Genomic DNA, 62,284 nt, shown 5'->3' with positions numbered 1-62,284 from the left:
TGTATGTATGTATGTATAGTAAATAAATACTTTTAAGACAGGGACTTCCTTTTCCTCATACTGGTTTTGTCCAGTCTTTTTGTTTGTTTGTTTTTTGTTTTTCCTAGGCAAAGTATCTCTGTATCTTTGGAGCCCATCCTGGAACTAGCTCTTGTAAACCAGGCTGGCCTTGAACTCACAGAGATCCATCTGCCTCTGCTCTGCCTCCCAAGTGCTGAGATTAAAGGCATGCACCATCACCGCCCTGCGCCTTGTCCAGTCTTAATATGAGGGGAGGTGCCTTGTCTTACTGCAAATTAATATACCATGTTTGACTGATATCTATGGGAGGCTTGCCCTTTTCTGAAGAGAAACAGAGGAGTGGATGCATGATGGGGGAGAGGGGGCAGGAAGGGCAGGAGGGAGGGGAAACTGCCATCAGGATATAATACAGGAGAGAATAAGCAAAAACAAAGACAAAAAGCAGGGTCTTGCCGCATCATAGCCCAGGCTATCCTGGCACCCACTGTGTAGTACAGACTGGCCGCAAACCTAGATCCTTCTGCTTCAGCCTCCCATGTACTGGGATTACAAATGTGTGCTATCACACTGAATCATGCTCTGTTCTGTTCTGTTCTGTTCTGTTCTGTTCTGTTCTAACTTACTTCTTTTGGCTGTGATATGTGCCATAACCAAAGGCAACCTGGGGAAGAAAGAATTTACTTCATGTTGCAGGTAACAGTCCTTCATGAAGAGAACTCAGGGCAAGAACTCAAGGCAGGAACTGAATTTAAAACACAGATCGTGGAGGATGCTGCTTCCTGGTTTGTTCTCCATAGCTCATCCAGCTTGCTTTCTGTACAACCCAGGCCCACCTGCCCAGGGCGGGCACCACCCACAGTAGGCTAAGCCCTCTTACATCAATCATTCATCAAGAAAACACACCACAGACTTGCCTCCAGTGTAGGAGGCATCTTCTCAGTTAAGGTTCTCTCTTCCCAAATGACTCGAGTTTGTATCAAATTGACAAAAGCAAAAAACAAACTAGCCAGAACATCTTTATTCTCTACCTCCTTGTTTGGTTGTTTGTTTTGATTTTGATTTTTGAGACAGGGTTTCTCTGTGTAGCCCTGGCTGCCTTGGGACTCACTCCATAGTTCAGGCTGGCCTCAAGCTCAGAGATCCGTTTATCTCTGCCTCCTGAGTGCTGGGATTAAAGCCCTGCACCACCACCCTTCATATCATTTTTATTATTTATTTTTTTTAAACAAAGGTGAAAATAGTGCTTTGGACCCAAAGACCAATTTTCATTTATTCTTTCTACAAACATTAACTGGATACTACTACATGCCAGGATTCTGAGAAGCAGTGACCCAGATACTGTACTCTGGTCATCGTTTAGGAGAATGTTTTTAAGAATATCTAATAAAGTTAGATATTGTGGAGATAACAAAATGGAGTAAGTCTCATCAGATGGAAACCCCCCTTTTACTTAATAGACCTGTTAAATTGTCACTACAATGATCTAGAACCATCTCTCTTCCCATCACCAGTTTATCTTTGAGCTCATTCATTTACAAATATGTATTAACTACTTAATGCCAACAAAAGAATGAAGGAAATTCTAACCTACTTGGGATTGAGTTGTGACATATGAGTAGGCTAAGAAGTAACATAGCTGTGAAGTTTTAAGTAGCATTTTCCAACTTGCTGAAATGTTTAAAAATATGTAAAACTGGGGGTTGACAAGATGGCTCAGTGGGTAAAATAATTTGCTGCAGGGATAATGCTGGGGAAGCCATGTGAAAGCAGGAGAGAAGTGACCACACAGGATCACTCTTGGGCTTCCATAAGTGTGTTCTGGTGCTTATCATCTCTGACCTCACATCACACACACACACACACACAGTCACACACTCACACATACACGCACGTACACACACACACACTCACACCCAGACACGGACACACACACACATACACACACACATACACAGTCACACACTCACATACACATACACACACATACACAGTCACACACACACATACATGCATACACACACGCACTCACACCCAGACACGGACACACACAGACGTACACATACACACACATACACAGTCACATACTCACACATACACACACACACACTCAAACACACTCACACCCATATACTCACACACAATTTTTAATTGCACAAAATTAATACAATGGGGAAAATACAATGTGAATCGACATCAGAACAGTGGACTTGGTCTGGTGTGGTGGTGAACCCTTTAATTTCAGCACACAAGAGGCAGAGGCAGGTGGATCTCTGAGTCTGAGGCCAGCTTGGTCTACAGAGTGAATTCCAGGACAGTCGGGGCTACACAGAGAGAAACCCTGTCTTGAAAAACAAAACAAAACAAAAACAGTGGGCTCATGGCAAGAACTGAGTGTTAAGTGCAGACCAGCCATGGGGCCTCTGTGGGAGCCATTCAGCAAGTTACAATAATGTGTCTCCATAACAGTTAAAGTGGTTTTTATACATCTTTTCTGTGCGCACACATTATAGAGAATAGAGGCTACCTTACTTCGTTTTCCTTTATTTACATCAGAATACGACGACTTGGGTACATCGGCTAATGAGAGGGAAACGTCAGGATGTCCAGAAAAGAATCTGTGATAAACTCAAAGAATGGACAGCATTCAGAAAGAAGGTGGAATGAAGACAGGTCCCCGGTGTTAGTGTTCAGGCATCTGTGCTGGCCTGCCCTTGAGGTCCTGACAGGATGCGTCCTTAGCAGCTGCTTCTAAGAGCACCTTCCGTGCACGTTTGCCACATTCCCTTCTGCCCACCTCCCGCCTCTTCTTTTCTCTCTCTCTTTCTGTTTCTGTTTCTCCCTCCCTCTCCTCCTCCCCCCTCCCCACTCTCCGTTTATCTCTCTCGCTGCTCCTGTCCTTAGAGGCCGGTTTCTCCTCTCCTCTTCCCGCTTTTCCCATTCACTTTCCAGCAATAAAAATCCTCTCCACCTGAGCTCTGTTGCATAGCCTCTCTCTCTCTCTCTCTCTCTCTCTCTCTCTCTCTCTCTCTCTCTCTCTCTCTCTCTCTCTCTCTCTCTCTGTCTCTCTCTCTCTCTTTCTCACCCGTGCAGGACAGGGACGTGCTTGACGAATTAGGATAACAGAGAGCCTGGCTGGGCAGAGTTTTAAAGTGGAGTACAAGTGAATGAACCGCAAAATCTTATTAGTGGACACTTCTGCTGTTTATACCAATTAGCTTCCCAGTTTTTTCTTGTAAACCACCATCTCCCCTTTCCTCTAACTAACACTTCCTGTAGAGCAGGAGTGAAGGTGCCTCCCTGACCTGGTGAGTCATCACATAATCCCCCGGATGCTGAGAGGGCCCAGGAAAGGACCACAAGATGCGATGAACATTCTGCCCAGAGGCCTTTTCTTTGGAATTGTTCACAGAGGATGCAGGAATCTGGAGATGCTCCTGACACCTTGGAAGGCAGAACTGAGAGCTGAGGGGAGTGAGTCCCAGCCTCATTGCCCAACCGCTGGTGGAGGCGTGAATCCGAAGCAAATCCTCAGTAATGCCAGCTGACAAATTCCCACAGGCATTTAGTGCACCCTGTTAGATGTTTCTGTCACACGCAATGAAATTGTCCTGAGTAAACAGACAAAGAAATAATAAATCCCAGACAATGCTAATGAAAGTTATTTGGTGAGTACCCCTGTTTTCATTCTTAAGGAATAAATTACCTTAAAAATAATACATCAAGATTGGATTGGTAACAGGAGTCGCAGTGAGATTAAATCTCAGTCCTGATGGGCCATTAGGCTTAGAGTACTAACACTCCATGATGTCTTTTTTTAACAAATTGTTTTGGGCTGGGTGTGATGGTGATTAGGAAAATTTGACACTCTTGCAGAGGACCCAGCAATTCTCAGCAACCACATGGTGGGTTACATCTGTCTGTAAGTCCAGTTCCAAAGTAATCAGTGTCCTCCTCTGCTATCCCTGAGCACAAGGCACACATGTAGTATACATTTAAAAATAAATCAAACTTTTAAAAATTATTTTGAGCCGGGCGGTGGTGGCGCACGCCTTTAATCCCAGCACTTGGGAGGCAGAGGTAGGCGGATCTCTGTGAGTTTGAGGACAGCCTGGTCTACAAGAACTAGTTCCAGGACAGCTAGGCTGTTACATAGAGATACCCTGTCTTGAAAAGCCAAATAAATAAATAAAAGACAAGTTAAAGGAATTGAGCTAACAAGGTCCCCAACCTCAGAAACAGAAGAAAAATAAAGGGTGAAATAAAACAACCCTGGTTCTTTTGCGTGTGGGAGCAGATAGGGTGTGTGGGTTGGTGTCTCGGGTATCATAGGTTGGCTTCAAATTCTTCATGTGGCTGAGGATAACTTTGAACTCCCCATTTCTGCCTCTGTTCCCAAGTACCAGAATTACAGGATGGCCAGCATGGTAGAAAAAAGTTACTATGTTACAGTAAATTCCTCTCATCTGTGAGCAAGATAAATGTAGCCTCTTGGGGAGAGAAACAACTACAACAAGACCCCCCCCCCTCAGATGTTCCTTTATTTCATTCCAAAATAGATTCAAGAATGATAGCTGATAAGAATACCAGAGTAAACAAAAGCTACTAAGAAAACTTAATGGTATGCAAAATGTTAACTGAGTTACTAGCAAACAAATTCCTTTGCTAAAATGATTAAGCCAAATGCAATCGTATCAGGAAAGCAAGGATAGCTCAACAATAGGAAATCTATTGAAATGATTAACATGTTATCAAAAGGGAAAAAGGAAATTATCTTCTCTTCTGAATGGTTCATTGAGTCATTCAGCCAATAAAAATTAAGAACCTACCATGTGCTAGATACCTTATTAGGTCCTAGGGCTATGACAGTGAGCAAAGTATCAAATCAATAATTAATAAGCATAAATTGTATCTAATATATTAATATTTGGTAGTAGCAAATGCTATGGCAAAAATAAAGCAGGCTTTGAAAGAGAATTTAATATAGGTGGTCAGGGTTAATCTTGCTGATGAGATTAAATCTGAGCAAGATCTAAAGGAAATGGGTAGGGGCTGACCAAGAATATCTGCAGAAAGAGGGCTTCAGGGAGGAAAGAACAATTGCAAAGACCTGGATGCAGGAGAGCACTTAGTAGTTTCAAGATCACACTGTGGCTAAACAAATTAAAAAAGACACCACATCAGAGAGGCAGAAGGCAGAGTGACAGATGGGTAAGGCCAATGGGTCAGAGGAAGGACATTGTCTTTTGTTCTGGCTGAGTCTTACAGTCACTAGAAGGGCTTGATTTTGTTTCCATTTGGTTTGTTTTTTGGGTTTTTTAATTAATTAAAAAAAATTTTTTTGAGGCAGGGTCTCATGTAGCTGAAGCTAGCTTTGAACTTGTAATCTAACAGAAGATGACTTTGAACTTTTGGTCTTCCTACCTCTAACTCCCCAAGTGTTGTAACTAGAAAGCTTTGAATAAAAGATTGACATTATCTGGATTTCATCATAAATAACTCTGATTGCTCTTAAGAATAGATTCAGGAACTGACAGCATGATTGAGTGGATAAAGCTTTGCTGCCAGGCCTGAGGACCGGAATTTGATCCTGGGACAACAAGGTAGGCAAAAACTGGCTTTCAAAACACAAACACAAACACACACACGCACACAGAGAGAGAGAGAGAGAGAGAGAGAGAGAGAGAGAGAGAGAGAGAGAGAGAGAGAAACTTAATTATAAAAAGAGATAGAGAGAGGATTAAGCATGATACACACGCGTTTAATAACAACACTCAGGAGGCAAAGTCAGGCAGATATCTCTGAGTTCAAACCCAGTCTGGTCTACACAGCAAACAAGTTAGAGGACAGCCAAGTCTATGTAAAATGACCTGCCTCAAAAATCAAAGAAGCAAAAGGAATAGACTCTGTCAGAACTTGAGAGGCAGGAAGGTTCTCAAGAATTACAAGTAGAATTAGGTGTTCAAGTCCAGGCTGGGCTACATAGTAAGACACCCCCCCCCCATCTCAAAAAAAGGAAGGATTTTATTTTTGATTTCAGAAATAAAGGTAGAAACATATGACAAGATAGGAAAAAGCTTCCTTCTTTCCATTTCCTCTCCCTTCCTTCCTTCTTTGTTTCCCAAGTGCTGGGATGGCAGAGTGTGCATCTCTTTTGACTGAGTTTATTCTAAACCCAGAAATCAGACGTACCGCTGTAGCAGAGTATTTGCCTAGCATGCCCGAGGCCCTGGGAAGTAGTTACATTCTAGGTATGATATGAGCTCCAGCAGGGGCCTTCAAATATCAGTCTATGTTTACATAAAGGGTCCTGAAGACAGTGAGTAACTTCCCTCGGAATAAAAAATAGAGCACCAGGCCAAGGTTGCAGTTATTGAGATATAGCTCAAATGCCATGAGCTTTACCTGTTTGAGTTTATAAGTCAATGATGTCATTAGCTTTTCAGAATTTTGTGTCCACCATCAAATCATTGCTGAAAGGCTTTTGTTACTTCTAACAGAAACCCTTCATAATCCATCACCCTGATCCTTCTCCTAATCCAGCCTTCGGCAATCGATTATGGGTGTAATTAGCCTATTCTGGGTATTACACACAAATGGAATTGTGTAGTCTTTGCTCTGTTGTGAGTGGCTTCTTCCACTTCGCACGATTTAAAGCTTGACCAAGCAGGGGGGGCAGAAGGGGTAGGAAGGGGTGGTGCACGCCTTTAATCCCAGCACTCCGGAGGCAGAGTCAGGCAGATCTCTGTGAGTTCAAGGCCAGCCTGGTCTACAGAGTGAATTCCAGGACAGGCTCCAAAACTACAGAGAAATCCTGTCTTGAAAAAACAAAAACAAAAAATAAATAAAATAAAAAAATAAAGCTTGACTATTACTGTGAGACAATGGTCTTCTACCCTGTAAAACACTTGTTTTGTTTTAATAAAATGCTGACTGGCCAGTAGTCAGTCAGGAAGTAGAGGTGGGAGGATGAGAATAGGAGAATTCTGGGAAGAGGAAAGACTCAGTCTGTAGTCATCACCCAGACACAGAGGAAGCAAGATGAGAACGCCACATGGCTAACACAGACAAGAATAATGGGTTACTGCAAGATGTAAGAAGTAGTTAATAAGAAAGCCTGAGCTATTAGGCCAACCAGTTTATAATTAATGTAGACCTTTGTGTGTTTCTTTGGGGCTGAACGGCTAGGAACCAGGCAGGACAGAAACCTCTGTCAACAGACTATGTGATAATGTCTGTGATACACTTCTTTGAACTTTTTGTTTCTTTTTTTAATCATGGTTAGTGAAATTCCTTATTTTTGCTCAAATATCTAGTGTTCTTTCTCACCTGCCCCCCCTTTCTTATATTTAGAGACAGGTCTCGTGTACCCCAGGCCAGCTTTAAATCTGATATGGAATTGAGGATGACCATGAACTCCTGATCCTCTTGCCTCTGCCTCTTAAATGCACACCGCTACCCCTGGGTTAATATCCGGGCTCTTCCTTCTCTCTGTTTCCTACATCCTAGGAAGTCTGGGACATCCTCAGCTCAGCTGTCAGGATACTACTCTACCCTCAGAAATAATTCCCTTTGCAATTAGCCGATGTTCTAATTTAGCTTTTGGTGCCCAGGTTTTTGCAGCCTCTCACATTCTGGTCCTGAAGGTGACCTGTCACTGTTTTTCTTTCTTGGGTAACAAACCAAAATTCACGTGATGTGGAAGAGAATGTGAATGCCACAGACAGAAATCACTTCAGGCCATCTTGGAAGCTACAGAAGTGAAGAGTTGCTCATGTTGTAATTAAAGACTAACTCTCTGCTTTTAGACAACTCCCCCAGAAAACAGCAAAATAAACAGCTCACCGTCTGTATTATCAGAGAAAAGCCCTCATTTGAGGTTTTGAAAGGAGTCAGTCTTAATCCATTTGATGTCCTTTGAGCAGTATAGAAGTGAATATCTAGTTTACAGACATTGAAAAATGAAGCTTACAACTTCTTTTTAAAACTGAACATTAAAAGGAATTAATGCTTGGAAGCAACATGGCTAAACACAGCATCCTTGTAAAAGTCAAAATTTTTGTTCATCAAGCATAAACATGTTTACCTGAACAACAATTCCTGACAAGTGTTAGCTACCATCCAGTGATGGTTAATCTTTGTTGTCAACTTGATTGGCTTGAAAAGAGACCTAGAAGATTATTAGTAAATAAAACACACTTCTGGGTGTTTGGGTGTCTATAGAGAGGATCACCCAAGGCAATAAATAAATAAATAAAATTAAAAAAATAATAATAATAAACTTTCCTGAGTCACCCAATGGGCTAGGACATAGATGGAATAGAAAGGGAATAGGGGAAAGGCCCACTAGGGCATGGCCTCATCTTCCTCTTTATTGCTCTCCCTCCTTCCTCTGTCCCCCTCCCTCCTGGACTCTATACTGTGAGCTGCTCTGCTCCCCCATGATGGAATGAAACCTCATGAAACCGTGAACCAAATAAATCTGCACCCCAGATTGATTTGTCCAGTTATGGTTTTGACTTTTTGAAACAAGATTTCTCTGTAGCTTGGGAGCCTGTCCTGGAATTCACTCTGCAGACCAGGCTGGCCTCGAACTCACAGAGATCTGCCTGCCTCTGCCTCCGAGCACTGGGATTAAAGGCGTGCGCCCCCACCGCCCAGCTCAGCTATGTTTTTACAGTAAGAAAAAATAGACACAATTGTGAACAGAAAAAAGTAAATATAGACGACTTTTTAATGTTTTGCTGATGGATATGCACTTGAACTTTTGTCAGTCAACAAATACTGGTGCCAAGGAGACTTTTGCATTCAATGAATATCTATGAATGGCTGCCTCTTTGGTATATAACTCGATACTTAACAATATAATAAAGAAACAAAATAGCTAGGCGGTGGTGGCGCACGCCTTTAATCCCAGCACCCGGGAGGCAGAGGTAGGCAGATCTCTGTGAGTTCAAGGCCAGCCTGGTCTACAAGAGCTAGTTCCAGGACAGGCTCCAAAGCTACAAAGAAATCCTATAGCGAAAAACCATACACACACACAGAAACACAAAATAAACTCTCATACTTTTAAAATAATCTTTCATTTAAAGATTTTATTTTTATTTGTGTGCTTGTGTCTGTGAGAATACATGCCACGTGTGTACAGTGGTGATGGAGGTCAGAAGAGGGAGCAGGATGCCCTGGAGCTGGAGTTACAGGTGGTTGTGAACCACATGAGGAGAGTGCTGGGGACCAAACTCAGGTTCCTCGGAAGAGCAGCAAGTGCTCTTTCTTAACTGCTCAAACTATCTCCCCAGCCCTCAAAATCTTTCATTTACAGACAGGAAACAAGGCTGGACATGATGGCACATGTCTTTAATCACAGCACTTGGGAGATAGAGGCAGGGGGATCTCTGTAAGTTTAAGGCCAGCCTGGTCTACATATTAAGGTCCAGGATAGCCAGGGCTGCCACAAGAATTACTTACTTACTTACTGAATTAATTAATTAATTAAAATAAATGCAGGAAACACAACTAACAAGCCATTGTGTCTTTGTTTCTAAGGACAATGAACAATAAGCCCAAAGTTCTATAAAATTTCTTAACAGTGGATGACTAGTTGGTAAACCCCTATAGAATAGGCTGAAGAAGCAGAGCAGGAGGATTATGAGTTTGAGACACTTCCCAATGGCTCAGTGGTTAAGAGCAGGCTGTTCTTCCAGAGAACTTGGGTTTGATTCCCAGCATGACTCACAGTGGTATGTAACTCCAGTTCTAGAGGATCTGATGCCCTCTTCTGGTATGGGAAGTCCTTCTGTATATGTGTTTCCTTTATTGGTTAATGAATAAAGAATATATTTTGGCCTATGATAGGGCAGAATAGAGCTGGTGGGGGAAACTAAACTGAATGCTGGGAGCAAGTAGGTGGAGTCAGTGAGACACCATGTAGCAGCTGTTGGAGGAAACAGATGCCAGAACCTTGCCAGTAGGCCACGTCTACACAGATTAATGGAGCTGGGTTAGTTTAGGCTATAAGAGCTAGCTAGAAATACACTTAAGCTATTGACCAAACAATATTGCAATTAATATAGTTTCCGTGTAGTTATGTAGATTCTGGACGGCTGGGATTGAATGAGCAGCCTCCAACTACACTCTTCTGACCTCCATGGGCACTGTCTACATGTGGTACACAGACATACATGCAGGCAAACACCATTACACATATCATACCTGGCGAATATACTTTTTAAAAAAGGTTTTTAAAGTGTGTAACTGAGGGACTGGAGAGATGACTCAGCAGTTAAGGGTGCCTTCTACTTTTGAAGAGGACCAAGGTTTGGTTCCAAGCACTCCCTGTGGTAGCTTCCATTTCCAAGGGATCTGATGCCTTCTTCTGGCCTTTGTGGGCTCCTATGCACAAACGGTGCCCATCAACTCATATAGGCTACACACATACACATAAATTTTTTTTCAGGGCTGGAGAGATGGCTCAGAGGTTAAGAGCACTTGCTGCTCTTCCAGAGGTCCTGAGTTCAATTCCCAGCAACCACATGGTGGCTCACAATTATCTGTAATGAGATCTGGTGTCCTCTTCTGTCATGCAGATGTACATACAAGCAGTATATAATAAACAAATCTTTTAAAACTACCTGGCAAGAGCCATGTGTGGTGGTGCAGGTCTTTAAAAAAAATTTTTTTCATAAAATATTTTTTAAAAAATATTTTAAGTATGTGGCCAGTGACTGGTGAGATGAGTCAGTGAATCAGGCATTTGCTGCCAAGCCTGATGACCTTAGTTCTACCCCTGGGACCCACATAGTGAGATAGGAGATCTAACTACCAAAAGCTGTCTACTGACCCCCACCTACATAACATATAGTAGCACACACACACACACATACACACACACACACACACACACACACACACACACACACGTGCACGCACGGTGGCCAATGCCAGTAGCCCTAGCATTTGGAAGATTGAAACAGGAGTTTTGCTCCGAGTTTCAGGTCAACTACTGTTAAGTAACAACTCTGTTTCAAAAAGAAAAAAAATGGGGCTGGTGTTGCAACTCAGTTGATAGAGCACTTGATGCGTGCAAGAAGTCTTGGGTTCAAATCCCAGCACTATACAAACCAGGCATGGAGTACATTCCTGTAATCCCAGCTATTGGGAAAGATTAAGAGCATTTGCTATTCTTCTAAAGGACCCAAGTTCAGTTCCAAGTATTCACATTAGTTGACTCACAACCATCTAAAACTCCAGCTCCAGAAGATCTGATGCCTCTGGCCTCCTGAGGCATCCGCACTAATGTAAAATACCCGCATATAGGCACACACACCTACAAATAATTAAAAATAGCAAAAGAATTGTTTTTAAAAGTACATCATATATAGTGATAGAGTTCTGTAATTAACACTTGAAAGGTTAAAACAAGAGGATTTTGAGTAGGCCAGTTTCAGCCAGATCTACACAGTAACTCTATCTCAATGAATAACTTTTAATAGATGAAAACCTACATCTCTTTATAAATATACATGTCTATTATGGGCAAGACCTCAATTTTATCCCTGGAACCACACACACACACACACACACACACACACACACACACACACTTTTGTACTTGTGTATGTGTCTGACTCTATCAATATCTATATTTCTCATATATCTTTTTCTATATACATGTGCTTTTAGTTATTGATAAAGATTATTATTATCCAAAATGGCTTTTTCAACCAAAAAAAAAACCCCACATTTTGGGGCAAAATGTATCAGAGCCATCTGGAAGAAATTATTTTTATGATTAATGTACATGGGTCAACTGATCACACCATGATGACTCTCTGGAATTTTGAAATTTCGTTGAGAGATTAATTTGTGTTTTTATCATGTAAGCATGTCAAAAAGGGTGAGTTGCATCTCTTTGGTACAATTAAGATACAGAGAAATGTACAAATGTATCTTGACTAAAGTTGGTTCAGTGGAACTATTCCAGACCAACAGACTGGAGGAGGCTTTTCTTAAAATAGATTTTGCAGATTGGTGTGTGCTCCAGATCGGATTAATTTGTGATAGTAAAGAATAGTAAAGAATGTAATTTTACGTATTTCTATTTCTGTCGTTTATTGACAAGCACTTTTGGAGTACCCGTAGTTTGTTGTGTACAACATCAACTTAGGAGCCGTATTCAAACCATCTAGCCAGCACCCGATTCCTCACCTAAAATCTTAGATTCAAACCATCATATAAATCAACAGCTTTTTTGGAAAGGAGCTCCCAGGCATGCTAATGCCAAATGAGGTACAAGCTCTTAATATAGAAAGGAAGAAGACATTTTTAAAGCTTTGGGTAATTCTGAGTTTCCATTGTATAAAAAAAATAGTTACATAGCATTTTATTTTCACTTGATTATCAAAAATTAAGAAATATAACAATATCAATTATTAATAGAACATAGAATTCTTATGACCTGTGAGAGAGTGAGAAACATTTGGCATTAGTTATCTCACAAAATTAAAGATGTATATATTCAATAACCCAGCAACCCTATGTACATGGAGAAATGCTTGAATGTATGATCAGAAAGTATGCAAAGACTGTGTATGGCAGCAATATTTGAAATAATGTGTGTTGGGGGGGGTGAGAACTGGGAACAACCCTAATATGTATGGATCAAAAGAAGAATAAATTGCGTACTATTCACTAAATAGGATGTTATATAGTAATAAGAACGAGTAAACTATTATTATATATAACATGGATAAAATTTTAAAAATAAATATAATTTCAAATTAATATTGGAAGATAACATGTTATAAAACTCAACAAACATGTAAATTAAACAATATATGTTTTTGAATACACACCTGATCAAATTCAATTTTAAAACACTGAGCTGATGCCTGGCAAGCTGGCTCAGTGGTTAAGAGCACTGGTTGCTCTTCCATAGGACCCAGGTTCAATTCCCAGCATGGTGTCTCATAACCATTTGTAACTCCAGTTCCAGGGGATCAACCCCCTATTCTAGCCTCTGAAAACACGAGGCACATCTGTAGTGCACAGTCACACATATATCAAAATACTCCTATGCATAAAATAAAATGTTTTTAAATTTTAAAAACAAAACCAAAATAAAGCTGAGCCCTTGTGTGGTGACGTAAGCCTGGAACACAAATACTCAGAAGATCAAGACAGGAGGGCTAAGAGTTCAGGGCTAACTTAAGTTACATAGCAAAATCTAATCTTTAAAAAGGAAGAAATGAAGGAAAAAAGAAAAGAAGAAAGAAAGAGTTGGGTGGTGGTGGTGCATAGCTTTGATCCCAGCACTCAGAGGCAGAGGTAGGTGGATCTCTATGAATTCAAGGCCAGCCTGATCAAGAGTAAGTTCTAGGAGCTACTTACTGAGCGCTACTCAGTGAAATTTTGTCTGAAGAAAAAAAAAAAAAGAAAGAAAGAAAAAGAAGAAGAAAGAAAAAAAGAGAAAAAACTATCATTGAATACACAAGCACAAAAGTTAGGGTGCTTGTTACCCCTGTGGGCAGGAAGCCAAGACAGCGGGACAAGCACAAGTCAGTCCTACTGACGAGAAGGTGTTCTAGTTCTTAGGGTGGAGGTTCATGATGTCTATTAGAATAGTAAACTTTATACTTAAAACATATGTTACCTACATGTCTGTTCTGTATTCCAAAACAAATTTTAAGAGCTCATCTAATCCATCTTTGGATCTCCATCCAGTGAGAAATATGAATGCTGATTCTTGCTGTGCATGTTTTTAAAAAAACCACACATGCCAAAAACAAAAACAAAAAAACTGAGGATAGCATGGCCCCTTCCTCAAACAGAAATGAGGGGGGGAAAGTTCTGAAAAATAAAACCATCTCAGAGCTACTTTCAGGTTTTAAGAGAAGTATGAGTCTAGCAGAAGCCAGGAGAATATATGTAAAACGACAGACAGGTGAATTACATTGCATCCCCACCCCACCCCCAACATGCCACCATAGTGTGTGAACTCTCTTCCCTCCCAGATGCAGGCTGAGGTCTCATCACTACCAGGTGAAGTTAAATTCATTATTACTAAGTAATTAAATATTTCCTCCGAATGAAGACATCACCATACATTGGCAAATACCCCGAAGGTGTGTCACAAAAATTTGAGGGTAGATTTTTTTTCCAAAGGAAATGATGTAGGCCTGGGTTTATAGAACTTGGCCCCTAATACAGAGAAAGAAATTTACCCAAAACAAGACTTGGCAAAGCCCTCAGTTTATCATACAGTAAACTGATAGATTTTTACATTTAATCTGAATCTCTCTGCTTCTTTCTGATCATTTAATAACTGACTTGGTAATTGTTTGGTTTAACATCGTGCTAAGGATGTAAAATGTATGGGTTTAACTGCTATATAGGTCTCATAGCCAGGACATGAAGTGCACTTGTATGCCACAGAACAACGGAGAAACTATGTTTGATACAGAGGAAGTTACACAAAAGATACTGCTTTATAGAATGTGTATTAGGATCTTTGTCTTTGTATTCAAGTATAACATTAATTTTCACAGTGAACAGCTAAGGTGGTTTGCTAAATGTCTCACAATGGATCTCTAAGATAGTGAAAAACAGATACTTACAGGTACTAGATAGTTCAGTGGTTAACAGCACTGATGGTCTTGCAGAGAACCTGGGTTTAATTCCCAGCACCTGCAGAGAGGCTCAAGCCTGTAACTCCAGGTCTAATGGACCCCTTTCCTTCTTCTGGCCTTTGCAGGCACAACATGCAAGTGGTGCACAGTAAATAACCCATACACATAAAATAAATTTTTAAATTAAAAACAAAATAAAATAAAACAAAACTGGAAACCAGGCATGGTAGTTCATGCCTTTAATTCTGGCCTTTAATAGGAAGGCAGAGGAAAGCTGATATCTGTGAGTTTGAGGCCAGACTGGTCTATATAGTGAGTTCCAGAACAGCCAAAACTATCTAGAAAGACCCTGCATCAAAAGAGAGAAGAGAAGAGAAATAAGGAAGAAAAAAGAGAAAGAATTGGTACAGGAAAAATATTGTCCTTGCTTAAATTACCCTTACCTCGCCACGCGGTGGTGGTACACGCCTTTAATCCCAGCACTCGGAAGGCAGAGGCAGGTGGATTTCTGTGAGTCTGAGGTCAGCCTGATCTACAAGAGCTAGTTCCAGGACAGGCTCCAAAGCTACAGAGAAACCTTGTCTTGAAAAACTAAAACTAAAACAAACAAACAAACAAACAAAAAAATTACCTTACCCGAGTTACATAGTTGCACCAGTCTTTGTTCAACTTCATAATGAGATCCAATCAATCCATCTTGCTTTATATAGCCCCAAATACTTCAATTTCTGATTGAGGACAGAAAAACTTTTGCCTGAAGACAAACTAAAGAAGACAAGCTCAATTACAGCTCAAAAATGCAAATTTAACGTCTAAAATAAAGTGATCCGAAGCAAGTTACACAATTTATTAAGCGAGATTGTAAAGCAGCCACAGAACTTCAATAGAGGCTGTTGCTCAGCAAACAAGACCTGAATTTGTAATGTTTTCTGACATCTGACAAGCCCACAGCAGTAAGGAAGGTGTTTCTTAGCTATCCAAAAATACTCAGAGCAAAGGAAAAGGTGGTGCAAGGTGTTAACATGAAAACTCATTGGAGACTAAGGAGAAGAAATATGTATTAAAAAAATCTTCGTCTCAACTGGAAACAAAAAAGTGTGAAATTATAGGAAGATCAAATAAGAAGGGAAAATGAGGCTGTCTAGCATTTCAGAGCAGAAGAGAAAATCATCCTCTTAAAAGGGGCTGAAATGTAATGTGTCCTAAGAAGAGGAGAGAGAGAAGTAATGGAAAAGGGGGAGAAAAAGAAAGAGAGGGAGACAGGTGACAAAAAGAGTGAAAGGTATATATATATATATAATATATATATGCATACACACACATATATATATACCACAAGTGTTAGTGTGCGCCTTTAATCTCAGAACTTGGAAAGACAGACAGAGGTAAGTGGATCTCTGAGAGTTTGAGGTCAGCCTGATCTACACAGTGAGTTTTGGCCAGCCAGGGCTACATAGTGAAACCCTATCTCCAGAAACAAACAACTCACAGCCCCAACCAAAAAAAAGGAGGGGGGGAGTGGAAGCTAAGAAGGAAGTCCGTCTGGGTTCAGTTCCTAGCTCTGATACACAGCCAGTTGAAATCTGCAAGCCAGGGTCTGTGTGCTTCAGTGTTCTTATCTGTAACACAGGGCTGTAAGAATTCTATGACTTAATCTGAGTGCTTACATACACCAGGCATACAAAAGAGTGCTATGGGGCCATTGGGATGAATGATCTTGATTATCAGCTACCAGTGTGTGCGCAAAGAGTAGAGGTCAATGTCAAGGGTTCTCAATTGGTCGCTACTCTTTTTTTTTTTTTTTTTTTTTTGAGACTGGACCTCTGTTCATCAGTTCTCCTAGACTGGTCAGCAAGCCCCAGGGATCCTTTGGTTTCTGCATCCCCAGCTCTGGGATTACAGGTGTGCACTTCTATGCACAACTTTTCAGGGGGGCACAGAGGATGTAAACTCAGGTCTACATGCTTGCACGACAAGCATTTTACTGACTGAGCCATCTCCTCAGGCTCTTGCCAATTTGACAGGACTTAGAATTACTGTGGAGACAAACTCTGAGCGTGTCTCTGAAAGCTGTTCTGGAGAAGTTGAACCAAGGTGAGAAGACACACCCTGAATGTGGGTGACACCATTGACACACACCCTGAATGTGGGTGACACCGTACCACGGTCTGGGGCCCCAGACTACACGCCTTTAATCCTAGCACTCAGGAGGGAGAAGCAGGTGAGGTGGATTTCCGTGAGTTCAAAGGCAGGCTGGTCTACACAATGAGTTCTAGGATAGTCAGTGCTACATAGAAAGACCTGTTTCAAAAAAAGAAAGAAAGAAAGAAAGAAAGAAAGAAAGAAAGAAAGAAAGAAAGGAAGGAAGGAAGGAAGGAAGGAAGGAAGGAAGGAAGGAAGGAAGGAAGGAAGGAAGGAAGGAAGAAGAAAAGGATAAGAAAAGCAAGAGTTTGATAAAGAAGGGAACATGAGTGAGTTTGAAGTTGCTGACGAGGACACAGACGTAACCAATAACTGGTAAAGAGATTAGCACAAGCCTCCAACTTGTAAAACTTAAACCTAATTGAAAGGAGAGAGACTGAGCAGAGAACCAACCACAAGGAAGGTGTTTTCCCAGGTTTAGCCTCTAAGTGCACAGTGGCCACTACAGCTATGGTAGAATAGAAAAGACAATATCTCAAACTGCCAGCAGAATTGCTAGTATCATCTGTAAAGTTTTTACAGCCTGATAGACCTCTCCACTGGCGCAATAATCCAAATCAGACCAAATCAAACCGAATTAGAAAAAAAAAAACAGTTTTAATGGGTGCCAGCGCTCTGGGTGGCCTTCCAGGCCCCAGAGAGGAGACAGAGAGGGGGGAAGGAGAACCAGGAAGACCACAGAGAAGGGAAAGGAAGACCAGAAGACCACGGAGCGGGGAAAGGAAGACCAGAAGACTACCTGTTTGTTCTCTGGGGGGCAATTAAAATAGCCCGTGGGAGTGGTCTTGACCCTCTCTGGAGAGGGGTCACCATTTGGTGGGCTTTCTCAGAGGTGGAGTCTGGACTGCAGAAACTCCAAGGGAGGGGGCTTGGGGTGGAACTTTTTCATCCAAACATTCCAGACTCCTTGGATACATGGATGCCAGGGGCTGAGGTGGAGCCTTAACCCAAACATTCCATACTCTGGGTATAGAGGTGTCAGCAGGGGTGGCACTTCCAACCAAACATCATCCACCTGTTGCTGGTCTTAGAGGTAAGCAAAATGCAAGTGTTATGGGGTCCGAGAGGTTTGCTCCAAGGCTATTGAGCCAGGTGGGATGTGGCAGGGTCAGATCCACTACAAGAGACCTTGAGAGGTCATTGAAAAGCAGCCTAAGTTACAATGAAAACTCCAGGATGTTAAAGATGCCAGGACCTGGAGATGTCCGACAAATGGTGCTACCAACCATTCCAAGCGCAGAATATGAACCTGCAGGATTTAGTGTTTGCCATGCTAGGTTCTGGTCTTGCTTGGTCCTATATTTCCTTGCTCTGCCCCTTTGGGGATGGGAATTCTTATTCTGTACCATTGTGTGTTGAAAGCATGTAATTTTTTAAAAAGTTTTTTTATTTTATGTGCATGTCTGTCTATGTGAGGGTGCCAGAGCTCTGGGACAGGAGGTAGACAGTTGTGAGCTGCCACTTGGGTGCTGGGAATTAAACCTGGGTCATCTGGAAGAACAGCCCCTGCTTTTAACCTCTGAGCCAACTCTCCAGCCCCGTAATTTATTTTTTTTACCCTACAGAGGATCACAAAAGATTCCCCAGACTCAGTAGACACTCTGCACTGAGCATTTGAACAGTGATGAAGCTATTAAGGCTTTGGGGAGTCATGGAGATGGACTGAATGCATTTTTTTCCACTATGAAATAAACATGAAATTTTAAGGACAGGGATGGATATTATGGCTTTAGGAAAAGTTAGATGGGGCCACCAAGATGATTCAGTAGGTAAAGTGCTTGCCCCTCAAATCTGACAACTCAGTTTTGGTCCCTGGATCCCACAGTGTAAGGAGAGAACCAGCTTTTGGAGGTTTCCCTCTGACCTATGTGGAGGTAAAGAATTAGGAATGGTCCTCTGACCTCCACGTGCTCAGCCATGTATACACATCATACAGGTACACACCAAAATAACAAATGAAAGGAAAATATTTATTTATTTTATTGGTGTTTTTATTGCATATATGGCTGTGTAAGAGTGTCCAAATCCATGGGACCAGCATTACAAACAGTTCCAAAAGCTGCCATGTGGGTGCTGGGAATTGAACCTGGGTCCTTTGAAAGAACAGCCAGTGCTCTTAATTAGTGAGCCATCTTTCCAGCTCCAAGATAAAAAATTAGGTTATGTGTTTGTAGTTGTCAAATTGACAAGGAATAGACTGTCATCCCAATAGGATTTTGATTCAACAAGGAGACAAAGCTCTGGGTGTGTCTGTGAGGGCATTTCTAGAGAGGATTAACTGAGGTGGGAAGACACCGCTCATAGCAGCTGTCACAGATGGACTAAGAAGCAGTTATGCAACTCTCCTTGTTCCCTGACATGAACAGTACCACCAGCAACCTCGCGATCCTCTGCCATAACTAGAGCTGTTCTTGCCACCATACCCTCCTCAGCAGGCTGGACTATGCCCCCAAACGGTGAGCTAAAATAGCCCTCCATTCCTTCAGTCTCATTTGTCGGGACTTTCTTACAGCAATGAGGTGGTTACCAATGCAATTGTTGCTATACTTTTGAATAAAAGTGTCTAAAGTCTTGCATGGTGGCACATGCTTAGAATGTTAGCACTGAGAATGCTGAGGCAGGAGGGTCAAGAGTTTAAGGACAAGCTTATCCAGGCAGTGGTGGCACATACCTTTAATCACAGCACTTGGCAGGTCAAAACCGGTAGATCTCTGAGTTTGAGGGGCCAACCTGGTGAATTCTAGGACAGTCAGGGCTACACAGAGAAACCCTGTCTAGAACCCCGCCCCACAGAGCCATCCTGAGTTATATAGCAAGACCACATCAAAAATAAAAAGGGGTAATACTGATGATGATATTTAGCCAGTAATTAAGAAGAAATCGGGTACAGGTCTACAATCTTTTATCCAAAATCCTTGAGACTAAATATATTTTTGAACATTAATTTTCCTCATACTTAAGAATGTAATGTTATCTACATCTTACTGAACATGGTGTTCTGAGCAGCAACCCTTTATCATACATTAATATTTCTATCAATAGGCACACAAAAATGGAAGAAATAGACTTAAAACAGACTATATCAATTCCAATCTGATTTTGTCACCAAATTAAAATTTTTTTTGATTTGGGGACCAAGGATAAAGGACTGTGAAGCTGTAACTGTAGCAAATTGTAAATCTTATTGTATTAAATAATAGAATCATCCAGACAGAGAAATAGTGGTATTAAGTGAATGATTTCAGCAAGCATAAGAAGTATTCAGAAGCTCCTAAAGACCTTTGTCTCTCAAGGGTAAACTAATATACACATTACTATAATAAAGGATCCTATTTGACTATACCTATATGTGATATAAATTGTTCATAATGCCTAGACCATCTCTTACATGCTCCAGTGACTATTTTGATCTGTTCAAATGCTTCCTCTTTAGAGAGGCTTCCTCGATTTAAAATATAAGGTAGGGGGTGCACACACACATTCACACACAGTCATGTGTACACTCTTTCCCCTCGTCTACTTTTTCTTCTTAGTATTTACGATTGCCTATAATATCTGTAGATATTATAATATATATCTGTTTATTAGCTGCCTTACATAGATTGAAAGCTCCATGGTATCAGAGACTTTGTTTGGTTTGAGAATCTAGAACGACGTCTTATTAATAGGCAGTTGATAAATACTGTTTGAGAACTGACTCAAGATAACAAGCCTGACTGATAGACACCGAAGGGTTCCAAGAACTAGACCTGATATTATAAGTAACTATATATTATACTTACTTTACAGAATGAAGTTCAGGGTGTTTTTTTTTAAAAAATGGGAGCTGACATGGAGAGATGACTCAGTAGTTAAGAGAGCTGGCTGCTTTTCCAGAGTTACTGAATTCAATTCCCAGCACTCACATGGTTGGTAAAACTGCCTGTAAGCGACCTCTAACCTACAGATGAACCCTTGGGAGGGAGAAAGACGCTTAGTGAACTAGGAGATATAGCTTAACATGGCCTCACTTATGTTCCTAGACACTGGGAGAACAAGGGCTTTGGCATATTCATCTCCAAATGCAGAGGAGTCCATGGCCCTAGAGCCAGGAGGAATCTTCCCATATTCGGATGCTCTGTGAGCACCCTGGGGTGTCAATCCCCGGATGTGTATTGAGGGCTGGGACACCACTTAAGGTACTGTCTTTCACTTCATGTCATACAGTAAGTGTTGGTCACTGCGGTCCACATGTGTTCCAGGACCATTAGGTCTATGAAATACAGTCCGAGAATAAAAGAAACTTGGGTTTCTGGGAAAAAAAAAAAACTGCCTGTAACTCCAATTCCAGGGTATCTGCCACCCTCTTCTGCCCTCTGAAGGCACAAGATACACAAGTAGTGCACAGACACACATACAGGCAAAATAATCATACACACAAAATTTAAATTATGAAATATATACATGTATAATATATAATCTAACCATCAGCTGTACTAGTAATAGGACTCCAAAATAGTAATTAAAAACATCTCATCATCCTATACACATTTAAGTAATACTGATTTGCATCTATGAAGTAAAAATTAATCACTGTATTTGTATTTAATAATTCATTTTGTTTGAGTATTTCAGTAGACAAGAAGAAAAGGTACTGAAAAGATAAAAACAAGCCATACTTACATTACGTTCTTAAATATGAGGAAAATTATTATTATTACTGGCGTTGGATGCCAGTAATCCCAGCGCATCAGAGATAGAAGCAACAAGACCAGGAGACCAGGAGGCCATCTTTGACTACATAGCGAAGTTACATAAGACCCTGTCTCAAAAAAAAAAGGTTAAAATAGTCTAGCTAGTGCAGACTATAATCCAGCTATGCAAGAAGCCAATGCAGGCAGATCACAAGTTCAAGGCCTGCCTGGGCTACAGAGTGAGTTTAATTCTGACTCATAAAAGCTTTAAAAAAGAAAATTAAGGATTTTCTGAGTAAGACTCTGTGCACTCGGGAAATAAGGCCAACAACTGACAAACAGGAGCTCATAAGATTAAAAGGCTTCTGTATGTGGGTGAAGACACTGACCACCAAATCTGACAGCCTGAGTTTGATTCTCAGGACCCTCATGGTAGAAGGAGAAAATCAAATCCTGTAAGGTATCCTCTGACTTCCATATGTACTATGTGACCAACTTGTATGCACACACAGAAAATAAATAAATGTAATTTAAAAAAATTTAAATGTGGTGCTGAAGAGATTGTTCAGTGGTTAAGAACACATACTACTCTTACAGAAGACCTGAGTTTGGTTTCCATCACCCACTTGGGTGGCTCCAACTACCTGTAACTTCAGTTCCAGGGGATCCAACATTCTTCTGGGCTCTGCTTACACCTACATTGAGAAGTGCACATACCTGCACACAGACACATTCACATGCTTGTAATGAAAATTATATATTTATATATTTTCAGACAGCATTTCTTTGTATAAGTCCTGGCTGTCCTGAACTCACTGTGTAGACCAGGCTGGCCTCAAACTCAGAGATCCAACTGCCTCTGCCTACTGAATGCTGGGATTAAAGGTGTGCACTACCACTGCCAAGCAAAAATAATTTTTTTTTTTTTGGTTTTTCGACACAGGTTTTTCTATAGCTTTGGATCCTGTCCTGGAACTCTTGTAGACCAGGCTGGCCTCGAACTCAAAGAGATCTGCCTGATTCTGCTTCCCGAGTGCTGGGATTAAAAGGAGTGCACCACCACCGCCCAACTTGCAAAAATAAAATTTTAAAGAAAGAAAATGAGATACATATATAGGACACATACAACAAAACTTTATTCATCTCTGAAGGAAAAATTATGAAAATTTCTGGAAAATGAATGGAACTGGAAAATATACTGAGCAAAGTAACCTAGGCCCTGTGGTATAACTCTGAGTGTTCTCTTTCAAATGCAAATCCTGGCTTCACATGTTTAGATTTATATGCTTAACATGGAGCGCCTGGAGAGGCCAGCAAGGTAGAAAGGGGTGCTTTGGGGTGGAGGGGAGACCTGCAAGGAGGGAAAACAGAGGAACATGTGATATTAACTAGAAAAGGAGAATACTAGCAGAGCAAATATTTAAGTGGGGATGGGGTGGCTGGATGGGAAGATAAGGGAATGGGAAAAAGGAATGCATGAAAAAGATGCATGTAAACCTATTTTAAAAGTTAATTTAAAAATAAAAGCTAATTAAAAATATAATGGAGGATTGGTTCAGTGGATAAAGGGGCCTGCCACCAAACCTGACAACCTGACTTCAATCCCTGGGATCCCCATGATGGAAGGAGAGAACCAACTCCAGTCAGTTGCCCTCTGACCTCCTGTGGGTGCACATACACACATACTAGTAGTAATAATAATAATAACAATAAATCCCCCAGCACTCGGGAGGCAGAGGCAGGAAAATCTCTGTGAATTTGAGGCCAGCATGGTCTGAATGGTTTCCAGGCCAACTGGGACTATATAGTGAAGCCTTATAAAAATTTAGTTTAAAAGTATATATATATATTCACACACAAATATATATAATAAGAAAAGAGTTTGAAGGGAGGTTCCAAGGCACCTCATATAGTGGCTAACACTGCTCACAGAAGTTGTGGGTTATTAAAGAAAATTCTAGTACCAGGTTTGGAATACCACCTTGTGAGTTGTTGGCCAGTGAGACCCTAGAGACTCTTCAAATAGTATAGATGATTAGTGTTGCCCTTGAGTGCTCACCAGAAGTAGATGATAAAACCCTATTGCAGAAGGCACCACACATTTTAGCTGCAGGACATAAAGAAATCAAACTAGAAGCTTTCTCCCTATTGATTGACTTTCTTAGCTACCAAAGATGTTATGCAGGCTTCAGGGGTATAAAGGTCACCACTGATTTTACTCAGGTGTGAACCCTGCAAGCTATAACACCAGCCTTCCAGGCAAGATGTACTTCCTGGTACAGTAGTGGCATGGCTGTTATAGGGGTAACCAACCACTTTCTCGTTAGATTTGAGGCCCACACCCCAGGAGAAATTCATTCCTGGTACTATAAACCTGGTCAAAAGCCTACAAATGGGGAAGTCACCTATTCAAGAGAGGGGAAAACTTGCTCTTGTTGCTTTGCTAAATGAACATGGTGTCAAATTATGTTTATACCCATAATTAATGCTCTCAGACTTGGTTAGAGAAACTTGTTTGCAATGGTCAATGATTAAAGCAGAGAATTATAACTGGTCACAGTGCTAAGAATAAGTGACTGTCGACTGCTCAGCCTTAGACGGGCTATCTACATTACCCTTTCCAAAGCTCAGGGAATGTGAAAGATGGGGGGGAGTGTAAGAGCCAGAAGATGGGAAGGACTGTTTTGAAAAACTGTCTTCTGGAGAGGACAAGTGGCCTGTCAATATCCCATCATGGCATGGGGAGGGCTCATAAGGCCCATCACTCCCTGAGAGGGGCTGTAGGCAGCTAAAGGTTGTTGGGGGAGGAGAAGTCATATTCCTTTGTGGTGGATCCACTAGTAAAGCATTCTTGCTCAAGTGACTTCAGTTAAGTGGGTAAAAAGACATAAAAGTAGGAGGGACGCTTGTTGGGAAGAAGGGGTTCGGTGAGATGGAGAAAGTGGAAAGGAAAAGACCATGGGGAGAATGCTATCAAAGCACATTGTGTGAAATTCTGAAAGAAAAAAGAGAAAGAAAGAAAGAAAGAAAGAAAGAAAGAAAGAAAGAAAGAGAGAAAGAGAGAAAGAAAGAAAGAAAGAAAGAAAGAAAGAAAGAAAGAAAGAAAGAAAGAAAGAAAGAAAGAAAGGGGAGGATTGGAGAGGTAGTGCCTTGCAAGCTCAGGGAACAACAGTCTGAAACACAGAACCTTGTGCATCCTGCATAGCCTGCCTGGGATGACGCAGGAATAAAGAAATGACAGATACACATCCGTAAAAGCTGGAATCGGTGAGCTGAAGCTTGCTCTGACAGAGGGAACCAACTCTACAACCTGAGAACTCAGTCCTTTTATTATGCACAGCACAACAGGAGGGATTAGCTAGTCTCAGTGGGAAGTCTCTGTAATAAAGTCTCCGGTTGCAGTTGGGGGGTAGGAGGGGGGGTTGGAGTTGCTAATTTTTGCATACTCTATCAGCAACATCAGCATGAGGACCAAGGGATGGCTTTGCCCCTTCCCATGGGTGTCAGGCCCTTAACATGGCCATGCCAGTCAACAATACATATTCCCCAGGACTTCATTCACTCTCCCACAGAATCCATATAAAAATGCCGAGTGTATGATACACACTCCTAATCCTATGCTGGGGGTGGGCAGAGACAGGAGGATCAAGCCTACATAGCTTGGTAATAGAACATTCATACAACACAGAACATGTATGTTCAGCCTCCAAAATCTAACAAATAAAAATAAAAACGATTATTACAACACAAAAAGGATTTAGTTTACTTTGTATTTGAATTTGAATTATTGCCTTGTTCCCCCACCCCTAAACCCTGAAACATTTTACTCAACACAGAAATTCTGCTGGGATCCATCTGGTCACAAAGTGTTACTGGATTAGGTTACAAAATGGGTTAGACTCGGAGGTGATCCAGGCAGCATAGTGGCAAAACATTGAGGTTCTAAGAGAAGCAGCAGAGGAATTTTGCAGTCATTGTACAATGCCAGCAACACTGAACACACAGATTCACCCTTTGAAAAGGCCTACATTTCCTGTCCATACCTCAGCTCATCGGTATGTTGATTTTAATATACAAATTTGTTTTTATCTGTTTTCATATTACTTTAAGACTGTACATGATGGCATATACCTTTGATCGCAGCACTGGTGAGACAGAGGCAGGTGGATGGCTCTGAGCTGGAGGCCAGCCTGACCTACATTGTGAGTTCCAGGCCAGCCAGCTCTACATAGCAAGGCCATCTCTCAAAAAACAACAACAACAACAACAACAACAACAACAAACCCCTCCAAAACAGAAAATTAAATTGAGTTTAAAGAGAAGGAAAGGAAAAGCTATAAAGTAGTTACACCCTCTTGGGGCCAGTGAGAAGGCTCAAAGGGTAAAGACACCTGCCACCAAGTCTGACAACTTGTCTTAGATCCCTAGGACCCACACAGTAGAAGGAGAGAACGAGTTCCCACAAGTTGTCCTCTGACATCTAAATATGTGCCATGGGTGTGCATACACATACAATGTAACTTTAGAAAAATTTTAAAGAGGTTTTACCCTCTTGGGAAAAGTATCTAACACTTTCAAATTGTTGTACTCGTAGCCTAGAAATTGATATACCATTAATTATAGTAAGAATGAGACATTGTATTATTTTAGTGTGTTACTTTTAGCAAGTGGCATATACTTTTAATCACAGTGCTTAGGAGCAGAGAGAAGTGAGTCTCTATGAGTTCTTGGTCTATATAGGAAGATCCAGCTAGCCATGGTTATACGGTGAGACTTTGTCTCAAAAAAAAAATAATAACTTTTGCCTTTAATTTTCTACTCCTACAGCCTTTGATGACTTTGTGAGTGCTAGGACCTGAACCCAGATGCTCTGCAAGAGTAGTAAGTGCTCTAAACCACTAAGCTAGCTCTCCAGCCCTGGAATTTTTAACTTGGATAAAAAATAATAAAAATAGCCAAGCATGGGGGTGGACACTTTAATCCCAGCATTTGGGAGGCAGCGGTAGGTGAATCTCTGAGTTCAAGGACAGCCTGGTCTGCATATCAAATTTTGGACCAGACAGGGTTACATAGTGAGACACTGTCTAAAAAAAAAAGGGGGGGGTAAAAAAATAAATGAAAATAGATTGTATGCTTCCAAGATGAGGGACCCCCTTAACAAATTAGCACCATGTTCCACTAAGCAATGATTCCAGGCTGGAAAGAAGTAGGTCAAATATATGAAACCAGAGAACTGACTCAAAAAAATCAGAGGTATATAAAATTTGACACACGAGATCAGACTTAATTACTGGTCCCATTGCTCTGAGACTGCACATTAGTTAGTGTGTTTCCTCTAAATAAACCCATTTTGGTGGTGTTATAGGAAAGAGGATGAAGAAAGATCCCCTGATTCTCCACAGACAGGAACTTGTTTATCTACTAGTGAGAACTGGTTCAGTATCATGTTAATATTGAAGAAGTAAACTAAAAGAGTACAACTCAGTAACTCTCACACCAACAAAGAAAAAAACTGAGCAAAAACTGAGTGAAAATTCAAAATTGTTTGCTTGGTCTCTTTCAAGGAACCTGTGAGTTCAGTCTCATGCTTCTAACCCTTGTCTTCAAGTCCCCAAACTGGAATGAAACCAGATAAAAGCCTGAGGAACCACTTCACACCCTAAACACGTGCAAACTTTGCTCAACAGAACATTCTACTGCCAAAATAGTGCTGGCAGAAGTTTGTAACAAAAGCCCCAGGCTGCATGATTTGCTGGCACTGGAGAGCTTTATAATACAGCCTAGCTTGAGAACTACCAACTCACTTGAGACTCCTCCTCCAAGTCTGACTTGAGAAGGATGAAAGCTATCATCAAGAAGGACTTTATCAACACTTTATCCTCTCTCCAGAAATAATTAGATTTCCTACTCTTGGTTGTCATGCCTCTACAGCCCTTGGTGGCTCTGTTTACACAGCAAATCTAATGCAGGCTATTTTGAAAGGCACATAAATTCAATTTTATTGGGTTGGTTTGGTAAAGGATAAGGAGAGAACTACTATACATCAACAAAATTAATTATGACAAACATGTTTAGAGAATTCTTGATCCACAAATTTTCTACACATCACAATTTGTTATCTTCAAAAAAATGTGGGGGATAGTGGGTTTGGGACCTAGGCTACATGAGACTCTGTTGTAAAAAATGTGGGAGAAGTTAAGATATAGAATTACTTGTAAATTGCTGCCACTTTCCATCTGTTTCAGCCAGTCTTCTTCACTAAGTTTGAGTGATGACGTTTACTTTGTGTGAGTGATATAAGAGAGCCAGAAAAGAAGCCAAGAAGAGTTTCTTCACGAGGGTCAGCAACAAAGCACTGTCTGGGGGAATCTTCTTAAGCGTGATAGTGGAGAACTGAAAATAAATTGTACTTAAATTTGAAAATTGCAGTTGGAAGCCAACACTCAAGAGGCAGAGCAAGAGGACCTTTGAGTTCAAAGCCAGCCTTAAAATAGTGAGTTCCAGTTCAGCCAGTTACATAGTGAGACTCTGTATTTAAGAAGAAAAAGTTACAGTTAGAAAACCAATGTCTACACGGGTTGTGACTTTATACTTGATAAGTATGAAATATTGTGAAGCATGGTTTGTTTTCTGATTTGAAAAGAAAAGGCACATTCAAAAGCATCACTTGCTTCTTACATTTAAATGTTCCCTAAAGTTCTCGGCTTTTCCTTCTGTGACCCATGCAGCTCATTAGTTTCTGTGGCCTTTTCTAGAAGCACTCTAATTCTTAGCTCCAACTCATCTTTTCACCAGCTTCTAATTTCCACAATGGAAACATTTAGAACAAGATACTTGAGGATGTCAGGGCACTGACTATCTATAGTTTTAAAGACATTTGTATAGTAGTGCTGCCACCTAAAGATGAGGTGAATATAAAAGCAATTCAAAGAAAACGACCCATCACTCTTCAGCCCTTCTCATTTTCTGGCCTCTGACCAGAGATTAATGAATATTTTGTTGCATTTTAAAAATGTAAGTTCAATTGTTTCACGATGTATTACTGAGTATCATGTTCTCTAGCACAAATCTCAAATTCAAACCTTTTCAGCAGTCCCTCTAATTCTTTTCAGCCCTTCACCACTATCTACAACATATAAAAAGGCCATCGAATGATACTCTGAAGACAACAGTGGAGGGTGGTGGACAGAAAGACTAAAGCTTTCTCCTTCATGGGTGAAACCATCCTTAAAATTCTGGACAACTAACTTTTCCAACTCAAAATTCTTATCTCTAAACCAGGATGTATCGTGCATCCTTTCTACTTTTCTCACAGGTTTCACCAGATAAAATTCTCTTGAAGATTAGTGGACTTTAAAGTTCTATTGCCTAAGAACAGGGCATTTGTCGTGGATGTTCAAAATAACTTTAAAATCTGGTCAGTTAAGTTATTCTCGTACTTTAAGAAAACAACAAAACGTTCCTTACTCCGTAGTTAAAAGCAAGAACGTGTTGGAGACAGGCTGAAGAGCAATGGGTCGTTTCCTTTGAAATGCTTTTTTAGTGGCCTCTTTATTTTCCCAAATAATAGATGGCTTCTCTGGGAGAACTATTTAAATAAAGATGGTGAAAGCCGACTGTTATTTATTCTGCAGATCATCATTAGCTGATCTATGTCAATTCTGTGTGCTGAGTGTTGAGGTCTGAGATAATGTTACATGCACCAAAAATCTCAAAGTTGGTAAGATGTCATAAGCAATCTTAAAGGACATTATACAGTCCTGGGTTTCACCCCGGCATAGCAATTTATGAAAAATAACTCGCCCCTTTTACTCTCTCTCTTTCTGCACAAAGACGCATAAATAATATTTATCAGGGTTTTGTCCTTAGTCACATTCCCTCAAAGGGGCCCAGCTTCACCTACACTGCGTGGGAGGCTGGGCAGCAACCCCACACTTCCTGTCAATGGTTGCTGGAGCAAGAGCCTCATCTAGCCTCTCCGCTGCGGCTAATTCCTCCCCTCCAGTCCCTCTTGGCGGGTGTCTGAAGGCCAAGGTGAGACCCTCCCGGGAGATGAAAGGCTAGCGGCCTCTGAGCCAGCCGGGCGGAGGGAGGGGGCGTGTGACGAGGTGGCGGCAGCAGCCGCAGTGACGCTGAGGCCCTAACGCGGAGCTGGCGCAGGCCCTTCAGGCTTCCACCCGGGCCTGAGCCCCGCCTGGGCCTCGAGAACGCCGGCGCGGGATGAGCCCCCTATGGGCGCCCCGGGAGCGGGGTGGGGAGGGAGCGACCACCCGGGCCCGGTCCTCAGACGCGCCTCGGGGCCTGGGCTGCGGTATTGGCGCGCCAAGAGCGGCGAGGGCGCGCTCACGCGTGCGAGCAGGGACGGGGAGCGCGCCCGGCTCCCGCGGCCGCCACGGAGCCGCGAGCGCGAGCCACGGAGGGGGTGGGTAGCGCGGGGCGCGCGCTGACGTCGCCGGGAGTCACGCACGGAGCGCCGGGTTACGCGCCGACGTCTGGCTGCCACGACTCGCCGTGGCGGCGGCGGCGGCGGCGGCGAGCGGATCCCGCTGGGGAAGAAGGAGAGGAGAGAGGGAGAGAGAGAGAGAGCCGGAGGGGCTGTGAGTGAGCGGGAGGAGCCGGGTGTCAGCCCGGCCTGCCCGCGGGAGCGAGACCCAGAGCGAGCGAGCGAGGCCCGAGCCCGCCGCGCGGCCGCCGCCTCCTCTCCTCCCCTCCCCTCGCGGCCCGCCCCCGCCCGCAGCCCGCCCTCCTCGCGGCTCAGCCCGGAGAGCCCGAGCGAGGCGCCGTTCGGCTCGCGCCGCCGACCAGAACAGGTGTGCGCGCGCACCTCCCCCTCCCTCCTCCTCGCGCCCGCCTCGCGCGCGCCGGCCTCCCTCCCTCCAGCCCGCGCCCTCCCTCACCTGCGGCAGGACAGCGCCCGCCCGCCCTCCCCGGTAAGCCCCTCGCGACCTTGCTTGCTGTCACTACCACAGTCGAGGTGCCGCCCACCCTGTCCCCTGCCACAGTCCTCTCGCAGCCCAGAAATCATTAGAGTGCCATTGCAGACCCAGGCGGTGCAGCAACGCCCCCCCCCCCATCCCGGGCCTGGCGGAGACGAATGAACCCCCTCCCACTTCCGAGAAGGAACATCATAACATTTCCCCCTTTAAAGAACAATTCTCCCCCCGCAGGCACTGGAGACCATCAGTGATGCGGGGTTTTTTGTTTTTTCCCCTCTTCCATCTCTGAGCTCCATTTCCACAGACTACAGTGGCCCCGAGGCCTGGGACAGTGCGCTAGACGTGGCTGACACTCCCAGTCCTGCATCCCTTGGAGGTGGGAAGAGGAAGGAGGGATCTATAAATTAGATTCCACTACCAATCCTTCTCCTGCTCCGCCCCCCCCCCCATTACATACGCCCAAGGTGCGTTGTTGGCTTTTTTTTTTTTTTACATTTTTTTTAAAGGGCAAAGCAAATCGGTGCTGACATCGCCAGGCCCATGGATGGGTGGCCCGAGCAATAGCCCGAGCGCTAGGTCTGCCTGCCTGCTCATTAGCTTTTGTCGGGGTGGGGGGTGGCGGTGGGGGCAAAAGGAAGGGATGCGAAGCTGGAGGGTCTCCTCTGAGACCGACGGCAGGACCAGAGGTGACTTGCGATGTTGTAGGAACCCTGCAAATGTATCTACCGTAAACCTGAACTTTGGTAGAGAGAGGCCCCTAGAGACCTGCAAGGTGTGACAGAGCTGTCGGCAGTCGTCCCCCTCCCCCGAAAAATGCCACCTTTTCCGTTGTCTCTGAGGGAACTATTGGAGGCTCGGTTTTCTTCTGGGCCCCTTACGTTACTGTCCAGCTAAGGACTTTAAGGCATATTTTAGCCGTGATGTCTATGTTACCGTCCCATGTCCTTGGAAGGGAGATTTACAATAGGCTGGATTTGGTTTGGCATCTTTTGGTAGACTGCCAGAGGGGAAAGGAAAATTTTTATTTACTTTAAGACCCCCTTTGTCCCCGCCCAAAAGACTTAAGGGAATTGCGGCTTTGAAAATTGGAGTGTTGGCTAAAGTATGGAAAAAAGTTGCTGATTTCAGTTCCTTGAGTATAGTACTAGTAAAATCATTTAAGTATCAGATGAAGAGAGAGCTTTTGACATTTGAATCGGTTTTGTTTGGACCTTTGGGGTCCGTAAAATGTTGGGTTCTGTGCATTTTTTTTATGGAATTTAGAATGTGTGCTAAATTTAACTCTTCTGCAGATGTTTAAGATGAAAACCTTTTGGAGATGCAAAGGTTATTTATCACTAAACATTTTTTCTGAATTTGAATATTTAGTTCATATCTTTAGTTCTAAATACTCATACAGTGTCAAAGAAAGCTAATTTTCGAGAGTGGGTAGGCTGTTGAAAGCTTCTTTAAAGGACTTGGGCAATACTAGTGCTGTGAGATGGTTATGGTGCTAGCGTCCGTTTACCTGTGTCCCTTCCTCCCTTGGTGGAAGCCCTAAAGAAATGAAATTCTTGTGCTTTGAACATTTGCAGCCTAACATTCTGGTTGTTTTTTTTTTTTAATGATTTAAGTATTGAAGATAATTGTCTGGTTTAACCCAAGTAGCACTTGAATAAAGTTCAGATGTTCTCTTTTGGGGGAAGGAGGGATTTGGGCTTTGTAAAGTATTAATGTGTTGTTTCTGTTGGGAGCACTACAATCAAGAGTTTACTACACAGAGGTAAATAGCTTCTCCTCAAATTTATTTTATTACTATGTGTTGTTTTTTCCTGTAAAAATAAAAGGTGAATTACATTATCTCAGAATCCCTGTAGTTGAGGCAGAGGAAAATTGAGGGTTTTTTTCCTTCTTGGTCTATCTCAATCTGTGTCCTAATGCAAAAAAAAAATGTGGGTAAGTTTGTTAAATATGTAGTGACTAAAATTTTTTTTAGTCTTGATTCTCTTTAAAGTGTGTATATAGTGTTGATAAAGAGACTCAAAGGACCTAGAAATCTTTATCAGGTAAATGTAAGCAATTTTTGAGTGAAAGGGAAATAATTCTTTTTGATGATTTTTCATTAATATAAATATTTTGCTACACGTATTTCGTTTCTTTTTAGTTTTTCCTACACTGGAATGAAATTGTAAGGTTAGTCTTAACAGTTATGTATATTGAAGTAATAGATTCAAAGTGCTAAACACTAGAAAAGGTTTTTCATTTATCAAGTTAGTATATTTAGTTAACAAATGGCTAACAACCTCTTTAGATCTACAATTTTCTTAAAGATCTTCAAAGCCAGGATGCAAATATAATTTTTAAATTTCTACTTAACGTTCTAAACATTTTAAGACTATCCTGTATGTTAATATTCATTTCTTCCTGGCTGCCTTTTAAGACGAATGTCATACCTGTAGCCTAAGGAAAGCCGCCTTTTACCTTTTAGACAGAGGAAAAGTCCACATTTACAAGCTTATCCTGAAGTTGACGCTCTTGATGAAATAGTAAAAATATGCTACCTAGCTAACATTGTTGAATTGTTTGTGGGGGAAGCTTCAGTCTTGTTTACTTTTTAGATATAAAGAAGAGCTGCTGGCTTGTACAGGTAGAAATTACATATACAATGACTGTATAAAGCGTATAATTATTCAGAAGTCTCAGTCATTTGCTGGTTTTCACTCGAAATTCCCACTCTTAAGTGTGCAAATGATATTTAATTTGTACTCTACTTAGAAACCCCATCAGTTGCCTTTCCTCTGAGGAGAATGTCAATTCCTGGTGATAGCTCCTCTTCCCAGAAAATCAGGGCTCTCCAAAATTCAAACTGCTTCAGAACCCCTGGAAATAAATGTTTGGATTAACTGCGAAGTTGATCCGGGAAGGCGATTTGGAACCCCAAGTCTGGGAGAATGTAGGAACTGGCAGTGGGTGGCCTCATCAAAATCTCATTGGCCTTGCTATCTTGAGCTCTTGTTAGGGGTATGGTTTTGTTCTTTGTAAAGTAAACTCTTGAAGGCAGGTACCTCTCTAGAACCGGACTTCACTGGACCTTTCCTTCAGTTACACGTGGAAGCGTGGAAGCGTGAGACCACGATACCGCTTTGTTCTATGCAGATCCCGCGTCACTCAGCATTTAGGTTACTGGAGTTGGCGGGGTCTATCCAGGGTCCTGACTGTTTCAAGGAACAAGTAGAGAGCCTGTAGGCACCTCTGTGTCTTCAGGAATTTGTTTTTGTGGTAGGAAATCCTCTAAAAGTTCCTGTTTCCCTTAACCCAACAGACTTGGGGATGGAGGAGAGAGTGCAGAAAACTCAGCACTGAAAAGGCCCTATGTGTAAGTGATTGCTTCTAAATTAAGGAGAAATTCTTTGTGAGGCCCTTAGCAAAGGTTTCTGTTTCAGAGTGAGCTTCCTCTTCAGGGAGCGCTTTCAGATGTCACTGTATGCAGGTGCGTGTTTCTCAGGCTGGCTCACGGGATTCCCTAGTTTGCTCTTTGGTGACCAGGGTTATTTGCCCTCTTTCTTCTTTATTAATGGGAAGTGAATGTACCTAATACTACCTAAAATGGGGCTCTTGCTGGGGAAGACATATACACCCAGTGGACAGGTTTGCCCCCAATATAAAAGGTCATATTAAGGGGCTTTTCGGGCTCAAGACCTGAAAGGCATCTGTCCATAGACTGATCTTACTTTAATTCTTTCCCCGATAGGCAACCTTATAGTTACCAGTTTCTGCAGCTAAGTAGGGAAGGCGGCTCCTTATTGTGGAAGAAAAGGAGTTCAGTAGAAGTGGAACCCACAGATGAATAGGCATATTACTAGGGTAGAGGCAGCAATCTGTGTCGAAAAAGCCAGAGATAAGGCTGCATGGTCTGTATCCTCTCCAGTAATGTAGAGTTTGGAGTCATTGGCAAGGGTCTTCAGGAAATAGGCCTTCGCTGTGCCACAGGGCTGCACACTGCAGTAAAGTACGAGCAGGCACTGTCTTTCTGAGTGTTGGAAAAGAAGCCCTAGATTATGAGTTATAGTTTAAAAAGAAAATTTTTATTTCTGAGTTCCATCTTTATTCTTGGGCCCCTTTCTATGGGCACAGGAGATTCCTTTTAGTAGCTAAGACTGATTGGTTAATTAATGGTCAGTAATCTGTCTGCATAAAATCCAAGATCTTTTAATATTTTACCGGGGGTGGGGGCTCTTTTGGATACTGGGAGTTTCTGGGTGGAAGAGTAAAGGGGTAAGCAAACCTGCTTTAATGAATCCCGTAAGGAACTGCGTTTCCCAGGAAATTCCTGACATTTTTAGTTCATGAATTTCCGAAAACCCGAATGGGTTTTCTCCTCCATTCTGGGTCCTTCCAAAAGAAGAGTGGGCCGGGGTCTGAATACTCGGCAGGGTCTGGTTCATCTGCAGAGCTGGCCGACAACCCAGGCTGGGCTGAGCCCTAAGAATGGTGCCCCCCTTCCCAAATCTCAGAAGGAGGAGGGGGGAGGTAACCAAGCAATCCTGGTCCCAAAGGGGTCTGGTTGCAGGTTTTGGGGTGAGTGTGGGTTTCTTTTCTATTATTGTTTTGGAGTAAGGGCATAGCCTACGGGAATAGGCACTGCGGGCACCTCGGCCCTGGTGCGGCTACTGTCCTTAGCCCAGCTCCCCCCGCTGGTGAGTGCGCCCGCCCGACTGTGCGGGGCTGCGGTTGGGAGGAGGGGGGAGCGGGATCATCTGAGGCCAGAGCCGCTGCCGTGCGCGGGGAGGGGGGAGCGGCGGGAGCGAGGGGAGGGAGAGGGGAGGGACGGGCTAGGTGTCTGCTGCTCCGCGCCACTGCTGCCGGCGCCCGGTCCTCGTCCCCAGCAGCCCCCTCTGCAGCTAAGGGTTTACCACCGCAGCACCTCTTTTTCCTCGCCTGCCTCTTCGGCCACGGCTCTGCGGTAGGAGACAGCCCTGCCGGGTGGCGGGCAACCCTGTCTGGGTTTGGGTCTGGGTCAGGCCCACAGGGGAAAGGGAGGCCGTGACTCGGTATACCCTCTGCATCCTACTCTGCTGTGCTACGCAGGCCCCTCCCCCAATCTTCTCTTTGGGGGTCACTGGAAAGCAGAGTCAGGCCTGATTTCTGTGTTTAATACGGCATACCCCCCCCCAGTTCCCTGGCTCCCCAAGTCGAGGCTGCCTAGGGTCTGGCCAACAGGGGTAGCTACCGCGGCGGTGGCGGCAGAGGCTGCGGTGGCAGCAGAACTGCGACGCGGCGCTCGCTCCCGCTCCCCCTCTCCGGAGAGGGGTGTAGGGCGAGGGCGGGCGGGTGGGCGCCGCCTGGCGGGCAGGCGGGCAGGGTTGCTGGCCTGGGGAAGGGGCGCAGTCACGTGCCGGCGGGCGGGTGGGCGCGTACAGTAGGGCGTCCTGCTACTGTACTGGGGAGTCAGTGCCCTGTTACCGGGTCTCGTCTGTCTCGTCTCTCCCGCAGATCTCGCGAGAGTGGCTGACTGGCTGTGGGGGTTGCGGCGGCAGCAGGCGGAGCCGGGGAGGGAAAGCAGCGGCGGCTGAGGCGACTGAGGCGGCGGGCGGAGCGGCAGGCGGCGGCGCGGCGGCGGAGCGCAGCATCATGGCGGACCGAGACAGCGGCAGCGAGCAGGGTGGTGCGGCGCTGGGCTCGGGCGGCTCCCTAGGGCACCCGGGCTCGGGCTCAGGCTCCGGCGGGGGCGGTGGTGGCGGCGGGGGCGGCGGCGGCAGTGGCGGCGGCGGCGGGGCCCCGGGGGGGCTGCAGCACGAGACGCAGGAGCTGGCCTCCAAGCGGGTGGACATCCAGAACAAGCGTTTCTACCTGGACGTGAAGCAGAACGCTAAGGGCCGTTTCCTCAAGATCGCTGAGGTGGGCGCTGGCGGCAACAAGAGCCGCCTCACCCTCTCCATGTCTGTGGCAGTGGAGTTCCGCGACTACCTGGGCGACTTCATCGAGCACTACGCGCAGCTGGGCCCCAGCCAGCCGCCCGACCTGGCCCAGGCACAGGACGAGCCACGCCGGGCGCTCAAGAGCGAGTTCCTGGTGCGCGAAAACCGCAAGTACTACATGGATCTCAAGGAGAACCAGCGCGGCCGCTTCCTGCGCATCCGCCAGACAGTCAACCGGGGGCCCGGCCTGGGCTCCACGCAGGGCCAGACCATTGCGCTGCCCGCACAGGGGCTCATCGAGTTCCGTGACGCTCTGGCCAAGCTCATCGACGACTATGGAGTGGAGGAGGAGCCGGCCGAGCTGCCCGAGGGCACCTCCTTGACTGTGGACAACAAGCGCTTCTTCTTCGATGTGGGCTCCAACAAGTACGGCGTGTTTATGCGAGTCAGTGAGGTGAAGCCCACCTACCGCAACTCCATCACCGTGCCCTACAAGGTGTGGGCCAAGTTCGGACACACCTTCTGCAAGTACTCGGAGGAGATGAAGAAGATTCAAGAGAAGCAGAGGGAGAAGCGGGCCGCTTGTGAGCAGCTCCACCAGCAGCAGCAGCAGCAGGAGGAGACCACCGCTGCCACCCTGCTACTGCAGGGTGAGGAAGAAGGGGAAGAAGATTGATCAAACTGAATGAAACACACACACACACACACACACACACACACGCACGCACGCATACACGTACGTGTACACACACACACACACACAGCCACACACAGAGAGAAAATATACTGTAAAGAGAGAAAATAAAAAGTTAAAAAGTTAAAAAAAAAAAACTTAAACTCCAAGGGAGCACCACCCACAGAACCTCCACCAACTGACAGTTTCTCTTCTTGACTTGCCACCCATCGCTGGATGTTGTCCACTTTATCCACCATGTAAAACAGTAAGCAGCTGCTAAAAACAAAAAACAAAAAAATATACAAAAAGTAATAACATTATATGAACTGTGTTTCCTACTTGATTAAAAAATATAAAGAACTGAGTGTTTATTTCCCTAATTAACCAAGAACTTTTGTACACGTTTAAGCTATTATTATTAAAAGTGTTTGCAAAATGGTCAAGATTATAATATTGCTGAATTATATAAAAAGTCCTTTTCATGTTGAGCTAACATTTGACTTTAGCACAAAAAAGAGATATTTTAGAACACGTAAAATAATATTTTTAGTTTTTCTCATTTTGTTACCAAATTTCAAACCTTACATGGAGGTTATTATAGTATATTTGACATCCTATATACCTGTGATTAGAGATGTGTATATATATGAGGGCTAGGCATGCTGTGTGTCTGAGCTTTGTCTAAATGTTATGCAGAAGTTTGTAGAGTTCAAGGTACGTAGGTTTAATTCATGCAAGGTAAACAATAAGTGCTCTCTTTTATACAATATGCATTGCATCTGGACCTTAAACATATAAAAATGGTCAGTGAAACTTCTGTGAACATGAAGAAATTATTAAAAAAGGCATTTAAATGAAATTTGCTAAGTTGTGATTTTTATGGTTGGAACCAAAGTTATTCAAATAGTAAAAGAAAAAGAGAAAGAAAAAGGAAATTTCCCATAATATTTTTCTGCATCTGTTTGCTTTGACTGAGTAGGTGTTTTGTTATTATTGTGTATATGAGATGTACTTGTATTGTTCATAATATATATTTTTTATTATGTGTAGAAAGATTTTAAAAACCTAACTAACGTGCAGCAATTTCCAGTGAACCTGTACTTGGATATCAGGTAGTGAGTCTATTTGTGGTCACTAGCACTGTCTCCTAAACTTGTAAGAGGTCTGAAGCTATCCTTTGATTTTTTTTGCCAGTGCTATTAACTTATGTAGACCTGTTTAAAAGCAAAGCAACACCATTATAGTTATCCTACTGAGCCATGGATTCTGAGTTTCCTTTAAAAGTGAAAGCCAAGTTGGTGTATGTAAAGGATTTCCATGTAGCTGTGGTGCTAGTTATTACTGGCTACATTATATGTAAGTGTATTTGTGTTCCCCAAGTGTACAAACCTTCCGTCAAAAGTATGTTCTATTATCACTCATATTCAAAGTTTAGGCTATGAAAATGCAAGCTTAGGAGAGCACTTTACCAAGCTGGTGTCCTCCACTGAAATTGTTTGTAACGATAGTCTTTTACAGGTTTTCATTTGAAGATGTTTGTGTGCTTTTAATTGACAACTAACTTCTTGCTGCTGTATAGTAAAATATTAATATATTTTTTATCATTAAACTGCTGCATGACTATCATCTTTGAGTGAAGAGAAAAATGTTATAAAAAGATGCCTTAAATACAGTACATTTTGGTTTGGAATTCTGTAGAAAGTATTTTGGTAAAAAAAGAAAAAAGAAAAAAAGAGGATCTTGGATCTTGTCTTGACAGAAAGAGTTCTGGACATGCAATTGTTTCTTGGCAAATCCAGCCATCTAGATCTACCTGCTGTATGTAGAAGAAACCACCGGTAGGACTGGGAATGGTCAGTACCTTTCCCATTGGAAAGCATCCGCCTAGGAAGGCAGAACAGTTGTCTTTTTTGAAGGATTTTTTTTTCCTGCTGGCTCTTTAGGTTTTGATTTGATATTTTTAAGCTTTCTGGTTGTGTTGTCTTTGTTTTTGAGATCTACTGTATGTGTTGAATAACAAGCTATTTTCATTGTACTGTGCATTTTCCCATTGTTTGCTTTTCATATTCATACAATGTTAACTATGAGGTGACCGTACAATAGTTAGGAGTTTCTTTACTTACAAAATCACTGGAAATTATTAAATTGCTTTCCCCTCCCCCCAAGGTGCATTTTTTTTATTATTTTCATATAGTAAAGTTGAGCTTTTACAGTGCATAATGTGACATTTGGAATGCTTATCAACTGCATGTAAACATTAATAACCTGCACTTTTGTCTTAAGGTTTGTTGAGCTGTTTTGTTCACTGTACTTTAACTGTGATATGGAAAAGATTGCATTCTCTGTGCTGTTTCTAATTAGGAAAGAGAATTGCTTTGATTTTGTCTCTTGTTTACTATAGCTTCTTAAAGTTAAGCCTTGTGCTACGAGTTGTTGGAGTACTCCTAGATCAGTGTTTCGTAGTAGCCAGCAGTCAGTAGTGCAAGTCAACAAAAACACAGCAAACTTAGGCAAAGTGTCCTTTCTTTGAGATGCAAGTTCTTTCATAAGGTTTTCTTTAGGGTCAACTGCCTAAAGTGAAACCTTTCTTACTTATAGACTTCAGATTCTGCTTGGAATCCTACTGGATCAAGAAGCACATGTACTGTGCTGTTGTCTTTACACTATAACAGTTAAACACAATCTTACTAGGACTTTGAATCCATTGTCTGATTTATGGTCAGTGGGTTTAAAAAGAAATCCACACGCAGATCTTTTAAGACTTAAAAAGTGGTCATATAGAGAAGACTGAGTGACTGTAAAGATGCTCTTTTTGTTCAAAGCATCTCACTTTCTCTCCCCATCAACCTCCTCACCTCCCTTCCCCTTCTCCTGTTTCATCCTCCCCTACATTTATTTCTCTCCCAGGTGCTCGGTACTTTACCAAGGTTCTATATTTCAGTGTATTATGTTAGAGTCTCTTCATGTTTTTAGTTTTACTAGTGGGTAGCCCCAGTTTGTGCTGAAAAAAGAAGGGTATATTTGACCATATGTGCTGTTCATAGAAGACAGTATGATCAAATGTGCCAAAAACAAGCAAACAGAACTTAATTCATGACAAGTATGCCTTATTTTTATTGATCTGCTTTGTCTTACAATTAAGGTCCAAGAGCTTGGTTAAACTATGTTATTTGCCTAAGTAAAAAAAGAAAACTTGAAATGCATTGAGCTATTGATGTTCTTTAAAATGAGAGACACTGTCAAGTAATTTGATCCAGAGATCAGCCACCAGATTTGAAGAGTATGTGTGTGTGTGTGTGTGTGTGTGTGTGTGTGTGTGTGTGTGTGTGGTAGTGGTGATGGTATTTGTGAGTTTTCCCCCCCTTAAATCACCAAATCTTATTTTAAAGCTACCTTTTATTTGTGCCTCCTATTTATCATTCAGATGTTAGAAGCAGCAGTCATCCAGCCACAGAGGGAGCTAAAGTTAACTAACCAGAACTGTAGAAATCATCATACATGTCTTTGACAACAAAGGAGGTTCATAAGAAAGCCATGTTGGCTTTTCCTCTACTAGACACACATTGAAGGTAGATGAACATTTGCCAAATGAGAAAAAAAGACAAAGTAGTCAGGAAAGACAAACTGTTTTCCAGCTTCTCAAAAGCCATGGAAAGTAGAAACCAAAACCAATGGGAAATTTAAACTCTGAAAGTCTCACTTTCTAGTCCCATGCAGGGGTTAAAATTTGACTCAAAATGGAAGGTCTGTCAATTTTTGTTTTTAGGCCTTTACATCTAAAGATGGATAACTATTCCAGTTTGATTTTTTTTTTTCAGGTAATGGAGAAAGCTGCTAGTGATTTTAACCCCTGCTGAAAGGAGACAGATAATTTCATTTGGGAGCAAATACTTATTGCCTTGAGAAATAGCACTATAATAGCCTATGTTAATTAGTCATAGAATAACCTTTATCCCTTTCAAGCTATGCAAATTATTAAATAAGTGTAAATTAGAATTCAATTAAAGAGAGTTGATTATATTGCAATCAGATGGTATTCACAAACTTAACTGAAGCATATACAAATAAAATCTATTAGTTTAAGAGTTTTTTTTAATGCTGACATAAATATAATTTAACTACCTAGTGCTGCACACTATTAACATTGTATGATAGGTCTGGGAAGACTGCCTCCTTTTTTTGAAGAGAGAGATAAAGAATTTTTATAATTGTTTTTCATCAAATTTTAATATTTTTGTCAAGTTTTTAGGTATTTAATTTGTAAAACAGTTTGCTTTGTACTGGCATACAGATATTAGGGTATTGATTTTAAACTTTTTGAAGCCAAGTGATCAAGTACATTTGTAATAAAAATCAATGGATCTCTATCATTTGTACTCACTGTTTTTATTTCTTGTTCTTGTCATTGTAGGAATTTGTACCTTTTTCTGCAGGAAAATGGAGCTAAATTTGGGTAGAAGGGGGTGAGGAAGATAAATCTGTTGAGAATAGTCTGGGTGGATTTGGTGGCTCAAAGCATGTCATAGCATCAGAGTTAGTGTGTTGGAAAAGAAGTAATGTCATCTTTTTTCTTCCTGAGTTTTTTTTTAAGTGGAACTTAATGTTTGGAGAGGTTATCTCAGTTTTGTTTCTGTACTTGAAAGTTTTGTATTTTGGCAGTGTTGAAACTTTTTAAACACATTTTTCTCTCATGACATTTTGTGTTAATTGGCCAACCATGGTGACCCACTATGGGCATGGGATTATTTTTATCTTTACATGACTTACTTTCTCTTCTCCAATATTTCCATTAGGTTTTTTTTCATATTATACACTTATATTTCTAGATGATTTTAGAATGGGACTTCCTGAAATGACTCGGGTAGCTTTCATAACTCCAGTTAACTTTAATACATAAGTGTACTTTTAATATTTTCTTCCCCATAAAACAGATAGAAAATCATCCCCCCCCCTTGTTTTTGTTGTTTCTTGGATATTAGGATGAGATTTTGTTTACTGTGTTAAAGCTAAGACAAGGATATCTTCAGCACTTTAGATTCGAAATAGTGGGTGATAGCTGAATATAACATTCATGGTTGTTATCTCTAAATGTGAGTATCAGTAATTTAGAGGGAACTCAAGTTTTGTCATGAGAATAGACTAAGGGAGAGATCTTTTTAATTGCTTAAGTGAATTTACCAGTTTTGTAAGTTTGTTTTAAAGTTTATCAAATTTTAAAACATTGTTTTCTTCATTGTAAGCCAATTTAGGCCATTCATAGTAACATATTCTATAAAACTAAAGTGATCACTACTTAAGATGACTATCCAGCAGCATTAATTACCATGGCTCTGCAGAGTCAGCAGTGCATTTTTTTTTTTAAAGAAAAGCTGACTTAAAGATTTATGAAGCTATTTGATCCTAAAACCAAACCTAAATTTAAGGCCTAGGCCATCCTAGCTAAGACTAGCTTTTTTGAACAGAAATTTCATTATTGTGGGCTATGTAATGGTGATCTAAACTAGAATTAGTAGAATTTCAAGATTCAAGAGCAACCAGATGAAATATAAGAAATGTGGCTGGTTCTAAGCAGTTTGTCATCTTCCATTTACAAAATGACTACCTGATTTTGATATTAAAGGGCCTGGGCAGCTTATCTTCAGAAAGGTTGAGTGTGGAAAATAGCCTCCTGGTGATGTTTGCTTGTACGACTTTTATAGTTATTCTGCATTCATGTTAGGTTTTACGTATCTTTCCTTCCATTACATTTGGTATCTCCTCTCTCCTTCCCTCTTTGCCTCCCTCCCTTCTGTTGTCTAGCTTTTGTGGAAAATTGGCTTGTTGATAGGTGTAGAAATGTGGTGATCTTTTGTATAAAATAAAACTAATTTTTACAGACCAGAAACATTTTATTGTTCTTGGAATCATAATATTGTTGTGCTTCCATGAATACATACTTTTTATTATTAATTTACATATTAAATTTTTTAGCATTTCATGGGAGGAAAATTAAACTAATGAGTTAATTTTCTTGGTTTAGGTTCCACTTTAGTAATTCAGAAGGCCTATAAGGTTAAAGGTCATACTCTTGTGTTTTGCAGTTGTGGCAGTATTCTTGCTGGTATATATTTTGGTCTAATATGTCTTAATGCAAAAGGCTTCTAGGAGGATTTAAATAGCAGTTAAAAGTTACAAGACAGGTGAAATCTCACTTTTGACTAGCTCAAACAATAATAACAATCAGGTAATGATTTACACTCGTTGACATTATGTCAAACTCTACTGAAATGGACTGACAGTTGACAGTGCAATTAGTTGTTGGTAGCTCTTGACCTCCTTGCAAAAACATCTGACATTTTGACTCCTTCATTCTCTCTTCATGATCCCACTCATGACACCTGAGCATCCCTCCTTTAAGAAGAAGTGATGGCTCTTTCCTTTGAACATAGCTAACTGGTAATCCTGAAAGAGTTCTGTATTTTGAGGTAACTTGGCCTTTTTTCTTTCCTGACTGTTGTTTTCCCGATAGTCTTAACTTGGCAATTTGAAGAGCATCTAAATGAGTGCTTGTTAGAAAATCTGTGAAATGAAGAATGTAAGAAGCATGTGTTTAAGTTACTGAGAACTGAGACTCACTGGTGTATAAATTGGAGAGCAGAAAGGGTAAAGCTGTTTGTGCATGGGGGTGTGAGAGAGAAAATAATGATTGGAAGTAGGAGGGATTTTTATTGGCAGTAGGAAGTACTAAGATGAACTCTGGATGACAGTTGTTGACTAAGAAAATGAGGTTCAGCTTCACTAAGGAGGTGTCATGTCCACTGTCAGCGAAGAGAAAACTGTCCGTCTGTTGCTAGTTGTGGTGATGATGATGGATTATACAAATCTGCTTTGATGTGTATATATGATGGTTTGAGGGTTTATAGTATGTCTGCTCCTCTGAACAAAGTCAAGTAGCACAATTGTGAAACGGCAGGTTTCCTGGTCAACGCAGATTGGTGTTAGGAACTTACTATTTTGGAAAAAAAAGAACAGTTGAACCTTTTGTTTGCCATTTTTAAACTGTCATTGACATTTATTGTACACTATTACCTTGGGATCTTGTCACAGTGTAGCTTATGTTTGCATTTCAAGATTATCTTTCTAATCTACAAGATCCACACCCAAAGGTTCTTATTTTATAGATACTTTAGCCTTTGGTCCACATAATTTTTTTAGAAGACAGTAAACCAGATAAATCACTGAATTGCTATTTTAAGTATCTTTTCTATTTCCTTTACGTTTGTAGTCCTAACAGCTATCTAACATTATGGATCGTAAACCCTTGGTAATGCGGTTCCAGAATTAGACAACACATCCCCTGAATTCGTGTTTCTGTTTGTTTTCCTACTTTAAAGTTGTTGAATTCCTTAAAGTTAGTGTAGACAGGTGTTAATTCTAACTTAATATATCACCCAGGTTCTTGCTCTTTGTAAGGTGTGTTGACAATGATCAGTTATCTGTTCTATAATCCCAGGAGTGTTTTAAATTATTTAAGGTAAATATTTGTTTTAAAGTTACATAGTTCAGATTCAGATTGACTGTAAATTTACTATGGGTTTATTCCCAGTAATTTTGACACATTACTTTAAAGTTTCATTTTAATCAGATCCCTATACATTCATGCGATAATTTGTTTTTAAAATAGCCAAAAGGAAGTTTTGGTCTATACTTGGTCTTTTCTCAAGTGTCAAGTTCATTAACAATAGCAGGATTATTTTTACATAGCTTATTTTGCAGAGTTGACACTTAGTATAATTTTCACATTTTATTGTGTGTCAGATTTTAAATTATAGTTAACATACTATAGTTTAAGTCTGTGCAGAGCCTTCTTAAATAGCTCCTCCCTTAGGAATTGTTTAAAAGAAGTAAAGACCTAGTGCTTTAAATGACTGAGACAAGCCTGAAAGGTTTCCTTGAGTCTAGGCAAGGAGATAAACGATAGCCCATTTCTATGCTGCATACAGTTTTTAGGGTTTAATAATAATGTAGAAAAGTGCAAAAGCAGAAAAGACTGTAAAGTGGCCTGTAAATTTATAGTTTTCATTATTGCACTATTTATCTTTGCACTTGATTTTTTGGAAGTTAAAGACTAGTCACTTTCACTTTTGTTTCTAGTCTTTCTTAATTTCTTGCAAGAATTATTTCAATATCCCACCCAAAGTTAAACTCATATGCAATTACATATGCTTTATAAGGCCAAGAAAATATTTATTAATGTTAACTATGTAACTAAAATTTGTTTTTATAAAATTTTTAATATGGATCTTTATTTGCCAATAAAATTCTTTATAAATGTGAGCTTTATTAAACTGTTTTAAGAAAATTAAAAGCTTAGGATAGGAAATATGTCTATGTATATGAAATTGTGTCTTTGAGATCCCACTTCCAGCCGGGTGTGGCCTGGCTTTGGAGTGTTGGTATGTTTCATTTAGCAAATGATATGAGTCTTTCTGGGCACATGCTTAAGAAACTGGAAGTAAAGTTCCCTTTTCTGTGTAGCTTTCCATAAAGTTCGTATAGTTTCTTCGTGGTTTGTGTCACATAACTGGTATTACGTGAAATGACCGTTCCTTTTGAGAATTTAAGATTGACTCACTTTTTGAGGGATGGGGCCAGCAAAGGATGTGAGACTTTGATTTAACCAGAGGCAGTCTTAGCTTCCTTGATGTGCCTGCATAGAGAACAAGCAGTGTACCTGTGAATGTGTGATGCTGTATTCAGAGCTGCAAAAAAAGAAAGAAACAAATTGAATTTTCTCAATGGAACAGAGAGATATATTTTTGGCTGGAATTGTTTTTATAAGTTACTTAATGATCTCATTTTCTATTTCTTTCCCTGTAGCTTTTTACACATCTCACACTTAAAACCAGCAAGTAAGAGGCCTCTTTTCAGATCTGGATATTCTGAGTGTGTTCTGGATGGGGTGTTGTGTTGATCGTGACATGTTCTTCCCGTGTTCTGCTGGTCATTGTGTTTCACAGTGTTTGCAAATTCTGTTGAAAACTGAGTGATGTTTTTGAAATGAGAATGTTGTCTACAACATGGTGTGGATGCTTGTGGCTAGATTCCATGGAGGAGCCTGTAGCTTTGTTTTTAATTTAAGTAGAAAGTTTTAGCATAGTCCAGGTTTTAGGGTTATGTACAGGAATTGAGCCAGGTTGTCTACATGTGGACCAATTTTGGAATGAAGGTTAATGAATATGAATTTGACTCTAGATAATTCTGTACACGAAACCGCAAGTTAAAGGCTCATATCATTAGAGTTACCTACGTTTGATGGCCTTAGCTCTTTAAATGTGGATGACATTTATCATTATATCTGTGAATTTCCTTAGGAAAAGAAAAGATTCAGTCTTTATACCTTTTCTTGGAGGCTAAATTTACTACATATGGAAGTGAGAAAATTGTAGCAAGTGGCTTTATTTTTTTAGTGGAAGTTAACCAGCTTAATTTCTTTTCCTACTTTGAAGCACTTGATTCCCAAATATGAGTAAAGGGAAAAGAGCAGCCCCCCAGTCCATTGTTGTCTGCCTCCATTTCCTAATCCTGTTATACAGTGAATTACGGGTATCCCTCTAAGTCCCTGTAACGCTTTGGGGGGGGGGGTCACAGATACCTTTGAAAATCTGATGAAAGTGATGGACCTTCGCCCCAGAAAAAAGGTGCACATTATACAGATAATTTTACTACAACCTTAGAGTCATCACTTAACTTCTGAAACCCAAGTTATGAATTTTTGCTCTTTGCAGACTGTACACAAAATTTTAATGCAAATTAATTGATAAAATTTAGAGCTATTGGCTTAAAACATTTCGGATTGGAATTATTACATGGTGGCCCCTACTAGCGAAATGTGATATTGCAACTAGCTTTGTTAGACTTTATAACATCCAGATAGAAGGGAAAGAGAAGTAAAGTTATGAGAGCTGTGTATAAGGAGTCAGGTCATCTCTAGATATGGGAGCCATTCCTGGTTCAAGGTAGGGCTCCGGATGCCTGACAATGTTAGCAGGGTAGAGTTTGATAAACCACAATGCTCAGGATGCCAAGGGGTTAGCCATTATCTTAACCCCTTCCTCACCAAAAGATTTTAGTTTTGTCTGTTGGGAAAAAAGATGGCACTAGGGAAAAATAAGTTGCCTTACAACTTTGCTGGAACACATCAGTTTGGTGAAGTATGGGACACTAGTATTATTTTTGAGAAGGTGCATAAAACCAAAGTAAATTATTCTCTATGTAGAACATTATTTACTAGTAACATTTGTTTGGGTGTATTAGCTTTGACAATTTTTACCAGTAAATATTGACTTTATTTAAAACTGGGAGTCCAGTTTACATATAGGATAGTTGATATATCCATCTTTTCCCCATGTAAAGAGTAGTCTAAAAGATTTATGCATACTTTTTACTTTTCTCTCTTGATACCATGGGGTGGGGGGTAGGGGTGGGGGAGGACTTTCAACACCTGACAAATGTCTTCAAATTTAAAAATCAAGAAGCAGCACTTTAAGTCTAACTCCACGCCATTTTAGTGCATGTATTAGTTTAATAATGATTTTTGGTGCATGCCTTTGGGCTTATTCAAAAGTGTACAATAGAAAAGTGTATTTCCTTTCTTAGAAAGGAGATGTTTTTCTACTTTGCAACATGTGATTACAAAAATCTTCCTCTGTGGGAAGATTAACCATGTATTGAACTACTGAAAAGTATATATTTTTAGATATACAGAAGGAATCTACACGGGGCAGCATTCAGACCTATATAGAAGTCATAGCATTCTGTATAGGACCAAAAGGAAGTAACATTAAACACTTAAACAGACTTTGTTGGGTAGAAATACCTTTCAATCTTGCATTGACTTCAAAAAAGAAAATGCCGCAGAAGTTTGCTTAAACTTTTGTTTGAATTTTCTCTGTCAGTGTATTTAGCCCAAATGCAGCAGCTTTGGGTTAGCACAATGTAAGATTCAAAACACAAACTAAATAGTTCAGTCTGGTTTGCCAATCCAGCTTGACTGAAATAAGTAACCAATCACTTGCAAACTGAAAAACTGTCCAACTCCTCTGAGGTTTTGACAAAATAACCTTGGCTGATGTGGGAACACTCCTACTTTGAATTCTGACCTGACAGTGAAGATTCATGCTTGACATGATTTCAAACCTGACAGTGTCTGTTTAAGGAGCCATGGTACAGTTTGCTAATTCAATCCCAGATACCTGTTGATTACCTGTAAGATCTAGAGTCCAAAGTAGCCAGCAGCCGTATCCCTGAGTGCTCTGTGCCCATCAGATATCGTGAAGTAAGCAGAGTTGGGACGGGTCACAGCTCTGAGGTTTGACCTCGGGTTGTAGACAGCCCCAGATTCAAGAATTGTATCTGCTTCCTTGGGAGTCATCACTGAAATAATGTCCCACACTGCGTTACTTACTGTAGATGCTCTCCAGGAGGAGGCCCAGAGCACACATCCTAATTGTGGTACTCAGAGAGGGGGTGCTAACTCTGATGCCCTGGCCAAATTCCAGTTTAGGGATGTGGGTCTTCTTGTCATTCTGATTGGAAATGTACATCACTTCCCATTTTTCCTATTGCTCTCAGTGCAAACTACACAAATCTGTTCCTTTGCCCCAATCCCAAGTCTCCAAGATACTGACTGGTATTGTATGGGCCAAGTTCATGCCTTATCTTAATGCACAAGAGTTGAAATGAGTGAGCTTGACATCATCAGATGCCCTGTACGTGGAGGGTAGACTCTTGTGACGCTTGGGGATGAAACCAGCCCTCTTTTAGCATATGTTAGAAGATATGCACTGGTTGAAAGCTTCCAGCTATAAGGTATGAGCTGAAACCAGTCTTCCCTCTTTTCTTATAGCATGATGAGAACGTCTGTTGGGTTTTCAGCAGTTGGGGAAGGCCGGAGTTCTGCAGCTTTAATCTGGGTAACTAGCTGGTTTGAGCAAGACTTTGGTAAATTAACTGGGTTCTCAGATGCCACAGACTCCGTGAGAAGTCACCATTATTTTCAATGGCCATGATAGAGTCCCCTGTAGCCGTTACTTTAAGATACATGCAGAGTTGCTTTATTTTGAGCTTTTTGTGTACACACAATCCCAAACTGGAAAAACTTTAAAAAGAATCCTGCTGTGAAAGGTATATATTACTCTAGATTTTTCTTACTGTAAATATTGTAAGATTGTAATACTGTCGATATTTTATTAACCAACAAATGTTAATCTATGTGAAATCAGACTTATTTTCAATGTGCTTCTTATTTACTGTGTGTGGTCCCTGTTGCTGACAGTATTGTTATATTCTGATGTAAGATTAACTTTATTAAAGAATGTAAACATTAATGTTTCCTTATGGGAAAACAAATAAAGTATAAAGAAGACAATTCTTTTCATTGAAATATACTGTGTATTTACACTTGCTAGACCCAGCACCACTTATAAACTTAGTCCACTGTCCAGTTTCAGTTAACACAGCTGACATGGTTGTGCTCCGCTTGAAAGTCTAAGCCTTGCTGTTGTTGGAATATAAAGAGTTTGTATTTGTCTGCTGTGAATCATCTTGAAATTTCTAATCAAGTTTGTAAAATTTTTATAGTAAATATTTTAATGACAATTTAAAAAATTACCTTCTCTAAAGGATGGTCAAAACAATGTCCTTTCAGAAATAGAGTTGTTCTTTACTATCTTTCCAAAATGACTTTGGTTAAATGGACCAGGTGTATATTAGTTAAAACCTAGGGCTAAGTTCTTGATATTCTTTGAGTTTACACGTTAATCCTTATTGGAGTTGTGCCAATATACAATAGAATATCATTAATTTGCACTGTTTGGGGACCCCATTTAAGAATGCTGAATTTTGCCAACTAAAAAGTAAGCAAATACAATTTTAAAAGTAAATTTGAGCATTCTGTGTTAAATATGTGCAGTTATTATCATATGAAGAAGCGCAGTGTGTTGGGCTGTAATATAACCATATTTGCTGTCATGTTCTCCCAAATCAGTGCTGGGAACTCACCATGTGGAAACCAAGCAACCGTGTTGTGCATCAGCCGGCTTGAGTTTGTTCACTATCACAGCTGAAGCTAGCGAGGTCTGCTGTACTGCTTATTGAAGTATTGTGATTCTTTTAGGCCTTGATTCTTACAAAATATATACTGTAACAGTATACTTTGTACAGATTTAAATTTTATTTGAAAAAAATGAAATAAAGTAGGCAAAAAATAAAGATGTTTATTTTTCATGTGACTACATAAACAGATCATCAGTCTTTTGTTTCAGTCTTTGGGGGGGTGGCGGTTGGTGGCCTGTTTGTTTTGTTTCGGTTTGGTTTTTGGTCAATGGAGACACCTCCAGAGCCTGGTAGTCGGTGGGCATTTGCCTACAACTCATCATTAATGAGGAGGTTAAATGTGCTTTCTCACATAGGAAAACCACATTTTTAATTTTATTTTAAAACATTTATTTCCTTATAAGATTTTTTTTGTGAATAAACTTCCTCTGTGGGTTCTTGGATCAACTTTTAATAACTTATTTGGCCGTGTGATAGTTAACTAAGCTGCTCTGAAAAGGAGGGAGAACTTGCCATGAATCCTGCTCCTTTCCTGTGAAGACCCTGTTCTGTTCCTCTCAGCTTTACGTTGGAAGTTGGTTTGGAGAAGTATACGGGTTACAGGAGTCTATGACGTAAGATGAAGAGTTGTGTCTTGAAGTAAGATCCTTTTCACTACTTTTCTAATAGAATAGAAAAGCAGAGAGAAAAGAAGCCACAAAAACAACACAGGAGTAAATCTTCAGTACACTTTTATTGGATCATTCTAGAACAATAAGGTTCTATGGAAGCCCAACTTTCCTAACATTGTGGCCCTTTAATACAGTTTGTCTTATGGTGACCCCCAACCTTAGCATTATTTCATTGCTACTTGATAATTATAGTTTCGCTACTGTTAGGCATCATATGTAAATATCTGATCTGTGAGTCCAAGGGGGTCATGACCCACAGGTTGAGATCCCCTGTTCTAGAAGATCAGATTATCTAACCAAGGAGAACCACCTCTTGGACTTCTGAGTAAAATTTTAAAAACAAGCAAACAAAGGCCTTATGGATATGTCTCCTTGGCTTTAAGAAGTAGAGTTTTATTATTTGTTTTGTGTATTTTTGCTTTTTATCGTTATTTTAATATTTTCACATACCTTCAAGCAAGATCAGAGGACAAGTTACAACAGGTACTTCTCCGAGTTGTTCCTGGTAGAAAAATCACACCGTGTGAAGCCCTCTTGGTGATGGGCTATGTTTTAAAAACTTACGCATGACCACAGAATATTCCAGTTTAAAGCTCGACTTCTCTGGGTTAATCCCAAGGAAATTTGCTGTTTTTCTCTTTTCATAACAAAATGTAGAGACTAAGAGTTGGAGTAAGTTCCATAAGTGACAACTACAACTTCGATTTAAAAAAAAAAATGCTGGGCAGTGGTGGCGCAGGCCTTTGATCCCTTGGGATAAGGCCTTACTAAATTGTCCAGACTAACCTTGAACTCACCCTGTATCACAGACAGACCTTCAACTTGTGGTCCTTCTGCCTGGGTCTCCTAAATGGTTAGGATTATAGTCCTGTGTCACCAGACCTGGCTAAACTAGTTTCCTCTAGTTCTACGATGCCTGTGGCTCTAGGGAACACACAGAAAACAGTTAGGTGCTTTCTGAAGAATAGATGCTCCTCTGTCCTCAAGAGTGGGGATCAGGTAAAATCCCTGGATCCTTCTCTAAGAGGAGCAGGAGCTTGTGGTGAAGACTGTAGGCAGAGCCTGCTCCTGGGACGTACTGGAGTGGACAGACAGAAGTCAGGAAGAGCAAGAGCCTGAGGTGAGGGCCTACGGCGGCCCTGCAGGGTCATCTCCCAGACTTAGGATAGGTATGAACGGCTTGGAGACTTTTTAAGAAAAGAACCCAGAATCACGTCATAAAATTGGCAGTCTTTCCCCACTACCTCCTTCCAGTGGCTGTGAATTTTTATTTAAGCATGTGGCATATAGCTGACTTTGGCTCTTTTACATGGTGTATTTTTCTTTTTTAGCAATCTCTTTGTTCTTAGTTCCAGTAAGAGTTGCTTTCTAGGCAGATAAGACTTCCCCCACCACCACACACACGGACATCTTTGGGTACCAGGATTTGACAGGACTTTTTGATCTATGGTGTGGGTTTTAGAGGAGTTTCTGCTCATTTGGGATCAAAGGAAAGAAATCCCTCTGTAGCATCTGACTACCAGTTCTGCTGGGGTCCACACACCTCCACTACTATCACTTCAGTACGTCCTCACACTTTGAAAACTTCAGGAGCTGTATATTTCCCCTGAAAATGGGATTCCACTTTAATATTGCCAATCTCCAGGTGTTCACAGTAGCATTAGTACAGTTTTCCTACCAATGATAATTCTAATTACTTTGATTTGTTCATATCTGACTGTCAGTGAGAAATGTCCCAAAAGAGACTGAATGCTCAGTGTGTACAAGCAGGATATCTCTGTTACAACCAGCAGGGTTGGCCTGTTAAAGCTATTCCCTTAGGCAGCCTGAGCCCGGGAGCAGCTCCAGCCTAGCTGTCCTTTTGTCTCTGGCAATAGCTCCGGTAGTGGGTGTATAATCACTGTCCTGAATTTTTCTGAGCCCCACTATCTTTTATGTTTTAAGTACTGAATGTGTAAAATTAGATGCCAAAGTGTTTTTCCTAGGTTATTTTATTTCATTCTTACTCCAGCCCCTGTAAGGTGCAAGCACTCTTACTACCCGCCTTTTACAGGTGAGGATGCTCACTGTGGCATGGGATGATTAACCTGCCCCAGGGCTCCACCACCAGAATTCCACGCCCAGGTGTGTGGATGTCAGAACACATCTGTGTTCTCCATGCTCTGCTATAGTGCCAAAGCCATGATGGTTTTGTCTACACACCTCACTAATAAGTAGATCTCTCTGACTTTGACATTGCCTCGCTGCACAGGTGGTAAAGCCAGTGTGCTCTTTACAAAAGAGATTCCTCTGCATAGTTCAGAGTCACATTTCCTGTTCTAGACTCAGTTTGATTCATGAATGAATTATCCCTCCCTTTCATGGGGGAAAGATTTAACTTGGAGCAGGTCTAGAGGAAACTGGCAGATGGCCCTTCCAGGCTTCTCTACTGCTTTTCTTCAAGTGAGCACAGCCTGAAGCACTGTTCCTCCTCCTCCCCTCACCACAGCGACCTCAGCCATGGGTTCCGTAAATTCGGCTCTTGAGTTGTCTTGTTGGATTTTGTTCCTTCTCCATTTTCCCATATTCTAACCACCCCACCCTCTGACAGACACCTGTTCTTCCTTAGAGCAAACCTCCAGTCCCAACCCTGATAGATTCACATAGAAGCCCAACAGTAGTTAGTATCAATAGGTCTCCAGAGAGGCTCTGGTCTGCCCAGATTCCCAGAACCCCTTCTTCACTAGCAGTTGGCCCAGTATTTGGATCAACCAAAGCCAATCTCATCAGCTTCCATTCAAGAGTTTTGCTTGGCTTTTTAAATTTCAGAGGGCATTTCCCAGATGTTTCCTGACCTCCACGGGGAGGGAGATTCAACATCTTTCTCTCCAGAGGCTTCTCCCAAAAATAAAATCTCAAATTCCTTGGGACTTAGGGTGGTTTTAGAGGGCTGTGGTATCTTTAAATCTTGTCTAAAAAGGAAGATCATAATTTAAACTTAGCACCCCTATGATTATTGTAGTCTAATCAGTGATTCTTAAATCACGGGCCTAGATCAAGAGCATTAGTGTCCCCTCAGAAACTGTTGTTGGCAATACAAACTCTTTTTTGATTTTTTTGTTTTTGTTTTTGTTTTTGTTTTTTGTCCCACTCCCCCATAGCCTGGAACTAGCTCTGTAGACCAGGCTGGCCTTGAGCTCACAGAGATCTGCCTGCCTCTTGTCTCCTAAGTGTGCGTCAATTCCCAACCCCTGCCCCCAGCAGCAGTACAAATTCTTGGGCCCCACAGACTTACCAAATAAGAACCTCTGGTACAAGAGTCCTTCAGGTGATGTGACACACACTAAGGTGTAAGCTTTCTTTTGAAGTCTTAGGTTTAAGAATATGATAAAAAACTGGGGCTTTCTCAGTGACTTCATAGAACCTACCCCAAAGTCCAAGTTAAACTCTGGAACTTCCCAACCCCACCCCAACTGCCACCTGCCATCAAAACTACCATGATAGGGGACGACAACCTACTCTGTGCAGATGTCACCAAAGGTATGCATCCCCTGCAGACGCACAGGAGTCAGGTTTGCTGATCTCTGTATGTGCAGTAATCATAATCCATTGATAATATTGATGATATACTACAACAACCAGAAAAATAGAGGTTGAAGAGATAGCTCAGCAGATAAGAGCACCCAGGTTTGATTCCTACATGGTGGTTCATAACCATCTGCAACTCCACTCTCAAGGGATACAACACCCTCATGATGCACAAATAAACCTACAAGCAAAACATCCATATACATAAATGTTAATTTACGGAAAAAAATTTAATTCTAAGCTGGGTATAGTGGAACATTCCTGTAATCCTAGCATTGCAAGCTGCATGAAGCAAGACTGCTCACAAGTTTGAGGCCAGCCTGGCCTACACAGAGAGATCCTGTCTGAAAAAAATGAAAGAAAGGAATAAAAACCATGGACATCAGTCCAGGCATCTGGGGCCAGATAAAGCAACTACCCGCTTGTAGAGCTGGGAGCTGAGTGTCACAGTAGAGTAGAACTGTCAAACTCCGCAGCAGGCTAAGGCCAGGGGAAGGTGATGGCAGCTAGAGCTTTATCAGTGGCAATCTTGATCTCTCAAGAGAGAGACTCCCAAGACCAGGGCCCCTGCTTGAATTCTTCCTAAAAGCACCTGAGCTGTCAGTGACTGGCAGCCATGCCCAGCATCTGACTGTCTTTCTTTCTTAGATTTATTTATTTTTATTTTATCTTTATGAGTGTTTTGCCTAAATTCTATGTGTGCCTGATATTTGTGGGGGTCAGAAGATGCCACCAGATTTTCCCAGACCTGGAGTTACAGCTGGTAGTGATCCACCATGTAGGTACTGGGAACTGAACCTGGGACCTTTGGAGGAGCAGCAGGTACTCTTAAGTCCTTGACTCATGACTCAGAGCAGCCTCATTGGGGTGTAGGCAGAGTTTTTCATGGGGACTGCTGGCTCCGCAGTAATCTACATGGAGACTTTTTATTGTAAGTGCTTGACTGATAGCTTAGGCTTGTTACTAACCAGCTCTTTCAACGTAACCCATATTTCTCTCTCATCTATGCTCCACCATGTGGTGGTACCTTTTTTCAGTGTGTTCATCTCGTGCTTTCTCTGCATCTGTCTGACTCCGCCCTTCTTCATCTCTGCTCTCTTTTTTTGTCTGCAAGTCCTACTGTTGGCCAGTCCACCCTTTATTAGACCAGTGAGAGCAGCAAATATTTAGCACACAAAAAAAGATTATCCCACAGCTTTGGGGAAATCTTTCCTCTGTAACTGGAGCCTACTAAGGAGGCTGACTGTCCAGCTATAGGGATTGATTACCCCGTAAATCTCTCCCTGTGACTGGTTCTAAGAAGTGGCCAGGCTTGCTTGCTTGCTTGCTTATTTATTTATTAATTATTTCATTAGGCCAGGTTTCATCGTGCAGCCTTGGCTGGCCTGGGACTCACAGAGATCCATCTTCTTCTGTTTCCCAAGAGCTAAGACTAAAGGTGTGTGCCATCAGGCCCAGCAAAAAGAGGCTTATTTTTGAACTTGCTAACTTCACACTTCTGGAACAGCAACTTAAATTCACTCAGAAGTCCATTTCTCTTCCCATCTTATTTCTCTCTGTTGCAATAAATAGCATTACCATATACAAATTGTTTAAATCAGAAACAAAACTTGTTTTCTACTCTACTCTCCCTCTTCATTGGCCACATCTCCTGGACCACACTACTGTCCCTGTAGCTCAGTGGTTCTCACACTTCACACTGTCTCAGAGTCTCCTGAGGGACTTGTTAGAACACATCTGCTCCAGTCGCTGGAGGTGGAGGTCAGTGGGGAAATGCCTAGCACATGTGATGCCTGGGCTTTGATTCCTAGCACCGCACACATACATACACACACCACACACATACCACACACACACACCTATACCACATGCATACACCACACACATGCACCTATACCACACACATACACACTCCAAACACACCTACACCAGACACACACAGACTCTACACACCCCACACCTACACATACACCACACACACATACATATTCCACACACCAGACACACCCACTTTACCCCTCCACATACACACACACCCCACACCTATACAGTATACGTATATACACATACCTACACCACACACTTCACACACACCTCTACTACACACAAACTCCACACACAACACCTCACACACAACATACACGTCACACACACCTCTACTACAAACTCCACGCACACTACACCTCACATACCACACACACATCTACATACACACCTATACCAGACTTGCACACTCTATATCACACACACAAACACACACACACACCACTTACACACCATACTCCACAGAAATACCCCCCACAGGTCCTAATAGGCCTATCTTGAGTTTCTCATTCAACAGGTCTGAAGTGAACCCTGAGGATTTTCATTTCTAGCAAGTTCTCAGGTAATGCTCCTGCTAATGATGTAGGAAAACATGTTGAGAAACAACCGCTCATCTGTTTTCCTACCTAAGTCATCCCTACTTGTCCCCTACTGCATCCTGTATCATCCCTTCTGGGCTCCTGGAACCAGTCATACCTCCTGAGGTCCATTCTTACACACTACAGCCAAAGGGAGCTGTTTGGTTTTGAGACAGAGTCTCACTATGTAGCCTTGACTGTCCTGGAACTCACTATGTAGACCAGACTCCCTGCCTCTGTTCCCTGCTTCTCACTCAATCAGGATAAAGTCTAACTCTACTGCAGTTACACGGCCACAGTGACCTGACTCTATAAATCTGGCTTTCTCTCTTTCCTCTCAGCCCCTTGTCAGTTTCTCTCAGTTTCTTACCCATGTGGAGTGCAGGGCCGCCCAAGGGTCTTTATGCTTCCTGGAAGGCACTTCCCTCACACCTTCATATGGCTGCCCCCTTCACAGGCAGGCTTCTGTTCCTGTGTTGGCTCCTCAGAGGCATCCCTTGACAACCCAAACTGAAAAAATTCCCTTCAATCTCCCCCTTAGCACTCTGCCTAGTGCTTCCCACTGTTCAAATTTCCTTCCTTGCTTATACATTTTTGTTTTTTCCAGACAGGGTTTCTCTGTGTTGCTTTGGAGCCGGTTCTGGAACTAGCTCTTGTAGACCAGGCTGGCCTCAAACTCACAGAGATCTGCCTCTTAAGTGCTGGGATTAAAGGCGTGCACCACCACCGCCCAGCCTGCTTGTACCTTTTTATCTCTTGGTAGTATAATGCTGAGAATATGATTCCCAAGCCATCTCTAGTACCCAGTCAAGGCTGGCTCACATTTCCTGGGCCTTTGTCTTGGGAGTTGGATGCCCGCTTTCCTTGAGATGAGCCAACTGAGCAAAGGGAAAAGACTCGCTCTTTGAGGACAGTTCGCCCCGTTTCCACATGCTAGCGTTTTTTCCCTCACTAAGGATCTAAAACGGAAATGAAAACAGCCAAACTGCGGACAACTTTCTAGGACTAAAGTAGAAAAGAATTGTCCTCATTTAACAGGCTGTGGTGGCACACGCCTGTAATTCCAGCTCCTAGGTAGAGGCAGGAGGATCAGAAATTTGAGATCATCTACAGCTACATAGTAAGTCCAAGGCTAGCCTGGGCTCTATGAGACTCTGTCTCAAAAAGAGGGTTGGTGGATAGGAATTTCTTCCTGGTTTTAAACATAAAGTAAAAATGAAGCTGCTAGGCTCAACTGAGTTTAAAATAAATGTAGACGCCTTGATAATTTTAAGGCTATGGAATTGGACTCAAAAAACAAAGTCATACATAGAGATGGGACACAAAGCTTGAAACTTGCCAGCTGACTCCCCAAAGTAAAAGGGTAATCTTTTGAGAACTAGGTTTCTCTGTGGAGGACAGGGACAGGGGGCATGACCTGGGAGACCAGATCCTGGTAGATTCCCTGATCTTTGGGGAAGGAACAGTGGGAATGGAGTCTAACGTGCTAGATGTGAAATCAGACCCAGGTGCAAAGCCAGGCTTCCCCCCTCATTAGCTCTGCGGCCTCACAGCTCTACCAGCAGCCCCTGCTCAGTGTACTGACCTGTGAATGGGTACAGTGGTGCCTACCTTCTTTGATTATTGGCAGACCCAAGTGAAATAGCTTACATCAAGGCTCATAGCACAGTGCTCGACAGAGTGATATTAATAAAGTTTGCTGTTATTTTTGTCCTCTTTATTTTTTGTTGTTAGTTTTAAAAAGTTGATGGAAACAAGGGTCAAGAGAGATGACTCAGAGGTAGATGTGATCACTGCTCTTCTAAAGGACCTGCGCAGAGTTCCCAGCACCCACATCATCCGGTGTAGATCCAGATCCCCAGGGTATCTGATGCCTCTTCTGGTCTCTGTGGACCCCACATACATGGCACACACAAACAGTCATAGATAAAAAAATAAATCGTTCCCCAAAGGGGGTGGGTGACAGTGAAGGGGAGCCCTTGATAGGGTTCAATAGCAGCCATATTCCAGGTAGGACACAGAAGAATAGCAAGTGTGTCCAAATGAAGAACTAGATTTCGTTTGGCTGGAGGGAAATCCATCCTGACTCCTTCCCTTTGCAGCTTTGGGTCTCTTCTACTGTTCTGCCCCTGTCCCTGACTTCACAGATAGGGCTGTATGCTAGACCATATTTGCTGGGGCTTTCCCCTTTGTGTTGGAGGCCTGGGCTATCAGAGACCTCCTGACTGGAGTAGAGGAAAGAGCATAAGCAAACTATGGCCTTAGTCTAGGGGCTCTGCTTTCTTCTGGATGCTGGTGGTAGCTCTGTCATCTGTCAAGGGTGTGAGATGTCTAGAGGTCAACGTTGAATATTAATTTACCTGCTGGCCATCTAAGATAGCAGCTAATCAGCCCCAGAAATGGATCTGGAGTGAAGGGAACTGGATTTACCATGGCCAAGAACATTCTAGTCCTAAAATACTCTAGAAATTCTACCCAAGATTAGACCTTTGTGGACAATGTACATTCTTCTCATGAAATGATCCTTAGTTTTCATTAAGAAAACAAAAACAAACTCTCAAGCCACAGCTCAAGTCATTTCAGAATTACTTGTCTTGTATTGACCATAGGGCAACTAAAAGGCTGTGTCTTTCAGCATGCCTGATGGTCAGGATTCTTAGCCAAAAAAGTCAGAAAACATGGTAGCTAAGGCAGCAAGGGAGGAGAGCCACCCTCCTTGGGAGGCCTCTCTTGTCTATATGAGGAGTTTGGGGATTCTTAAACCCACTACCCCATTTCCCCCAAAGTGTGGGTACAGTAGTAGCAAACACTGCTGTGCCTATTGTTGCCCAAGAGGGGACAGGAGCTCGGAGGTAGGAGGAGGAGTCAGATGGCTTTGTTATGTAGATATGTTGGTTGCAGTACTGGTCTGGGTTTGACAGTCTCTTCCTGCTGTCCCCCTGTGGCTCATGGTTGGCCCACAGCCAATGTTTGTGCAGTTAGGAAGGAGCTGTTTCCTTCTGGGGGCAGTGACTCTAAGTCCTGAGTCTGCTTTCTAAGTTTTCTAGGGGCTAGGGCTTCTCTTTACCTTACCTCTGTCTGGGACATCCTTTCACGAGGAGTCAGATGCATTTATTTACTCCTTATATTTCTCTTGAAATCCTACAATATAGCAGGGCAGTGTTGGCAGACGTCTTTGATCCCAGTACCTGGGAGGCAGAGGCAGGCAGATCTCTGAATTCCAGGACAGTCAGAGCTAACAGAAAAAGTAACCCTGTCTCAATAATGATAATAATAATAACAATTATTATTATTATTATTATTATTATTATCATCATCATCATCATCATCCTGCAACCTCTGAAAGCTAAGCTGGGGTCTGAGGGATCCCCTGGTGAGTATGATCCACCATAGAGGCTGTGCTCCAGTTCTGGCCAGTCTTGACTAGCATCTCCATTTCTCTCAGCACACTCCATTCCTTGTTGTAACTCTGGTCATGCTCTGCATCTGATCATGAAACTTCATCTATTCCCCTTCTCTCAAGTACACATATTCAACCCAGTTTATCCATTGGCACTGAATACTGTGAGATCCCGAAGAGTTGAAGGTGTCTGTCCTCCTAGCTGAATCAAGCAAGTACCTGCTAAACTCAGAATCTGCTCACAAATGAGAAATGGGAGCTGAGGTAGCACAGCACTGTGGTTCCTGACCCCAGGAACAGACATGATCTCCACAAAGTGCAGTCATTGGCTGGCAGAAGCTCCATCAGACTTTTTTTTTTTCCTTTGAGAGAACATCCTTGTCTGAGTGTTCTCTAGACAGGATGTCAAGTGAACTCTATAAGACACAGGCTTATAGACCTATATACTCTATATAGACTCAGCTCTCAGACTATACAAAGTACCCAGCTCAGCCAAGAGTCTTAGAATACCCAAGAGGCACAAGGTGCCATGGCAGGGGTCGTGATCTTAGAACTAAGCAAAGCTGAGAGGTCTTTTAGAGACAACGACCACACAGGATGGCGTTTCCTTTGTGTTCCTTCCCAAAGCCTCTTCCTCTCCAAAGGAAGTGAAGACTGGAGAGATCGTGCTGTGTCCATATACGCTGAAAGAGGAGCCCACGGACTGGAGCCTGTGATGGCTACAGGGACAGCCCTTCCTCCAGGGGTAAAATTGCTCCTGCTCTTCCCACCAAGCTTTCCTTTTCCTCTGTACCCTGTTCCACTTAGCCCATAGATGTTGGACAGCTATCAACAGCACTAACTTGAGTTAGCTCTCCATGGTGGGACGCTTGGGGGGTTGATGGACGCTAGAAACAAACTCTTCCTGCAGTAAGTTGAATTCTGTCAGAAGGAGAAGACAGAGTTTCAAGGCCATCTCTTCTCCCATGCTGCTCCCTCTCACGATGATCCACTCCTCAGTGCCGGACAAATCATTTCTGTTTTTGTTTTAATGCATATTTGCAAAAGGCTTTTCATTTTGATATACTCAAAGGCATTAGTCCTTTCCTTTTTGGCTTTGTGTTCTGTGGTTCTTAAAGGCTTACCTGTCAACTTTCAGGTATTTTCTTGTGCTTCTTTCAGAGTTGGGTTTTCTGTTAGATCTTTAATTCATCTGGAATTTACTTTTATAATTCTCTGGGAGGTTTGCTTTCTGACCAGTATTGTCCCATGGGCCATCCTCTCCCAGGGCCTTCAAATACTGCTTTCATACTAGACCACCCATGGATACATGTAGCTAATTTTTGATTCTTTGTTGCTTTGAACTGTTCTTCTGTTACCTGGTCTAGTACCATAACGTTTTAATTATTATAGCTTTGGGGTATGATTGGATGAAACCATATTTCTCTCTTTTTTTTTTTTCCTCCTAGGAGTATTTTGTTGGTTTTCATCCCACATATACTTACTAATCAGCTTTATGTGGTTTTTAATTCTAGGCATATTTTATTTTTGTTTTTATTTGTTTAGGTTGTTTTCTTGTTGCTTATTTTTTAGAAAATAAATTTGACTTGCTGCAGTGTATAGTTAATCACTAGCGTGTCAGTTAACAGAAGAGCCCCTGACTTCAGACTGACTTTCTAAATAGCTGGTCAAGTTTGATTAAACAAACCATCTTGGGATTCTGGTTGGAATCTTACTGGTTGTGTGTATTGCCAGGGGAGAATTGGTACATTTACAATGGTAAGTCTTCTCATCTAAAAACAGAATGCCCCAACTGTGTCTCAGAGGCTTCCAGGGAGACCTTGTCTCTTGGACCACCTCTTAGATCTTCTCATTTCCCCGGGCTGGTGTCCTGAGCCACCAAAGCCTTGTAGTGCTTTGTCCAAAACTCCAGTGGACGTATTCCTTAGTTCCTCTCAGAGCTGGCTCAACATTTGCTTTTGCTCAGAAATTCTGAGTTTTTTTTCTTTCTAAACCCAAAGACCTCCAGAGAGATTGGCCCATTTTTTCTCCCCTCCATTTGCATGGCATTCTCAGTATCTCCCTTTCCATCACCTTTGTGTGAGCCTGTTGTCTCCAGTCGAAACTTCCCGAAGACCCTA

At 41.9% G+C, this 62,284-nt stretch overlaps 2 protein-coding genes across 6 annotated transcripts; both read left to right on the top strand.

Annotated features, from left to right (window-relative positions):
• Positions 1-29,475: 29,475 nt before the first annotated feature.
• On the top strand, positions 29,476-41,396 carry Pura (purine rich element binding protein A). 5 transcript variants are annotated; one of them, XM_050130357.1, is made up of 2 exons: positions 29,476-29,554; positions 35,929-41,396. In XM_050130357.1, the coding sequence occupies exon 2, from the start codon at positions 36,067-36,069 to the stop codon at positions 37,027-37,029; it is 963 nt and encodes a 320-aa protein (XP_049986314.1). In that variant the 5' UTR covers positions 29,476-29,554; positions 35,929-36,066; the 3' UTR covers positions 37,030-41,396. The 5 variants fall into 5 exon arrangements, with proteins under 5 accessions (XP_049986314.1, XP_049986312.1, XP_049986315.1 ...); XM_050130355.1 differs by lacking the exon at positions 29,476-29,554 and adding an exon at positions 30,110-30,450; XM_050130358.1 differs by lacking the exon at positions 29,476-29,554 and adding an exon at positions 30,211-30,330.
• Positions 41,397-47,501: 6,105 nt separating this feature from the next.
• Igip (IgA inducing protein) lies at positions 47,502-50,280 on the top strand. The gene has a single exon (XM_050130359.1). The coding sequence runs from the start codon at positions 49,974-49,976 to the stop codon at positions 50,133-50,135; it is 162 nt and encodes a 53-aa protein (XP_049986316.1). The 5' UTR covers positions 47,502-49,973; the 3' UTR covers positions 50,136-50,280.
• Positions 50,281-62,284: the final 12,004 nt, after the last annotated feature.

Source organism: Alexandromys fortis, unplaced genomic scaffold, assembly GCF_014885135.2.
Source record: "Alexandromys fortis isolate MF-2015 unplaced genomic scaffold, M_Fortis_MF-2015_v1.1 scaffold_341, whole genome shotgun sequence".
NCBI classification, from domain to species: domain Eukaryota; kingdom Metazoa; phylum Chordata; class Mammalia; order Rodentia; family Cricetidae; genus Alexandromys; species Alexandromys fortis.
This window is presented reverse-complemented; position numbering and strand designations above follow the sequence as displayed.

Excerpts from the sequence above, each read along its gene's own strand:
- Pura (XM_050130357.1), top strand. The coding sequence starts at position 36,067 with ATGGCGGACCGAGACAGCGGCAGCGAGCAGGGTGGTGCGGCGCTGGGC.
- Igip (XM_050130359.1), top strand. The coding sequence starts at position 49,974 with ATGTGCAGTTATTATCATATGAAGAAGCGCAGTGTGTTGGGCTGTAAT.